Source organism: Aquarana catesbeiana, linkage group LG11, assembly GCF_042186555.1.
Source record: "Aquarana catesbeiana isolate 2022-GZ linkage group LG11, ASM4218655v1, whole genome shotgun sequence".
Taxonomy (NCBI): domain Eukaryota; kingdom Metazoa; phylum Chordata; class Amphibia; order Anura; family Ranidae; genus Aquarana; species Aquarana catesbeiana.
The window spans coordinates 70,773,471-70,845,559 of record NC_133334.1 but is presented as its reverse complement, the minus strand read 5'-3'; the positions used below and the strand labels follow the sequence as shown (position 1 = coordinate 70,845,559).

The 72,089-nt window shown below is 44.9% G+C and overlaps 1 long non-coding RNA gene across 1 annotated transcript; it reads right to left on the bottom strand.

Annotated features, from left to right (window-relative positions):
* Nucleotides 1–51,964: 51,964 nt before the first annotated feature.
* On the bottom strand, nt 51,965–67,429 carry LOC141112094 (uncharacterized). The gene is made up of 2 exons (XR_012236523.1): nt 67,080–67,429; nt 51,965–65,324 (listed from the first exon to the last, which is right to left on the bottom strand). It is a non-coding gene; the product is annotated as an uncharacterized lncRNA (long non-coding RNA).
* Nucleotides 67,430–72,089: the final 4,660 nt, after the last annotated feature.

The following is a 72,089-nucleotide window of genomic DNA, read 5'->3' as shown; positions in this document are numbered from 1 at the left end:
CATATATATATATACACTCTGCATTTAGTGTAGACTAGATATTCAGTGTAGACTCTATATTCAGGCAGTGCAGGCAGTGTATTTAATATATATATGTAGCACGCTATTGTTTAGGCAGGGTTGCTAGTAAATTTACCTGCCAGGTATAGTTGCCTTGGCCAATTTATGGGAGATCAATTGATTCCACCCTAATTCTGGAGTTGCTGCACTTCTCTCTTCTGTACAGTATATATATATTAAATACATTGCCTGCACGCCACTAACTTACCTGCCTGCCTCATCTAGCTCAATCTATCTCCGTCCACACACTATACACACCCGCTATGTAAGCAGCTTTATATAGTGTGGGGCCTGGATTTAGTCCCCCTGAGCCATGATTGGCCAAAGGTACCCTGCCTTTGGCCTATTATGGCTCTCGCAGCAGAGCCCGCTGTGATTGGCCAAAGCATGCAGGTCAGGTGCATGCTTTTGCCAATCATCAGACGTCAATGTAGTGCATTGTGGGGCACTCGAATTTGCTGCGAACGCCCCATATGGTCGGTTAGTTTGCGTTTACATTGGGCTCATCCCTAGTCAGGAAAGGGGGGGGGGGCGAGTGAGATCCCCCTTCCCTCCTTAACCCTACCAGGCCACATGCCTTGTGAATGAGTAGGGGGTACCCCTACCCAGTCACTAAAAAAGTGTAAAAAGTGAGTAAAGACAGTACACCAGTCCTATTTAAAAAAAAAAATGTCCCCTGGTGTAGGTCCATCATCAATCACGCCACCCGCCGCACCGCCAACCCAAAAATAAATAAACAAAAGAAAGAACCTCGGGCCACGACAAAGGCTCCTGCCATCTGCATTACATAACTAAAGGTCATGCTGGGTGGGTGACGTTACAAGGGGGCGGTGCCACCCGGCGACGTCACCCGGTGGCCCTGCTTCTTAGGTGTTTAAAGTGGTAGTAAACTGCTGTTTTTTCTTGTCTTTTTTTAATCCTGTAAGGTAAAGCCATAATATGCTAGTATGCATTGCATACTAGCACATTATGTGAAACTTAATGTTAGAATGAACCCTTCCAGTGGCATGCTGTCCCCGCTGAAGGTGCTTTCATCTTCACTGGGTCTTCCTTACGGGTTCCTTCCTTACTGTACCTATAGGTAAAAGTCATCCATGGGAGTTTGCTCCCACTTTAAGAGTTGTCACACGGCGGAGCAGGCAGACGGTGGGAGCCTTCATCAGGGCTGGAGGTTTTTTAAGGTTTTTTTTTCGGTTCAGCAGTGTGGCGTGATTGGCAATGGATCTACACCGGGGACATTTTTAAACATTTTTTAATAAAGGACAGCTGATGAGTCATCGGTTGTTAAGAATGCAGCGGCCAGCTTCCCGGCCCACTCCTTAACCGCTTGCCGACCGCCTCACGCAGATATACTGCGGCAGAAGGGCTTGTACAGGCAGAATCACGTGCCTGTACGTTCCCCTTTAAGAGGTGGCCAGCGGGCGCGCGCGCCCGCGGCAAGCTTCGTGAGTCGGGTCCCGCGGACTCGATCGCTGTGGGGATACCCGCGATCGCCTCACGGAGAGGAAGAACGGGGAGATGTTAATGTAAACAAGCATCTCCCCGTTTTGCCTAGTGACAGTGTCACTGTTCTCAGCTCCCTGTCATCAGAGCAGAGATCAATGACATGTCACACACAGCCCATCCCCCTACAGTTAGAATCACGCCCCTAGGACACACTTAACCCCATATACTGCCACCTAGTGGTTAACCCCTTCACTGCCAATGTCATTTACACAGGAATCAGTGCATTTGTATAGCACTGATTGCTGTATAAATGACAATGGTCCCAAAAATGTGTCAAAAATGTCCGATGTGCCCGCCATAATGTCACAGTCACAATAAAAATCGCTGATCGTCGCCATTTAAAAAAAATATATATATATTAATAAAAATGCCATAAAACTATCCCCTATTTTGTAAACGCTATAACTTTTGCGCAAACCGATCAATAATCGCTTATTGCGATTTTTTTTACCAAAAATATGTAGAAGAATACGCATCGGCCTAAACTGAGGAAAAAAAATTTTTTTTATATATTTTTTGGGGATATTTATTATAGCAAAAAGTAAAAAATAATGCATTTTTTTCAAAATTCTCGCTCTTTTTTTGTTTATAGGGCAAAAAATAAAAAGTGCAGGGGTGATCAAATACCACCAAAAGAAAGCTCTATTTGTGGGAAAAAAAAGGACGTCAATTTTGTTTGGGAGCCACATCGCACGACCGGGCAATTGTCAGTTAAAGCGATGCAGTGCCAAATCGCAAAAAGTGCTCTGGTCAGGAAGGGGGTAAATTCTTCCGGGGCTGAAGTGGTTAACAACCAGCTATTCTTCACACAGAATTTGAATTGGTTGATCAATTTTTGACGAATTTGAATTGGAATCTTTCCGAAAATTTGAAATCCATTCGAAAATAAAGAAATCGAACGAAACTAAACACATTTTTCCATTCTGCACAAGTTGCACTCATCCAAAGCTGCATCAAAATCGCATCTAGATGATGCAGGTGTGACTTCTATGTGACTTTTGAGGGTTAACATTGAGGTCTATGGACTTCAAGTCGCATGAAAGACAGACCAAAAGTAGTCCAGGAACTACTTTGAAGTCGCTGCGACTTGAAATCGCACAGATATGAATAGTACTTATAGGGAAACATGGGGTGTGACTTGTCATGCCACTTTGGGGTTCAAAGTCGCATGACAAGTCACACAAGTATGAATGGGGCCTTAAATAGACCAACGGATTGAAGCCAAACCCCAGCTAATACTTTATAAGCAGTTACAGCAACCTTTTTTTTCATAAAGGTGCTGCAAAAAATAAATAAAAACTGATCAAGCAGCCCTGCTAGTGTTAAATGGTTTGTCTCATCTCTGTAACTGATACTTTCTGCTGGAAAGCGTGTTCTTTTGAAAGAATAGACAATATACTTACTGGCCAGATCACCAGATGAAAATAGAAGAAAGAAAGCATAAAAAAGAAAATGAATGCAGCCAAACTCTTATTTTTTACAGTTTTAAAATGAGTGAAAAAGCATTAGAACCTCAGTCAGTTTTTTATAACTCTTATGTCCTCAGTGGGGAAATCTCCCTTCATATTCCGTCCCTTAGCCAGAGGTGACATGCACTGTTTGTAGGGGTGTCTGGATCACAGGGTAGATGAACAAAAGTATAAAAAATTTTGGCAGGTAAGACGTTCCTCATTTCTACTGTGCATTTAACTGTTTGCAAAAAGTTCAGCCACTGGCCCACCAAAGCTTTTCTTCTTTTATAAAATAGGAATTTCGACAGAGTTGTGTGTAACTGAAATCTTGCATTTACTATAGAATTTGATGATGTTAGACAGCCGGACCATTCATTTGAGCCATGAATAACTGTAGTGTGTAGGAAAATACATTTTCATTGGAAGGCTGTGATATATTAGTTGTAGGATTTAAGTAGCTAGGAACTTTGCCCTTAGCTCATTGAGCCAGTACAAAGTCTTAAATCAATGTTCTGTAACAGTTTTACAAATGCATACAGACACTCTACACAGATCTGTTTAATCTTCCAGTCAATGTGTAAATCTGTTTATCAGGAGTGATTCGTGAATGGCAAACTCACTATTTCTTTGAAACTGTAGCCCTAGGATGTCCATGCATCACTATCAAATCCTGATTAACAGCAGCTGAAATAACTGCAGAATGCAAAAGCAAATGTGTGATAGATTATGAGATCTTATATCAACTTCTGCTTAGTCTTGAAAATTACAGTGCCTTGAAAAAGTATTCATACCCCCTGAAATTTTCCACATTTTGTCATGTTACCAACAAAAACGTAAATGTATTTTATTGTGATTTTATGTGATAGAACAACACAAAGTGGCACATAATTGTGAAGTGGAAGGAAAATGATAAATGATTTTCAAACTTTTTTACAAATAAATATGTGAAAAGTGTGGCGTACATTTGTATTCAGCCCTCCTGAATCAATACTTTGTAGAACCCCCTTTCGCTGCAATTACAGCTGGAAGTCTTTTTAGGGAAGTCTCTACCAGCTTTGCACATCTAGAGAGTGAAATTTTTGCCCATTCTTCTTTGCAAAATAGCTCAAGCTCTGTCAGATTGGATGGAGAGCGTCTGTGAACAGCAATTTTCAAGTCTTGCCACAGATTCTCGATTGGATTTAGGTCTGGACTTTGACTGGGCCATTCTAACACATGAATATGCTTTGATCTAAACCATTCCATTATAGCTCTGGCTGTATGTTTAGGGTTGTTGGCCTGCTGGAAGGTAAACCTCCGCCCCAGTCTCAAGTCTTTTGTAGACTCTTAACAGGTTTTCTTCTAATGCCCCGTACACAAGATCGGACATTCCGACAACAAAATCCTGGATTTTTTCCAACGGATGTTGGCTCAAACTTGTCTTGCATACACACGGTCACACAAATCTTGTCGGAAATTCCAAACGTCAAGAACGCGGTGACGTACAACACGTACGACGAGCTGAGAAAAAGTGGTCCTGTGGACAGATTCTCCCATCTGAGCTGTGGATCTCTTCAGCTCCTCCAGAGGTATTATTGGCCTCTTGGTTCCTTCTATGATTAATGTTCTCCTTGCCCAGCCTGTCAGTTTAGGTGGACGGCCATGTCTTGGTAGGTTTGCAGTTGTGCCATACTCTTTCTATTTTCAGATGATGGATTGAACAGTGCTGTGTGAGATGTTCAAAGCTTGCATTTTTTTTTAAAACCTAACCCTGCATTAAACTGCTCCTCAACTTTATCCCTGACCTGTCTGGTGTGTTGCTTGGCCTTCATGATGCTGTTTGTTCACTAAGGTTCTCTAGCAAACCTCTGAGGGCTTCACAGAACAGCTGTATTTATACTGAGATTAAATTACATACAGGTGAACTATATTTACTGATTAGGTGACATCAGAAGGCAATTGTTTTCACAAAATTTTAGTTAGGGGTATCGGAGTAAAGGGGGCTGAACACAAATGCACGCCACACTTTTCATAAGAAATTTTGAAAACCATTTATCATTTTTCTTCCACTTCACAATTATGTACCACTTTGTGTTGGTCTATCACATAAAATCCCAATAAAATACATTTACCTTTTTGGTTGTAAGATGACAAAATGTGGTAAATTTCAAGGGGGTATGAATACTTTTTCAAGGCACTGTATGTAATATGCCTCTACGTGAAACATTCAGTTCAGTGTACTGCATTTTATATCTTTGTTACACAGCAGTAGTGCAATGCCTTGGGTTCCTGGACATACCTAGGGAATAAAACGTTCTCTACTTTTCTCACTCAGTAGTTCAGAGGCCACACCTGATGAGAAGAGGTAGGACAGTGGATGGTGTCAGTTAGTAGACCAGTGGATGAGTCAGTAGGGTAGAGAGGGAGAGAGCAAGGAGAGTGGGACTTTAATTGAAGCACCGGGTAACAAAGGATAATTAGGTTGAACAAGAGGAATTTTATTGATATAGTAATGTAAACATACATAAATTGTTGATATCAGGTACATAATAACACAATAGTAACAATAGCCATAATGATAACAAAAAATGTTTCAAAATGTAACCGCTAGAGTGAGAGGTAAAAGAATAGACATAATAAAAAGCAGTAAACAGTTTAAATGGCAGTGATATCTCGATGGAGACCATAATAAAATTCCATGGTTCAACCCAAACCAAATTAGATAAAATCATCAATGCGAGGTAATGCCTGCAGGACCTATGGCCTCACTAGACCTGTCGAGGTAGATATTGTATAATAGCTTAAAGTAGGTATAGATAGGTAAGGACACGGCATCAAATAGCTCTACGTGTTTCGTGGCTGATACGCCACTCATCAGGAGCACGCACGTGGTGATCTAAAAAAAAAGAATATATATAAGATGATCAGATGAGTAGTTGTAGACCTAAGCAGGCACCTTACATGACACCCCCAATGGCACCAAGGTGCATACTTACTAACTAGAGTTCAATGGCTGGTGATGCGGCGGTGAGGCGCCAAAAGCATCTGGGGTTACCTCCAACCGGGGGCCGTGGTGGGCTGCCCAAACGGGGACAACAAGGACAAGACGCCAACGGAGTGGACAACGGACCACGGGAATTGCTGCTAATGAAAGTGAAATATAGACAAAATAGTAGGGGTACCGTGAGCGGCTGGACGTAAAAATATGATAAAATGGGGCAAAGAAACCCGTGCTGGTGAGGAGGGTGATGGTGGGTGACTGAAGGTAGAAAGTGTAGGAGGGTAAAACAAAGGAACCCTTGCTGTTGAGGAAGGTGATGGTGGGTGGAAGGCTGGCAGTCAATGGCTGCCAGGTGGTTAGAGTAATAAAGACCAGAGGGTGACAAATGGTGAGAGTGAACACCAAGATAACCAAGGAGAGAGAGCAAGTGCAAAATGACAAGATTACCTGTGTGGGCAAGGAGCAAACTGGAAAGGCAAGGATGGCTAACTGTGTGAAGTGAGGTGTGCAGGAAACCTCGAGTGCCGAAGGCGCCCGAAAATACGACCGTATATGTGTCACCATAGCGCCGCCCACCATCGTCACACCGTGTGGCGTAAATGCGTAGGAGGGGAAGGCGCCGCTAGCTAGTGACAAAAATTATTTATTTTTTTTTGCACAAAGTTGTCACTAAACGATACATTGCTCAAACATGCCATGGGCATATGTGGAATTACACCCCAAAATACATTCTGCTGCTTCTCCTGAGTACGGGGGTACCACATGTGTGGGACTTTTTGGGAGCCTAGCCGCATACGGGGCACCCAAAACCAAGCACCGCCTTCAGGATTTCTAAGGGCGTAAATTTTTGATTTTACTCCTCACTACCTATCGCAGTTTCGAAGGCCATAAAATGCCAAGATGGCACAAAACCCCCCAAATGACCCCATTTTGGAAAGTAGACACCCCAAGCTATTTGCTGAGAGGCATGTTGAGTATTTTGCAGCTCTCATTTATATTTGAAAAAAAAAAAAGAAGAGAAAAAAAAAATGATTTTTCTTTTTTCAATTTTCAAAACTTTGTGCCAAAAGTGAGGTCTGCAAAATACTCACTATACCTCTCAGCAAATAGCCTGGGGTGTCTACTTTCCAAAATAGGGTCATTTGGGGGGGGGGGGGTTGTGCCACCTGGGCATTCCATGGCCTCCGAAACTGTGATAGGCAGGGAAGAGTGAAATAAAAAATTTAGAAAGCCTGAAGGCGGTGCTTGGATTTCGGGGTCCCGTACGCGGCTAGGCTCCCAAAAAGTCTCACACATATGGTATCCTCATATTCAGGAGAAGCAACAGAATGTATTTTGGGGTGTAATTTCACATATTCCTGTGGCATGTTTGAGCAATATATAATTTAGTGACAACTTTGTGCAAAAAAAAAAAAAAAAGTGTCTTTTTCCCGCAACTTGTGTCACAATATAAAATATTCCATGGACTCGACATGCCTCTCAGCAAATAGCTTGGGGTGTCTACTTTCCAAAATTGGGTCATTTGGGGGGGGGGGGGTTTTGAACTGTCCTGGCATTTTATGCACAGCATTTAGAAGCTCATGTCACACATAACCCACTCTTCTAACCACTTGAAGACAGAGCCCTTTCTGACACTTTTTGTTTACATGAAAAAATTATTTTTTTTGCAAGAAAATTACTTTGAACCCCCAAACATTATATATTTTTTTAAAGCAAATGCCATACAGATTAAAATGGTGGGTGTTTCATTGTTTTTTTTTTACGCAGTATTTGCGCAGCAAATTTTTTTGGGAAAAAACACACTTTTTAAAATTTTAATGCACTAAAACACACTATATTGCCCAAATGTTTGATGAAATAAAAAAGATGATCTTAGGCCGAGTACATGGATACCAAACATGACATGCTTTAAAATTGCGCACAAACGCGCAGTGGCGACAAACTGAATACATTTTTAAAAGCCTTTAAAGGTTACCACTTTAGATTTACAGAAGAGGTCTACTGCTAAAATTACTGCCCTCGCTCTGACCTTTGCGGTGACACCTAACATGCATGGTGCAATTGCTGTTTACATTTGATGCTAGACCGACGCTTGCGTTCGCCTTTGCGCGAGAGCAGGGGGGGACAAGGGTGCTTTTTTTTTTTTTTTCTTTATTATTTTTTGCTTTTTTATCTTATTTTTAAGCTGTTCCTTTCATTTTTTTTATTTTAATCATTTTTATTGTTATCTCAGGGAATGTAAATATCCCCTATGATAGTAATAGGTAGTGACAGGTGCTCTTTTTTGAAAAAATTTGGGTCTATTAGACCTTAGATCTCTCCTCTGCCCTCAAGGCATCTGACCACACCAAGATCGGTGTGATAAAATGCTTTCCCAATTTCCCAATGGCACTGTTTACATCCGGCGAAATCATGAAATGCTCGTAGCTTCCCGTTTCTTAGGCCATAGAGATGTTTGGAGCCACCCTGGTCTCTGATCAGCTCTATGGTCAGCTGGCTGAATCACCGGCTGCATTCTCAGGTTCCCTGTTGGGACAGGAGAGCCAGAGAAAAACATGGAAGACGGTGGGGGGGGGGCATTCCCTGCCACTGCTTGTAAAAGCAGTCTAGAGGCTAATTAGCCACTAGGATTGCTTTTACATGAAAGCCGACCGCTGGCTGAAAAGAATGATACTAAGATGATACCTAAACCTGCAGGCATCATTCTGGTATAACCACTCAAAGTCCAGTAATATACCAGCATTTTGCTGGTCCTTGTTGGGCATATATTGTAAACTTTTTTTTCATGCAGCCTGTGGGCTGAACGAAAAAAAGAGATTGATTGGTGGGTATGCCCACCATTAGAATACCTCCCTTCATCCACCCACTTCTAATGATGGGCATACATGCACCGTATATATATGCCGAAGCATGGGGCATCCTCCCGCAAAAGTTAGGAGCAAATCGCTCCTCCGCCCTCTGCTGCCCCCACGCTTCGGCATATATGCTGAAGTATGTAACTGTGGTGGTGAAATCACCTCCGACAGCGCTGGAGTCACAGCTTTATGTATCGTGGGAGCAAACGCTGTTGCTGTCAAGATAAATAAATCCGCGCTGCAACTGAATGGCGTACCTGCTAAGCAAATGATGGTTAACAATAAAACAAAGTAACATTACAGTATAACAGTAAGACTTACCATACCTGCAAAGCAAATACAAAAAAACATAGTAAAAAATAAAACATTTAACGCAACCTGTGCCTAAAATATATATATGCCGAAGCATGGGGGCATCCTCCCGCAAAAGTTAGGAACAAATCACTCCTCCACCCACTGCTGCCCCCACGCTTCGGTATATATGCTGAAGTATGTAACTGTGGTGGTGAAATCACCTCCGACAGCGCTGGAGTCACGGCTTTATGTATCATGGGAGCAAACGCTGTTGCTGTCAAGATAAATAAATCTGCTCTGCAGCTGAATGGTGTACCTGAAAACAAAAAAATGGTTAACAATAAAACACAGTAAACAGTAAAGTATAAAAAAATTACATATCTGAAAAGCAAACATAGTAAAACATAATAACAATAAAACATTGCAGAATAGAATACAGTAAAAAAGAGCAGAACAATAGAGAGAGAATAGAGAGAGAGAGAACAATAAAACGACAACTATTTTTGGTTTTTTTATTTTATATATTTTTTTGTGTTTTTATTTTTTTTTACTTTTTTTTTTACACTTTTTTTTGTAACTATAACTTTTGTAACTGGTACCAGGTTCGGTCTCTCAAAATGCGATGGCATCTTGGGAGACCCTGTGTTAGTGTGCCTAGTCTGTGCACTGCTGTACCCTACGCTAATACTCAATTAGTGAATGGTAGCGTTCAAAACATTCACCAATGCAAAGACCAGGATTGTCAGGACAGGAGGGACAATAATAGCGGGTGTCACGCCTATATCCGCGCTTGCTGCAGACACAACATCTTCTTTGGGGGGCTCGTTGGGTAGGGGTACTCGGGAGGACATACGGAAAATGCCTCTCATGCAGCTGTCTTACTGCATTTGGTTGGGGAAGGTGAGGTGGAGCACCGTCTGGAAACAGAAGGGCTCTGACGATCTCTTCCTGGAATTTAAGGAAGGATCCAGTCCGTTCTGAAGCTCTGTATAGCACATGAGCGTTCAGCAAAGCCAATTGAAATAAATAAACAGACACTTTTTTATACCAGCATCTGGCCTTACAGGCAATTAGGTACGGCGCCAACAACTGGTCATTGAGGTCCACTCCTCCCATATTTTGGTTATATTCGTGGACACAGAGGGGTTTCTCCACAACACCAGTCGCCGTAGTAATTTGGACCGTCGTGTCTGCATGAAGGGAGGTAAGAATGAAAACATTCTTATTATCCCTCCACTTCATAGTGAGCAAGTTATTACACTTCAAGCAGGCGCTCTCCCCCAGCCTAAGATGGGAATCTACAAGCCGCTGGGGAAAGCCCCGGCGATTAGGTCGCATGGTGCCACATGCCCCAATCTGTTGATCAAAAAGGTGACTAAAAAGTGGCACGCTGATGTAATAATTGTCCACGTACAAGTGGTACCCCTTTCCGAATAAGGGTGACACCAAGTCCCACACTATCTTGCCAGCACTTCCTATGTAGTCAGGGCAGTTTGTCGGCTCTACGTGACTATCTTTGCCCTAGTAAACCATAAAACTACATGTATAGCCTGTGGCCCTGTCACAGAGCTTATACATCTTGACCCCGTATCTTGCACGCTTACTGGGAAGGTACTGTTTGAATGACAAGCGGCCAGAAAACTTAATCAGGGACTCATCAACGCAGACAACTTGATGGGGAGTAAACAAGTCTGCAAAACGTTGGTTGAAGTGGTTTACGAGGGGCCGAATTTTGTAGAGCCGATCGTATTCAGGGTCTCCACGAGGATGATAGAGTTCATTGTTGTTGAAGTGCATGAACCGCAAAATCTGCTCGTATCGTGCCCTGGTCATGGAGGCAGAGAACAAGGGCATATGGTGAATTGGGTCAGTGGACCAATATGACCGCAACTCACTCTTTTTAGTTATGCCCATGTTGAGGGAAAGGCCCAGAAAGATCTTAAATTCAGAAACCATAATTGGTTTCCAATCTCTGGCAAGGGAGGACTGGGGAATAGTGGCGATGTGTTGACCAGCGTACAAATTGCTTTGGTCCACAATAGATCTATAGAGATCTTCGGTGAAAAACAGCGAATAAAAATCAAGTGGCGTAAAATCAACTGTTTCCACCTGAATGCCGGGTTGGCCAGTGAATGGGGGAAGTACGGGTGCTACAGAAGTGGTGGGTTCCCAATTCCGATTGGCGAATGCAGCAGGAAGGGCACTATGGGCACGACGGGCCAGTGTTTGTCTTCTTGGTGGCAGCGGGACACTACTTGTGTTTGCCACCTCACCAGCTTGAACTGCACTTATGGGACTCGCCACGTCACCAAGTGTTACTGCAGTGCTGGATGTACGACCAGGGTGTACTAGGCCGCTGGTGCTTGCCAGTTCACCAGAAGGAATGGCGGCGCTAGTACTGCTCTGCTCCATACGAGGGACCTGTGGTTCTTGCACTTCAAGGACAGAAGAAGAAGTTTGGGGTCTGGTACGCCTGACCTTGGCAGTGACCACTACTCCGTCGTCAGAGCTATCTGTCATGGAGCCGCTGTCCTCTACAGGATCATATTCTGATCCTGAATCTGACAGATGAGTGACTTCCTCTTCACTATCTGTCATGCTCAGAAATGTGTAGGCCTCTTCACTAGTGTACCTTCGATTTGCCATTTTGGGCTCTAAAATTAGTGGTACACTAGTGAGACTCACAGGAAAAAAAGCTCCTGACTGTTAGCGACTGATTCAAAAAGCTACCAACAAAAACTGTTAGCGATCGCAGGGATCAGGCCTGACTCTGCAAACGCTGCAGTTATGTGTGTTTAGTGTTTTGTAAGTGACAGTGATCGATCGATACTGCACTTGGGTGGGCTGGGCAGGGCTGGGCCGAGGGGCAAAACGTAGGTGCTAGCAGGTATCTGGGCTGATCCTGCTTACTGTGTTTTTGGGAACCCTAAACTGCTGGGGATGCTAGTATAGATCTGATCGGATCAGATATTGATCCCTTCAGATACTATACCACTAAGGGAGGTGTATGCTGCGTGCGTGGGTGTTAGTGGTACTGACGCTAACCTGACGCTGCCTGGGGCGACGCAGACCTTATCTGACCGTAAAACCTAACTTTTATCACCGCCGGGCGATTAGGGGGTTAAACCTTTATAAGGTAATAAACGGCGGGTGCCCTGGAACTATAATAAACAAACTAACTAACCAGCGTCACCTGTAACAGTTATACGGTGATCACTGGTGAAAGGCTAACTAGGGGGCAATCAGGGGGCTAAAACCCCTAAAACCTTTATTAGGTAGTATATGGGGGTCCCTGTCGCTATAAAACACTGACGGCGAACCTATATACTTACCTCCCTAACTAGCGTCACCTGTGTCACTAATACAGCGATCAGAAAAACAATCGCTTAGTGACACTGGCGACGGGGGGGTGATCAAGGGGGTTAATCTTTATTAGGGAGGGTTAGGGGGGTATCCTAGACCTAAAGGGGGTTACCACTAACTGCCCTACCACTTATAACTGTCACAAACTGACACCAATGCAGAAAAAAAAACTGCAATTGGTGTCACTGTGACAGGGGGTACAGGGGTGTGATCAGGGGGTGATCGGGGGGGTGAAAAGTGTGCCTAGAGTGTTCTACTGTTAGTGTAGTGTTTGGTGCACTTACTTGATGTCTTCTCTCCTCGGCGCCGGAACAAAAAGACCGGCTCGAGGAGAGATGACATCACTTCCTCTGCCGCTGTTTACATTACAGCAGCAGAGGAAGAATTGGCTGAGCGCGATCGTGAGGCGGTGGCCACGAATGGATGGCCTCCCCCTCACCTCTGATCGCTCCGGGACAGAAGCCGACCACCTCGGGTACGGGGGGGCAAGTAACGTACCCATACGTCACTATGCCTGCCCGTGCCATTCTGCCGCAGTATATCTGCGTGAGGCGGTCAGCAAGTGGTTAATGAAAATAGATAACAGGTCCATTAAAAAAGGGGGCGTGTGTATTGATTTTTACTGAAAAATAAGGTCATTGTTTAGTGTTGCAACAAAAAAAAATTCGTCATCCTCCACCCCCTTATAGCCGGCCAATGCCTTTCCTTTTTTCAATGTTAATGGTCTGGGAGCCTTCCCCTGAGAGCTAGAGGCTGGGTCAGAATGGATTTCGGTGGTAATTGTCTGTGAGCCTCCACCCGCAATCTAGAGGCCACGTCAGGGTGGAGGGACTCCTTTTCGTGGTAATTGTCTGGGAGCCTCCACCCACGACCTAGTGGCCGTGTCAGGGTGGAGGGATTCCTTTTCGGTGGCAATTGTTTGGGGGCCTCCATCCGCGACCTAGAGGCCGGGTCAGGGTGCAGGGACACCTTTTCGGTGGTAATTGTCTGGGAGCCTCCATCCGCGACCTAGAGGCCGCGTCAGGGTGGAGGGACTCCTTTTCGGTGGTAATGGTCTGGGAGCCTCCACCCGCGACCTAGAGGCCGTGTCAGGGTGGAGAGACTCCTTTTCGGTGGTAATTGTCTGGGAGCCTCCACCCGCTACCCAGAGGCCGCGTCAGGGTGGAGGGACTTCTTTTCGGTGGTAATTGTCTGGGAGACTCCACCCGCGACCTAGAGGCCAGCGTCAGGGTGGAAGGGACTCCTTTTTGGTGGTAATTGTCTGGGAGCCTCCACCCGCGACCTAGAGGCCGCGTCAGGGTGGAGGGACTCCTTTTCGTGGTAATTGTCTGGGAGCCTCCACCCGCGACCTAGAGGCCGCGTCAGGGTGGAGGGACTCCTTTTCAGTGGTAATTGTCTGGGAGCCTCCACCCGTGACCTAGTGGCCGCGGCAGGGTGGAGGGACTCCTTTTCGGTGGCAATTGTCTGGGGGCCTCCACCCGCGACCTAGAGGTCGCGTCAGGGTGGAGGGACTCCTTTTCGGTGGTAATGGTCTGGGAGCCTCCACCCGCGACCTAGAGGCTGAGTCAGAGGGAGGGACTCCTTTTCGGTGGTAATTGTCTGGGAGCCTCCACCCGTGACCTAGAGGCCGCGTCAGGGTGGAGGGACTCCTTTCCGGTGGTAATTGTCTGGGAGCCTCCACCCACGACCTAGTGGCCACGTCAGGGTGGAGGGACTCCTTTTCGGTGGCAATTGTCTGGGGGCCTCCACCCGCGACCTAGAGGTCGCATCAGGGTGGAGGGACTCCTTTTCGTGGTAATTGTCTGAGAGCCTCCTCCCGTGACCTAGAGGCTGCGTCAGGGTGGAGGGACTCCTTTTCAGTTGTAATGGTCTGGGAGCCTCCACCCGCGACCAAGAGGCCGCATCAGGGTGGAGGGACTCCTTTTCGGTGGTAATGGTCTGGGAGCCTCCACCCGCGACCTAGAGGCCGCGCCAGGGTGGAGGGACTCCTTTTGGTTGGTAATTGTCTGGGAGCCTCCACCCGCGACCTAGAGGCCGCGCCAGGGTGGAGGGACTCCTTTTTGGTGGTAATTGTCTGGGAGCCTCCACCCACGACCTAGAGGCCGCGTCAGGGTGGAGGGATTCCTTTTCGGTGGTAATTGTCTGGGAGCCTCCACTCGCGACCTAGAGGCCGTGTCAGGGTGGAGAGACTCCTTTTCGGTGGTAATTGTCTGGGAGCCTCCACCCGCGACCTAGAGGCCGCGTCAGGGTGGAGGGACTCCTTTTCGGTGGTAATTGTCTGGGAGCCTCCACCCGCGACCTAGAGGCCGCGTCAGGGTGGAGGGACTCCTTTTCGGTGGTAATTGTCTGGGAGCCTCCGACCGCGACCTAGAGGCCGCGTCAGGGTGGAGGGACTCCTTTTCAGTGGTAATTGTCTGGGAGCCTCCCCCCGCGACCTAGAGGCCGCGTCAGGGTGGAGGGACTCCTTTTCGGTGGTAATTGTCTGAGAGCCTCCACCCGCTACCCAGAGGCCGCGTCAGGGTGGAGGGACTTCTTTTCGGTGGTAATTGTCTGGGAGACTCCACCCGCGACCTAGAGGCCAGTGTCAGGGTGGAAGGGACTCCTTTTTGGTGGTAATTGTCTGGGAGCCTCCACCCGCGACCTAGAGGCCGCGTCAGGGTGGAGGGACTCCTTTTCCTGGTAATTGTCTGGGAGCCTCCACCCGCGACCTAGAGGCCGCGTCAGGGTGGAGGGACTCCTTTTCAGTGGTAATTGTCTGGGAGCCTCCACCCGCGACCTAGTGGCCGCGGCAGGGTGGAAGGACTCCTTTTCGGTGGCAATTGTCTGGGGGCCTCCACCCGCGACCTAGAGGTCGCGTCAGGGTGGAGGGACTCCTTTTCGGTGCTAATGGTCTGGGAGCCTCCACCCGCGACCTAGAGGCTGAGTCAGAGGGAGGGACTCCTTTTCGGTGGTAATTGTCTGGGAGCCTCCACCCGTGACCTAGAGGCCGCGTCAGGGTGGAGGGACTCCTTTCCGGTGGTAATTGTCTGGGAGCCTCCACCCACGACCTAGTGGCCACGTCAGGGTGGAGGGACTCCTTTTCGGTGGCAATTGTCTGGGGGCCTCCACCCGCGACCTAGAGGTCGCATCAGGGTGGAGGGACTCCTTTTCGTGGTAATTGTCTGAGAGCCTCCTCCCGCGACCTAGAGGCTGCGTCAGGGTGGAGGGACTCCTTTTCAGTTGTAATGGTCTGGGAGCCTCCACCCGCGACCAAGAGGCCGCATCAGGGTGGAGGGACTCCTTTTCGGTGGTAATGGTCTGGGAGCCTCCACCCGCGACCTAGAGGCCGCGCCAGGGTGGAGGGACTCCTTTTGGTTGGTAATTGTCTGGGAGCCTCCACCCGCGACCTAGAGGCCGCGCCAGGGTGGAGGGACTCCTTTTTGGTGGTAATTGTCTGGGAGCCTCCACCCGCGACCTAGAGGCCGCGTCAGGGTGGAGGGATTCCTTTTCGGTGGTAATTGTCTGGGAGCCTCCACTCGCGACCTAGAGGCTGCGTCAGAGGGAGGGACTCCTTTTCGATGGTAATTGTCTGGGAGCCTCCACCCGCGACCTAGAGGCCGCGTCAGGGTGGAGGGACTCCTTTTCTGTGGTAATTGTCTGGGAGGCTCCACCCGCAACCTAGAGGCCGCGTCAGGGTGGAGGGACTCCTTTACGGTGGTAATTGTCTGGGAGCCTCCACCCGCGACCTAGAGGCCGCGCCAGGGTGGAGGGACTCCTTTTCGGTGGTAATTGTCTGGGAGCCTCCACCCGCGACCTAGAGGCCGCGTCAGGGTGGAGGGACTCCTTTTCGGTGGTAATTGTCTGGGAGGCTCCACCCGCGACCAGAGGCCGCGTCAGGGTGGAGGGACTCCTTTTCGGTGGTAATTGTCTGGGAGCCTCCACCCGCTACCCAGAGGCCGCGTCAGGGTGGAGGGACTCCTTTTCGGTGGTAATGGTCTGGGAGCCTCCACCCGCGACCTAGAGGCCGCGTCAGGGTGGAGGGACTCCTTTTCTGTGGTAATGGTCTGGGAGCCTCCACCCCGACCTAGAGGCCGCGTCAGGGTGGAGGGACTCCTTTTCGGTGGTAATTGTCTGGGAGCCTCCACCCGAGACCTAGAGGCCGCGTCAGGGTGGAGGGACTCCTTTTCGGTGGTAATTGTCTGGGAGCCTCCACCCGCGACCTAGAGGCCGCGTCAGGGTGGAGGGACTCCTTTTCGGTGGTAATTGTTGGGAGCCTCCACCCACGACCTAGAGGCCGCGTCAGGGTGGAGGGACTCCCTGCGGCCCCCCCACCCCAAAGCACCTTGTCCCCATGTTGATGAGGACAAGGGCCTCTTCCCGACAACCCTGGCCGTTGGTTGTCGGGGTCTGCGGGCGGGGGGCTTATCGGAATCCGGGAGCCCCCTTTAATAAGGAGGCCCACAGATCCCGGCCCCCCACCCTATGTGAATGAGTATGGGGTACATAGTACCCCTACCCATTCACCTAGGAAAAAAAGTGTCAATAAAAAAACACACTAGACAGGCTTTTAAAGTAATTTATTAGGCAGCTCCTGGGGTCTTCTACCGACTTCAGGGGTCTCTTCCTTTTTCTCCGCACTCTCCGGCCTCTTCTCCGCCCTTTCCGGTACTTCTCCTGCTCTCCGGCCTCTTCTCCCGCTCTCCGGTTCTTCTCCCGCTCTCCGGTTCTTCTGCCGGGCTCCTCCGCTATCTTCTGCTCTTTTGCCCGCTCTTTTGCCAGCGGTGGCCCGGTCTTCTCTGCCGTCTTCTTCCCTCTTCTCTTCTTCCGATGTTGACACGACGCTCTCTTCTGCTGTAATGCGGTGTGCGCGCTGTGCAACGACTTATATAGGCATTGGGCGTGGTCACCGGGTGATGTCATCCGGTGACTCCGCCCCTTATGACGTCACCATCCCATCATGCAAATTACTTTAAAAACCTGTCTAGTGTTTTTTTATTGACACTTTTTTCCCCAGGTAAATGGGTAGGGGTACGATGTACCCCATACTCATTCACATAGGGTGGGGGCCGGGATCTGGGGGCCCCCTAATTAAAGGGGCTCCCGGATTCCGATAAGCCCCCCGCCTGCAGACCCCAACAACCAACGGCCAGGGTTGTCAGGAAGAGGCCCTTGTCCTCATCAACATGGGGGCAAGGTGCTTTGGGGTGGGGGGGCCGCAGGGCGCCCCCCTGCCCCAAAGCACCCACCCCCCCATGCGGCCTGGTATGGTTCAGGAAGGGGGGGGCGCTTGCTCGTCCCCACCCCTTTTTCTGACCGGCCGGGCTGCGTGCTTGGATAAGGGTCTGGTATGGATTTTGGGGGGACCCCCACGCCGTTATTTCGGTGTAGGGGGTGCCCCTTATAATCCATACCAGACCGAAGGGCCTGGTATGCTCTTGGAGGGGGAACCCATGCCGTTTTTTTATTTAAAATTTGGCGTGGAGTTCCCCCTCAAGATTCATATCAAACACAATGCCTGGTATTGGCGGGGATCCAAGTCGAATCCCCGTTCATTAAAAGTCGGACGTATGTCGGCTTCAAGTCGCAGGGCAAAGTCAGGTCCAAAGTAGGACGGCTGTCGTGTCGCACCAGTGTGAACCCGGCCTTATACACACACACACTAATTTCAAGCAAACAGATCACAGGTGAGGATGGTTACCTTTTAATAGCCATTCAGACCCATTTGTGTCAACTTGTGTGCATGTTATCAGGCCAAAATCATCAGGGTCATTTGGGTAGTTTCTGTTGTGATTATGATTTAAAAAGAGTAAACACAGTTGATTGATAATAAATGGCTTCAACCAAACACCAACCATGAGTGAAAGAAAAGTTCTTGTGTTATCATTCATATTCTCTGAAAAATGGCCAAGAAATCATAAATTCTGCCAGGGTATGTAAACTTATGAGCACAACTGTGTATAGGTAAAGCCGCGGCCGTACCTAAAAACTCCTGCCCGCAGCTCCTCAGGACCGGCGCAGTGAAAAAAAAAAAAAATCGATTTGCTGAAATTTTGAATCGATTTGACCTCTCAACTCGATTCAAGATTCAAATCGATTTTTTCCCCAGCCCTAATAGTGATATATATATATATATATATATATATATATATATATATATATACAGTGGGGACGGAAAGTATTCAGACCCCATAAAATTTTTCACTCTTTGTTATATATTTTAAGTTAATTTTTTTCCTCATTAATGTACACACAGCACCCCATATTGACAGAAAAACACAGAATTGTTGACATTTTTGCAGATTTATTAAAAAAAGAAAAACTGAAATATCACATGTTCCTAAGTATTCAGACCCTTTTCTGTGACACTCATATATTTAACCTCAGGTGCTGTCCATTTCTTCTGATCATCCTTGAGATGGTTCTACACCTTCATTTGAGTCCAGCTGTGTTTGATTATACTGATTGGACTTGATTATGAAAGCCACACACCTGTCTATATAAGACCTTACAGCTCACAGTGCATGTCAGAGCAAATGAGAATCATGAGGTCAAAGGAACTGCCTGAAGAGCTCAGAGACAAAATTGTGGCAAGGCACAGATCTGGCCAAGGTTACAAACAAATGTCTGCTGCACTTGAGGTTCCTAAGACCACAGTGGCCTCCATAATCCTTAAATGGAAGACGTTTGGGACGACCAGAACCCTTCCTAGAGCTGTCCGTCTTGGTGAGAGAGGTAAAGAAGAACCCAAAGATCACTGTGGCTGAGCTCCGGAGATGCAGTCTGGAGATGGGAGAAAGTTGTAGAAAGTCAACCATCACTGCAGCCCTCCACCAGTCGGGGCTTTATGGCAGAGTGGCCCGATGGAAGCCTCTCCTCAGTGCAAGACACATGAAAGCCCGCATGGAGTTTGCTAAAAAAACTCCAAGATGGTGAGAAATAAGATTCTCTGGTCTGATGAGACCAAGATAGAACTTTTTGGCCTTAATTCTAAGCGGTATGTGTGGAGAAAACCAGGCACTGCTCATCACCTGTCCAATACAGTCCCAACAGTGAAGCATGGTGGTGGCAACATCATGCTGTGCAGATGTTTTTCAGCTGCAGGGACAGGACGATTGGTTGCAATCGAGGGAAAGATGAATGCAGCCAAGTACAGGGATATCCTGGATGAAAAACTTCTCCAGAGTGCTCAGGACCTCAGACTGGGCCGAAGGTTTACCTCCCAACAAGACAATGACTCTAAGCACACAGCTAAAATAACGAAGGAGTGGCTTCACTACAGCTCCGTGACTGTTCTTGAATGGCCCAGCCAGAGCCCTGACTTAAACCCAATTGAGCATTTCTGGAGAGACCTAAAAATGGCTGTCCACCAACGTTTACCATCCAACCTGACAGAACTGGAGAGGATCTGCAAGGAGGAATGGCAGAGGATCCCCAAATCCAGGTGTGAAAAACTTGTTGCATCTTTCCCAAAAAGACTCATGGCTGTATTAGATCAAAAGGGTGCTTCTGCTAAATACTGAGAAAAGGGTCTGAATACTTAGGACCATGTGATATTTTAGTTTTTCTTTTTTCAAGAATCTGCAAAAATGTCAACAATTCTGTGTTTTCTGTCAATATAGGGTGCTGTGTGTACATTAATGAAAAAAAAAAAAAATGAAATTAAATGATTTTAGCAAATGGCTGCAATATAACAAAGAGTGAAAAATTGAAGGGGGTCTGAATACTTTCCGTCCCCACTATATATATATATATATATATATATATATATATATATATATATATATATATATATATATATATATATATGTATATATATATATATATATATATATATATATATATATATATATATATATATATGTATATATATATATATATATATATATATATATATATATAACTATTAGGGCTGGGGAAAAAATTTGAATCCTGAATCTGGTTGAGAGGTCAAATCAATTCAAAATTTCAGCAAATCGATTTTTAAAAATTTTTTTTTTCACCGCGCTGGTCCTGAGGAGCTGCGGGCAGGAGTTTTTAGGTGAGGCCGCGGCTTCGGCCTAGTCCACGAGGCCGGACGCCGCGGACTAGGCCGAAGCCACGGCCTCGCCTAAAAACTTCTAAAAACCTAAAACCTAAAAGCCTAAAAACGCCCCGGTCATTTTAACCCAAGCTGCAGAGTTTGATGGGCAGCTCCGCCTGTCAAATTCACCCATTGAGATCAATGCGGCCACATCACAACTACAAGCAAAGAATTTTTTTAGTGCAGTCCCACAATGTAAAATTTCTATTTGACAATTAAATTAAAAAAAAAAACAAAAAAAAACAGGTGTCAGGAGGTGGCAGTAGCGCCTCTTGATTACCCGCCAGCTGCTGCTATACTGCCCTCTGCACAGTGATCCACTGCAAGTAAGAGCATTACTGTCTATCTGGAAGAGCCCTTAGAGGGCAATAATCCAAGCCTGAAGTATGTTTTTATTTTGGTGTAAACAATGCTTTATGTCCTGAGAGAGACATGAACGCTACCAATGAACAGTGGGCGCAATAAAGCGCCCGCATCATGGGATTCTGGTTGCCAAAGAAAAATATTTTATAAAGTTTTAATTTTCAAAAAAAAAAAAAAAAAAAAGAGGTCACGAGGCAAGGAGCGGGAAAAACGTTTTCTCCTCAGACTAAGAGGCTATATAAGCCTCTGTGTGACAGACCCGCTCACACTTGCCCTGAGGTGGCTTAAGTTTGAGCTCCCCTTCCCTCCCACCCTTGTCGCTGGGACTATTATGTGGTTATGTCACCCTTGAATCAAGGGGGGACTTGTTTTTTATGAATTTAATTTTTCAGCTCGAGTCCTATGACTGAGCAAGTTAGAATTGGTTTTAATTTGAAAGAATATTTATTATATTTCATGGTTTATTGAATAAAGTTATTTGTTTAATTCTAATACCAATAAAGGTGCCGCGGCCAATTTTATTCCAACCTGTTGTAGTGTGATTATTTATTGTTATATAGTGCAACCTACAATTTCATGTGAAAGTTTTGCAAATGCTAGTTGCATGACTGTAATGCTGGTCCTTTAGCTTCAATTCAGAGTCACTACCTGAACAAGTATGCAGAAAAGAACTTTGCTAATATGCGTGCTTATTTTAGATCAAATTTATTGAAGCCAGTGGATCAGTATAACAGACGGGTAACGCGACCAGCAATTTTTTTGTAAGATTGCCAATGGCAGCCCCTGTATTTCTATTAGAAAAGGTTTACAGTACTTTAAAGCTCCGCTGATGTATCACATGTTTCTATGTTTCTACCTCTTCCTACTGGAATCAGAATATGCAGACTTTACTAAGTGTGCATATTCTGATTTGTGACCTCCTTTTAAAACTGCTAATTGCTTGTATCAGTCTGGATGCAGAATTTCTTAAAGTCAACAGTTTTTTACATGAATGCATTCCAGTGTGGCCAACCTACCAGATTGAAATTTACTGACAAGACACCCAAGACACCCAAAATTTACTTGCACTGCCAAGTTTTACAAAGTTTACAAAATTTGTTGTAAATGCAAAATTCAGTATTCAGTAAATGCAAAATTCAGTATTTAGGATAAAAACAAGTACAATATGCAATTAGCAGTGTGATTTAAGATCGATTAAGGCAAAAAACATATATCTTATTTTATTTTTTTTAAGTAGCTCAAGGACAGGACTTAGGAGGGCAAGAAAATAGAATGGGTAGGCACACACACACACATGAAATTGATTCTCACAGTGAGACTGACAGCAGCACAGATGATGACACCTCATCGCCACGTCCCCTTCTGAATCACAGTGATAGTCTCTCTTAATGCCAGGTGGTCCCTTCAGTCCACTCCAGGCCAAACAGCATGGACAGTCCCACTCCCAGCTTGTCTTGCTCCTGTCCCACAGACCCTCACATAAGGCTTCGGCCGCTCGGCTCTCTTGAACTACGACATCACACAACACGCTCAGGCACCGCCTCCTCCAGACCCGCTGGAGCCACCCAAACACACTGCAGCAGGCACTCAGAGGGTCTCGGCCAGCTGAGCTCCACAGCCATATTTTTTACTGGCAGCCTTTTCCTGTCACTGGCATTAAGACCCCTTACACACCGAGCCGCCTATAGCGTTGGCGGTAAAACGCCGGATTTGAGGCGCATTTCGGCCGCTAGCGGGGCGCTTTTACCCCCCGCTAGCGGCCCAGAAAGGGTTAAAACCACCCGGAATGCACCGCAATAGCGGCGTTTTGCCGGCGGTATCCCAGCACTGCCCCATTGATTTCAATAGGGAGCAGCGGTGGAGGGGCGGTAAACACACCACTCCTTCACCGCTCCAAAGAAGCTGCTGGCAGGACTTTTCCTGACGTCCTGCCAGCGCACCGCTCTGGAAACAATGGAGCAGCTGTTTGAGGGCGGATTGCAGGCGCTATTTTTAACGCTATAGCGCCTGCAAAACGCCCTTGGTGTGAAAGGGGTCTTACTGGCAGGAGAGAAGTGCCCATTTTTTACTGGCTGCCAGTAAAAATACTGACGATTGGCAACACTGGTGTTGGGGTGACATTCAAAATAAATAGCACCACAATTCAGCTTAGCTTGTCATTGCCTTATGTTGCAGTAATTCATATTTTACAGCACTACGTCCTGAACTTTAGGAAGAAATGCTCATACTGCCCTCAAACAAGCTTTTATTAATAATTCAGTAATGGTAAAAAAAACAAAAAAAAAAACGATTGAACTAACCCATTTAAAACATTATAAATAGACTCCTTGATTTTGCTTTAACAAGAGGATATTCACCATTCAGCAAGTGTACAATGAACTAATAAAGAGGGGAGGTAGAGAGTATGACAGCATTTTCTAAAATTGCAATTATTTCTCTGTGTATTCTCTGCTCTCCTTCTGACACATGCTGAACTCTGTGTGCTGTCTTCATAATTTACTCTTGCTAATTGTACTTGTAATGTAAGATGAGCAGGTCATGGGTCTAGGGCTTTTAGGCAATGCCACAGGATACTGTATTAATGCAAAAAAAGACATTTCCATTTTTCCAGTAAGGTTATTTTTTCTCTTTCAATATTATTGGAAAAGGTTTTTGTTGAAACACAGAAACAAATGCAGGATCATTGGTTCATTAATGCAATCACTGATAGCACAGTTGTAGAAACAAAAGGCTGAATCTGAACACACATGGTTGATGTTTGACAGACAGGAACCATTGTCAAAATATAATAAAGCTAGCTATCGCAGCACGACAGTTGTACTGCCGTCACTGTTCATGAGGTTTATGTAAAAAGAAAGGGAGAAAATAACCAAAAACAAAAGCATACCTTCACATATCAAAGGAATATATATTGGGTATGGACCTGGCTCCCCAAAATGAGCCAAGAGGTGAACCACGGCAACCTGAGGTATAGTACACTCCTCTAGCGGTAGAGGTGACCTGTCCATTGCTACTATTTAAAACATCATAATTAAATGTGGTCAGCTAATACAGTACAATGCAGAGAAGGAATAGCAAAGAATAGGAAGAGGGGAAAGTAAGAAAAGATGTAGAAAGAGAGTAGCAGAGAAGATGGATTGGGTATCCCCACCCCTTTGCTAATGTGGCTGGAGGCCCAGCGATATAAGGCAATGTGCCATGACATCGGCGGTCCCCAGGGATTCTGCGGGTGCAAACACCTGCCGCTTCCTTAGGGGAGATGTCAGGAAGATGTCATCTACAGTATAGAAGTGGTAGAAATATTGCATCAATATATGCTGCTAGGCTCCCACCGAATAGGCACAGTTCAGGGTAAACCTACATTCGGACCAAACCATTGGTTAATACTTAGTCCTAAAGGGAAGTAAGGTGTCACAGGGACACACATGGAGGTTCAGCCATTAAAAGTGTTTTCCATAGAAATCACTTCATTTCATAGAATAAAAGGTGGAATGACTCCAATGTTGTGTTTATTGGGCTTTTCTCCAGTTAATGAATCAACCCCACTGCGGCCTGTTTCCTTTTACATAGAAAAACGAGTGAAAGCAAAACCGTGTGCTAAATCATTTTACAATTTGGAAGAGCCCTTTGCTTCTTTGGAAAGACTATTTAACCTTTGTTGGTTTTAATATAAAGAACCAAATCCATGCCAAAATGTGGTCATTGAAGTACCGTATATCTAAAGTCCAAACTTTATTTTTGTTTCGGATTGATTAATGAATGGTTAAGGCTGATGTTTAACCACTTCAGCTCCAGAAGGTTTACCCCCCTTCATGACCAGGCCATTTTAGGTGATACGGCACTGTGTTACTTTAACAGACAATTGCGCGGTCGTACAACCCTGTGCCCACATAAAATGTATGTCCTTTTTTCCCACAAATAGAGCTTTGGTGATGTAGCCCTACCTCCGTAGGGGTTGCTGTTGAATATGGTTTTTCTCCCACCCTGCACAGCCAGGCACACGAATTTCCAGACACACAGAGTCAAGAAGCAGTCCTTATACTTTGTTTTTTGTTTTTTTTTAATTAGAGGAATAGAACTTGGATGGGGATAGGGTGCAAATGGGATGCCCATTTGATTGAAGGAATTTGTAGGGACTCAACTATATACACTCCCAGTATATATACAACCTCTTCTCCTTGATCTCCAGCACATACACTTGCGTGCAGACTATCACTCCCAGAACTAGCTAGCACTGATGTAGGGACCTGACACTGGCTCTGTCAGGCCCAAAGCAAATGCCCTTTGCAGGCAGGGACCGTGGCCCCTATGGTGTAGCAAAAATATGGTAGTCCTTAGTGCTAGCAGTCCTACATGTGGCTACTACTCCCAGTACCACCTCTACAGGCACTGCCAGCCCTCCTGGCTGCAGCTGCCCCTTTCCACTACCCATGGCAACACAGTCCTCCTGACTGGCTCTGCACCCATCCCAGACTGCTCCATCCCAGTCCTCTCAGGCATGCCTCCCAGTCCTTCTGACTATGCACCACTCACCAGCCCTCCTGGCTGTTCCTGTTGCTCCTGGAGACTTGCCCGGCAGTGTTTTCCCACTGTTCTCCCAGTGACTCCTGGTCAGGACACCTCTATGATTTTGGGAAGATCCTGGCCGCACCCAAGCCCAGGCCCATGCCCCCCCCCCCAGACTGGGGAGCTCCCTCAAAGGCCATGACAGCCTAACACTCCATCTCCAGCCTCTACACAAACTCTCCTCCCCAGCTGGGCTGACCCTGAGTATTTGCAGGGGCCTGCCCCTGCCAACTCAAGTTGGGGATTGGTCAAGGCCCTCAGAATACTCCATGCAGCTCCACCTTACCTTCCCTCCCCCTTTCTAGAAGGTTCCAGTACATTCAAGAAATACGGGGGAGGTCTCAGTGACTCAACTCAAGGATCCTTTGGTAATTGGATCTACTACCATCTGGCCCTGACATTTTGTCAATTGTGAAACAAGGGGCATAGTTTACTTACTGACAGGAGGATGTAATGTGTTCTATGTGGGTAAAACAATGCGTATGCTATGGCAATGTATTAAGGAACATGTAAGTGATATCAGGGATGGTGTCCCTGAGAGCCCCATTGCAAGACATTTTAATGAATGCGGTTCATGTAATTTGGACACCTTCCAGTTTATAGCAATTGATAGAATACATCCAAATCCCCGGAGAGGAGATTTCGATAATCACATTTTGCGTTTGGAATCACGCTGGATCTTTAATCCTAAGGCGAACTACCCCCCTGGTTTAAAAGGTTTTGTAAGCTATGCTCCTTTTCTGTACGATTAGAGCCCTATCCATCATTGGGCTATGTTATACTTATTGGATCTTTGCACTATACATTAACCAGGTCTTTTCGGGTGGTTTATTTAGAGATAGGTTATATGCCCTCTCAATGGTGAGGAGACATGGACATTTTTTTTTTTTTGTCCTTGTCTTTTCCTTCCCCCATTATTTTTTTTCTGCCTGTTTGTTCGTCTGTCTGTGTGTCTGTCTGTTTTTTTTGTCTGTCTAGTTGTGTGTGTGTGTGTATTTGTGTCCCGATCTTTGATGCGTCCATGCTAGGTCTCCAATGGACGTTTGATAGTAGACATTATATTTATGCTATTTTGGAAAGCCAGAAGTGTAGATTTGGGCTGAAGGGTGTGAGTAAAGGGCTAAAATTACAGTCATTATTGATCCTTGGAAACTGGGATAGTACCATTGACATATATTGTCAATTGACCCTATCAAACGCCTTCTCTGAGTCAATGGACAACAGCAGGGAAGGTGTTTGGGTAGTCTCAGTAAAATGCATTGCAACATTCAGAATTCTCCTAGTCACATCTGAGGGTTGTCCTCCTCTCTCAAACCCCATCTGGTCCCTTTGTACTAAAGAAGGTATAATATTGGCTAGGCGGTGCGCTAATAATTTGGCGTATACCTTGATATCCGTATTCAAGAGTGATATGGGTCTAAAATTGGCAGGATTAACTAGTTCTGTGGAGAACACTGTGGTTAGGTGAGGTGTTAGTTCTTCACTGAAAATCTATTAGTATTTGTTTGGTAGTCCATCAGGACCTGGGGATTTACCGTTGGGTAAAGATGCTACAACCTTTCCTATTTCACTAGTAGTGAATGGGGAGTTTAAGTGCAAGAGCTGTGACTCTGATAGTTTAGGAAGATTTATTTTATCTAGAAAAGCAGTGATATTCTCCGCCGAAGTTTGGGGAGTAAGAGGTTAATTTTTGAGATTGTATAGTGCCCTGTAGTAATCGGCCAATTTGATCGGCAATTTCCCGTGGATTGGTTATCTTATGTTGTTGGGTGGGATGGATCAAGTGCAAAATCCTTAATTTGGATTGTGCAACTTTTACCCTATGGGCCAGAAACTTGCCTGCTCGGTTGGCATTAGCATATGAGTTTAGTTTTAAGTGCCTTAGGTGTTGCAGTAACAGAGATCTTAGTTCTTCTTCGAGGGCGCGAAGGGAGTCAGATAGCTTCATCGAGGGTTGAACTTTATTACTGGCCTCCAGTTTATGGATTTTAGTAGTGAGTTTGGTGAGGCATAGTTTGTAGCATCTTTTGGCTCTAGCTCCCTGTTCGATTAGTATGCCTCTTATGAACGCATTTTTCTCGTTCCAAAGGATATATGGGTCTTCGACTGACCCATCAGTGGATGCAAAGAATTTGCAGATATGTTGGGTAAATAATTTCGAGCTCTCGGTTCTTGGATTGGTCTGGTATTACAGTGCCAGATAGGTGTTGAGGAGGGGACACCTTCAATCTCAACAGATATAGCAGCACGGTCTGACCATGTAATATCATAGATATGTGAGGAAGATATTTTTTGCAATAACCACTTATGAGCAATAAACATGTCAATACGAGAGTATGTATTATGTCTAGGAGAGAAATAGGTATAATCTTTTTCATTGGTGTGTTGACACCGCCAGACATCATATAACTCTTCCGAATGAAGTAGGTTACTCAATGCAGGTTTGCGTTTGGATATGCGGGAAGAGGTGTCCATATGAGGATCTGTGGTGATGTTGAAGTCCCCACAAAGTAACAGGTGATCGTATTTAACTGGGGTCTTGTGGTTAAGTAGTCTGCGGAGGAACCTCAGTTGGTGCAGATTGGGGGCATATAGTGCCACTAGAGTGTATGAGCGGGTGTTAATGTTACATGTGATGATGATGTAGCGTCCTTCACTATTAAGAATTGAGTCTCTAAGTTTAAATGCAAAAGTATTCCATATGGCTAGGAGTACCCCTCTTTTTTTTCAGTTACGCAGGAGAGAAAGACATGCGGATAGTTCTTGTGGGTACACTTAGGGATTTTGGATGCCAGGAAGTGTGTTTCCTGTATACACAGGATATCAGCTTTTTTCTTTTGGGCTTCCTTCCACATAGAGTGTCTCTTGGCCTGGTGATTTAGCCCCTTGGCATTTTACGACAGGCAGTTAATTGTCATGGTTTGTGATTAGGTCAAATGTGTAGTGGGGGGGCTGACACTTACTGCGATGGAGGTGGAGAAGATGAATCATAGTCGCAGATGTGTGTTCAGCGCTCCTCTGTCTTCAAGTAGTAGGAGGAATCTTGGTAGCTGGCGTGGAACCAATGTTGTCGACCTGTAGGGTGCTGGTTTGTCAGTAGAAGTTTCAAAGTCATCTCTCAGGGTTGTTGTTGTACCATAAAAATAAAGGGGTAAACAAAAAGAAACAAGCTATAGGTGGAACAAACAGAACAGGGTTATCAAAATAGAATCAGCAGTGGGATTCGTGGACACAGAACATTGTGTATGAACCTTGAGGGGTACTGGAAAGACGTCCATGCTTATCCATAACCGGGGGGGATAGGTTTTTGCATTAGTAGTTGAGATATGTTCGGTAGCCCCAGTAGACTTTTTCTTTTTGGATGATTGTTTGCGGGACACAATCTGCCATTCCGGTTAAATGCTCATTGACATGTTGGGTTGGTTGGAATCTGGAGGTGGCTCGGGTATAATACCCCACTGGCGGAGAGTAGCCAGACCTTCATCTAGGGATGACACTGTGATGTTGGTCCTGGTATATGTAATGGAGAGTAAGGCTGGGTACTTCCATTCATGTGGAATTTGGTGGTTGCGTAGGGCTTTGGTAATTGTAGCCAAGTTGCGCCTACATTGGAGAGTGTGTCTTGAGAGGCCTGTGAGTAGCTGTAGTGAACCATATTGAGCTGGGCGCTGGACGGTTTTGCGAAATGCTTTAAATAAAATTTCGATAGATGTGCAATCTAAGCAAGACGTCTCTGAGCACATCATCTGGCAGAAATTAGGGTTTTGGTACTCTATGTATTCTGTCTACCGTAAGCTCGAGTGCAGATAGAGCAGATGCAATGGCAGATAACAATTCTTGGGCATATTGTGGTAGCTGGGCATTTGGTACAGTTTTAGGTATACCTCTTATTTTTATATTGTTCCTTCTGGACCTGTCTTCCAGGTTGGCTATTTTATCCTTTATCTATATTATAGCATCACGTTGGGCACTGTGGGCATCTACCAGTGTGTTGAAAGATGTGGAGTATTCTCCCATGCTTTTTTCCACATGATCTATTCTTTCTCCCATTGCTTGGACCTCCTCCTGGCATTCTTTTTACTGTGGAGCTCATGTCATTTTGCAAGGATGATTTGAGAGACATCAGCATATCCTTTAAGACAATGTCTGACACTGGTTGGCCTGATGTGGAGAATCCAGCAATGGGGTCAGGTGTAGTGAGTGTATGAGGCTCTCGATAGGCCTGAGGCCCACTTACCTCCATGCCTGGGTCGCAGTGTCCTGCTCCTGGAGAGGCCGTGTGCTGTTTTGTTTTAGCTGGGCTTCTGGTTGTGGGTGTAGACGCCTCTGAGGATGATCCGCTGGTCAGGAGAGCTAGATGGAGGGTATTGGAGCTAGATGGCGGGGTTGCGGCCATCCCGTTCAGCCGTGGGCCATTTTGTTATTGCCCTCTAGTAGCTGTGGGGAAGAAGCCTCCGAGTTGTTTGAATCCCGCGGTGTGGGTGGATGGACAGATGGGGCTGCCATGGACATGGATTCCCCCAGCTGTCTGGCGGAGCTCCTAGGCTAAACGGTCATCACGAAGCTTAAAGAGGAGTTCCACCCAGGGGGGCCGTCAAAAAAAAAAAAAATTAAAAGTCAGCAGCTACAAATACTGCAGCTGCTGACTTTTAATTGGACACTTACCTGTCCCTGGGTCCAGTGATGCGGGGGATCGAAGCCCCGCTCGTCCCCCCTCCACTCGTCTGCGCCGGCATTTCAACTGTGGGCGCCGGGCTGTGGCTTCACAGCCTGGCACCCACTGCGCATGCGCGAGCGGGTGTAATGGGTCCCAGATGATTGACAGGAGGGAGGGAGCAGAGCGGAGCCCTTCCTGTGCCGAGGAGGAAGTGATGTCACCAGCCCAGGCAAAGGAAGAGGCAGATTACGAGGGACCACCTAGCAAAAGGCATTTAGAGGTAAGTGAAAAAAAAAAATATCCAAATTTTTTTTGTTTTTTTTTTTGAATTTTTGAGGTATTTTTGTTTTTTTGGGTGGAACCCCACTTTAAGTGGTCATCACGAAGCTCGGTCGCCACGCCCCCCATATTTATGCTATTTTGGAGATCTTCCTTTACCCTTGAGGCATCGAGCTAATGGAAGGTCTGGTGTGTCGGTTCGACCCTGTGTTGTTGTTTTTTGTCCTTTGATGAGTACTGTTGCTGCTGGTTGGTTTGTGGCGATGCACGGGCTGGAGTTTTTGCTTTTTGCTGGAGGGGAGGTGGTCTGACCAGCCGGTGGTGTGCACTTCTGGGGGGTGCTGTCAATGCGTTCCATTTGAGACTGCTTGGTTGTTGCAGGTGTGCTCTCACGTTCAACGCACTTCCGGTCAGGTGGCCATCTTGGATAGTGAAACATTGTGTCACATCTTGTGTTGTGCATGGATGTCCTAGACTGCGCACTTGCCCCTTCCCCCTGGACATTTGTTCATATTGGGGACGCCCTTTTTGAGCTACTATTAGGTGAACGTTTGTATGTAGGACAGTCGGTTTGCATTGGGTCATTTTTGGCACCCCTTTTTTGAATCCATGAGGATGGGCTGTAATAGGCTATTCTTTGATTTGATTGGTCAATGGAGAGAGGACCCTCCCAGCACCCTGCCAATCGCCCCTTCCTTTGGGTGTATATATAGGGGCAGGTTGGCTTTGGGGACTTTCAGGCTCCCCTTAGTTCGGACGCGCCAGACAATTTTAAGGTACACTTATAGGTAGACTTATAGACTTTGTTGAGTGCTGTGTTTGTTTTTTGGCCTTGTTTTTTCTCCCTTCTGTCTATACACAGCATAGGTGTGGAGTTATACTCTATGGAATGAAGCCCTGAATGAAGCGCTGAGGAAGCCGCCATTGTGTCAGGAAACATGTTGGCAAGCTCCATACAACACCCATTTGACATTATGCTGTGACAAGTTTTTATATTATACCATTTGATGTTTTGTTACACATGTGGTAATTTTATAGATATAGGGGACTCTTTGTTAGCCCCCTTTATGTATGTGGATATGTATCTTCTATGTATATTTCAAAAAACGTTTGTTTTTACGAATTTATGTGTATGCTATATCATCAGGAAATAACCACTTAAATGCCCACTTCCTTACATTCTCTACTGTTTCCCGGAGGTCCCGAAGGTGATAATTCATGTGAGACATCCAGCTCTCCCTGGATCTCTGCCCAATCCAAAAAAAAAAAACACAGACCGGCTTGGCTACAAGCCAAGCCTGCACAAATTTTCCTACACACAAAAAAAACTCTACAATTCTAGCACTAGAGGGTGTTACAGTGGTATTTGATCACTTCTGCGTTTTTTTTTTTTTTTTTTTTTTGCGCTATAAACAAAAAAAAGCCAACAACACTGAAAAAAAACAATATTTTTTACTTCTGCCATAAAACATACCCCAAAAAATGTAAAAAATCTAATTTCTTTATCAATTTAGGCCAATATGTATTCTGCTACATATTTTTGGTAAGAAAAATCCCAATAAGCATATATTGATTGGTTTGCGCAAAAGTTATAGCATCTTCAAACTATGGGATATATTTTTGGAATTTTTATTTATTTAATTTTTTTACTAGTAATGGCGGCGATCAGCGACGTATAGCGGGACTGCAATATGGCGGCGGACAAATCGGACACCTAACTGACACTTTTTGGGGACCAGTGACACTAATACAATGATCAATGTTAAAAAATATGCACTGTCACTGTACTAATGACACTGCCAGGGAAGGGGTTAACATCAGGGGCAATAAAAGGGTTAAATGTGTTCCTAGGGAGTGCTTCCTAATTGTGTGGGGGGGCTTGTACTGTGGAAAGACAGAGATCCGTGTTTATGCTTAGCAGAAACACAAAATCACTGCCTTCCTTTGTCACAGAATGATCTGCCTTGTTTACATAGGTAGATCGCTGCTCTGCCTGTGCCTTGAACAATCGGCAGGTCCACCAGACCCGCTGATTGGCTCCCACTGTGTCCAATTACAGCAGGATTGGGTCCCCGACAGCGCACGTGCATGCCCCAGACCCAGAAGTGCAGAATCATGTACCTGTACGGTATACTCCACAAAGTGGCCGCCCTGCCGCAGTAAATGTGCATGGGGCGGTCGGCATCAGGTTAATCTGCTTATATTTGGGCCTTCACTAGTTCCCCCTTTCCCCCTTATCGACGTGCTAATTAATTTTTTTACATAAAACCTTTCCATTTTCATTAAATACCTTATTTTAGACTCAGTGGTGTCATCACTAGGCCACTTTGCTTCTCTATGCAATGCAGGCAGATCATAGCTGGTGGGAGGGGCCAGCAGGGTGCTGTATAGAGCATCTTAAAAGCAACACAAAATGCTGTCTCATTACTGCTCTCAAGAGCTCAGTTGCAATGAGTGAGCTGGTTCTTGGGAATATCAAACTGCCTTGATGGGTGGATGTAAGCCTGGAGGAGTTAGTCTTCCTAGACAGGCTGTATTTGCATGCCAACATGTGATGCTGAGCCTCCATGATTGAAAGAACTGTAATCCAAAGAATAAAAGGGGCAGGTGAGGAATAATTTAACTGAAAAGGAAAGGGCTAGAAGTGGTTCTCTGGGCGTGGCCAAGATGGCTCTGTGAGCAGCTGCTTTACAGAGAGCTCCGCTCTTTCTTCTTTAAAAATCCTCATCCAGAGCTAATCTGATGACAGCCTTTTATTGATTTTGACCGGGAGAGAAAGGGGTGAAGAATTCCGGCCCCAGACCCGTACTCGGCATTCCCCACGGACATCTCCGGCCTGCCTTGTGTGACTAGGCCGCAACCGCGGACTTTCCTGTCGGGCCTCGGAGCGGGACGGAGGCTCCTCGAGTGCCCTGCTCTGGAGGACGGAGCGTATCGGCTCACGTAGGCAGTCGGCGGTTACAGGTGGGCCCGATCTCTAGTGGCAACAGGCTGCACTTGTGGGTACATCTCCCCCCCCACGACCAACTAGGCCGCAGCCCTGGCCTTTCTTGATGGCGCAGGTGATCCAGACCGGGCGGGAGGGGTTACGCAGCCTCTGCCCGGAAGGCGGGTGCTCAGTGCGGCCCACGAGACGGGGCCTGAGGAGTGTCAGAGGGTCTGGAGCTTCTCCAACACGGGCCCCGGCCTGCTCGCCGAGTTAGGCCGCTACAGAGGCAGACATCCCTGAAGGACCCTGAACCCCCCTGAGGAGGATTGCTGCTGCACTCCAAAAACTGCAGATGAGGGGGAAGATTGCCTGGGGGGCCCTAATCTACTCAAGCCATTCTCCTGGGCACTCTCTGGCCCCATTATCCGGCTCTCCACGTTGCCCATAGCCCATATAGCCAAGAGGGTGGCCCCAGATATCTGAATGAGGCGCAGGAACTCCAGTGCAAAGTTTAGCAAAGGGGGCAAAAAATTGACTTTTCCACCACAGCCAGATCCCCCTCAAACGCCCACCGACCCCTGTGTGGAGGTTCACATCACCCGCAGTGCCCACAGAGCCTCACAGATGGGCCCCATGGACTCGGCGGAGTCCTGACCCCCCCTGGCTGGCAGACGTCATGGCGGCCATCGCCACTTGCCAATCTACGTTAACAACAAAAATTGAGGCTGTTCAGTTGGATATGGGCCTAATCCGCCAAGACATAGACAAACTCAGGTCAAGAGTCACTGAGACAGAGCAAAGATTAGTTAGATTAATAGTGAAGACACAATGGCAGAACACGGAGCAGCACTCCGCACCCTTCAAACCAAAGTAAAGGCCCTGGAGTACAGAGCCGAAGATGCCAAAAATAGAAGCCGGCGTAATAACCTTCGTATTGTTGACCTACCTGAGGGAGCAGAAGGAAACAACCCCACCTCCTTCATAGAGGGTATGTTACATGACCTCCTACCGGAGGCTCGTTGGTCGCCTCACTACATGGTGGAAAGGGCACACCGCGTACCGCTTAAACCAGGGCCTCCTGGATCCCCCCCGCGCACCTTCATTCTCCGCCTTCAGGGGCAGAGACGAAGTCCTCCGTGCCTCTAGAAATGTTGGGGACCTCCAATACCATAATGCCAAGTTAATGATTTTCCCTGACTATTCGGTGGAGACCCAAAAGTTCAGAAAATCCTTTGATCAAGTCAAAGCGGCACTGAGAACGCGCAACATCCGCTAGAGCCTACTCTTCCCTGCCCGTCTAAGAGCCCAGGACGGTGAGACGACCCGATTCTTCAGCGCACCTAGAGAGGCATCTACCTGGCTGGATTCGCTACCACAGATATGCTGATTGACTAAACGGTATGTGCCGCATGACACCCTCAATTTTGCTCAAATTAATCCAGGCCCAGGCCTGGGTTGCCCCACAAACTACCCCATGGATGAACTATCTTTGTTGCACCTGTTGTGCCCCGTTTACATCCATGGTATGTGCGGATTTGATAGCAGTAGTTAACCACCCCTGTCGGTGACATTTAAGTTAGTGCCCCTGACAAAGGACATGGTCAGGAGACTGTTGAGAAGTGGTTCTCAACTCCTGTCCTCAGGACCCACTAACAGGCCAGATTTGAAGTATTACCTTGGGAAAATTCAGACTAGAATACTGCAATCACTGAGCTGCAAATGATATCACCTGTGATGTATTTCAGTTATCTTGCAAACCTGGCCTGTTAGTGGGTTCTGAGGACAGGAGTTGAGAACCACTGCTAGATGATGCTAGATGTCCTTCAGCCAGGAAATAAGGTGGGCTCGAACTGACTTGATGTAGCTTCTAATACATACTGAGGTTAATTTATTAAAGCTTCATACACACGATCAGATTTTCAGATGACCGTACGTCCAGTTTTTCTTGCATGCTAGTCTCACGTTGAAAGTGAAGAGGTTACTCACCATACAAAAATTCTCGTACGACAGAATACAACTTCAGAAGTGAAGTCATGTGTTGACTAGTTTTGTATGTATTCTTTTGTTTCTGAGCATTTTTTTTTCGTACAAAAACCATGCTAATTAAACGAAAATCAGACGTTGAGTTCATGTACGACAAAAATTTTATAGTCTGTACATCCAGCTTTTGTCAGACGAAGAACTAGAATTGGCTGTCGAAAGTAACCATACAAACTATCTGAAAATCTGCAGATCGTTCGTCGGATTAAATTTTACTTCCGATTTTCGTATCGTGTGTACAGGCCTTAAAGCTGTAAAGAGCAGCTCTGCAAATAAACCAATCAGCTCCCATTTTTCTGTTTTATTTTGTCAAAGCTTAATTGAATGAGTTTTCTAAGCTAAAGTTCCAGAGCCGGTTCTTGAGAATCAAGGGACAGCTTTTTCAATCGGATCTATTTCAAAAAAGCTGCTATGCTAAGATAAATGGTACCCGAGCCTCGTAAAGAAGCAACTATGAGGTTTTGCCTGTAATGCGACCCTGAGTGGTGCTGGACCCTGCGTTATGGAAATCCTGGGCACTTCAGACTGAAAGGCATTTCCTGTAGGGTGCTGTACAGGTTCAAGGGAGTGGACCCTCATATTAAAAGGGTACCCAGTCCTTGAAGGTCCGTGGCTGACAGAACCCACCGTGATGGGTGAAGGCTGGACCTCTGGCTTAGGCTATAGTCCTGCGGCGGGAGTAGTAAGTGGCCCCTGTGCGAGCAGGGGCTGATTATTATATATTTCCCTGCAACACTGTTTAACCTAGGCTGACATGTTTAAAAAAAACAAAAAACTTCCCTTGCTGGGCTGTGCTTTTTGTATTGCCCTCTAGGGGGCTTGGGATTGCTGGCCTGCATTTCTCCCTTTCTGGGTGCGCACGGGAGCGTGCACGAGGCGGTGCAGGGCCACGGGAAACTTTTAAAAAAAGCTGTCAGAAGTCTTGTTGCTAGCCGACTGGAAGGACGCAGATCAGGCTATTTTGTTGTGGCATGTGAGTTCTTTGGGCAATGGCAAGTGGCAATTGTGTTACTGAAAAACTTGTGTATTATTCTCACAAAGCCGGTTACCATTTGCTTCAGCAAACTATGTCTTCCAGAAAGAGCACTGGGGGGGAGCGCTGCAGCAAGGGGCACAAGTGTTTCATCAGTACCTCCTCTAGAAGTTAATCGGAACCTTGCTGTAATAGCCTCCCCTGAAAGACCGGAGGAGACTGGGCAGTCTGAGCCGCTGCGTCTATCCGGCATTCTGGCTGCCACCAGTGCTTCTACCTCAGCTTTTGTTACTAAGGAGGATCTATCATCAGCTTTGGTTGGTTTAGAAAGTAAGATTGCTGGAATGATCACTTTTGTCACACAAGGTTGCAGGAAGCGTGACAGATCCCCGTCCCCTATTCCTCCTATATTTGAGTAAGATTGGGTTGATGAGGTAGAAGAAGTAATGGCTAATGATGCAGCTGATATTCATACAGAGGAATCTGCCTCAGGTGAATCAGAGCCTGAAGAGGCTCAGATTGTATCAGCTTCTCAATCACAAAAGCTTCTCATCCATGCACTTATGCAAATGGTTCGTACAGCTTTTAAGTTGCCTCCAGTAGAGGTCCCTGAGACCCATTGTTCCTTCCTGGGTTCTTTGAAATCTTAGCAGGGTGCGCAGGCGTTTCCCTTCAACTCGCTCTTTGGAGCAGGTGGTATATTCCGACTGAGAGCACCTAGATAGGATGTTTGTGCTTCCAAAGAGATTTTCCCTATTATATCCAATGGAGGAAAGCTTTGGTAAAAGGTGCAGCATACCAGTTGGACATGCAGCCGTCTTCTCTATGAGTAAGACCTTAACTTGTCCAGTGGACAATGCACAGGTCTTTAAGGATCCTGCAGATAAGAAGCTGGAATCCTTGTTAAAGGCTTCCTTCGCTCTGGCAGATTCCGCTATTCAGCCCACAGTGGCGGCAATTGGTGTCTGTCAAGCCTTGAAGGATCAGGCTAAACGGCCCAGTGCGGAAGAACAGTTTGCTGAGGAGACAGAATATTTTCTTCAAGTTCTATGCTTTGCTATAGAAGCCCTCAAACACTCCATACAGCAAATATCCAGTATGGCTCTTTTATCTGTGCACATGCGCAGAATTTTGTGGCTAAAAAGCTGGTCAGCAGAGCTCCCATGTAAAAGGTTGCTAGCTGGTTTTCCATTTCATGGAGAACATTTGTTTGGGGAGGATCTTGATAAGTACATCCAGAAGATTTTTGGAGGAAAGAGCTCCCTTCTTCCTGTGAAAAAAGTAGCTAGACAGCCTCATTTAAGAGACCACACGCCGCTTCCTCAGGATTTTCAGGCTCTAATCAGTTTTGACGACTCCAGGGGTCTGAGGCCAAAGGTAAACAGCAAGGCCAGGGCCAACAGAGGCCTTGAGTCCAAAATACTGGTGCCAAACCTTCCTTGTGAAGGGACGCCCCCAGTCGTGCGGGTGGGGGGAAGGTTGCTGCAGTTTGCCGGAGTTTGGGGAATGCTGATTAAGGACAAGTGGGTCATTTCCACAGTGTCTCGGGGTACAGGCTGGAGCTCCAGACCTACTCTCCTCAAAGATTTTTAAGGTCCAGCGTTCCCACGGACCTTGCAAAAAAAAGGGCTTATTATTCCAGGAGCTAGTTTGCTTAAAGTGGCAAGGTGTAATTATGGAGGTCCTGCTGTGGCCTTTGTCAACCATCAGGGTGGCACCAAGAGCCATCTGCTCACATGGAAGTCAGTCATGTACTGTTTTGGGCAGAAAAGCATGTGCCAGTGCTGTCTGCAGTCCACATTGTGGGGGTGGAGAACTGGAAGGTAGACTATCACAGCCACCAATGGATACATCCAGAATGGTCTCTGCATCCACAGATACTTATGCAGATTTGCCAGCGATTGGGCACGCCGGATGTAGATCTGTTGGTATCCAGGTTCAACTGCAAAATTCAGCAGTTTGTGTCCAGAACAAGGGATCCCCTCGCGCTCGGGGTGGATGCGCTGGTAGTTCCCTGGGCCCAGTTCTCCCTAATCTATGCATTCCCCACAATTCCTCTCTTGCCACATCTCTTGTGCAGAATCTGAGCGGAGATGACGTCTGTCATCCTGGTAGCTCTGGCCTGGGTCATTAGGACCCGGTACCTGGAGATCGTGAGATTGGCAGTAGGCAATCCTTGGACACTCCCGCTCCGGCTTGATCTACTGTCATAAGGTCCCATATTCCACCGAATTTATGCTCGCTAAATTTGAGGGTGTGGCTATTGAAGTCAGGGTGCTAGAAGATCATGGTATCTCAGGACCAGTGATATCGACTTTGGTAAATGGCAGAAAGGAGGTCACCAGGAAGATTTATCACAGGGTTTGGAAGGCCTATATTGCGTGGTGTGATGTCAGAAGATGCCATTCTCACAAATACATGATGGGGAGAATTCAGGTTTCAGCCTTGTAAGTGTACTTCCAGAGGCCTTTGGCTTCGCATTCCCTGGACTCTTCTTCAGGGGGTAACTCATTTGTTGCCTCCCGTTAAGTTACCTCTTTGTTCTTGGGGTTTGAATTTGGTTCTGTTGGTGCTACAGAAGCAACCTTTTGAACCATTAATGAGATTCCGTTCTTTTGACATGGAAGTTAGCTTTTCTTTTTGCAATTACTTCGGCTAGAAGGGTATCGGAACTGACGCCCCTTTCTTGTTAGGAGCCGTATTTGATTCTGCATCACGATAAGGTGGTGCTATGTCCTCTTCCATCCTTTTTGCCTAAGGTAGTTTCTGGTTTTCATTTAAATCAAGATATTGTTCTACCTTCTTTTTTCTCTCAGCCTAGCTCGCCAGAAGAGAAACAGATGCACCTTTTGGATGTGGTGTGGGCAGTCAGAATCGATCTGAATAGGTCTGCAAGCATCAGAAGTTCTGATGCATTTTTTGTTTTGTTGGAGGGCCCCAAGAAGGGTCAAGCGGCTTCCAAGACATCCATTTCACTTTGGATTCGTCAGTTAATTACTCATGCCTATAGCCTGAAAGGTAAAGCTGCCTTTGGGTTGAGAGCTCATTCTACCAGGGGTGTTGGAACTTCCTTTGCTTTTCGCCATCGGGCGTCAGTGGCGCAGATCTGCAAGGTCGCTACTTGGTCTTCGGTACATATGTTCACAAGATTTTATCAGGGGGATGTTAGGGCAGCGGAGTATTCGGCTTTGGGCCATAGTGTCTTACAGGCTGCTGTATAAATCTGATAGTGCTTTCATACATTGTGTCTCCCTCCCCTCAAAGGGATTGCTTTAGGACGTCCCAGGTAGTAATGTATATGGCTGCTTTGTGTCCTGTGACATACGAAAAAGAAAATTGGATTTTTTTCTACTTACCTGTAAAAATCCATTTCTTTGAGTACATCACGGGACACAGAGGTACCTCCCCTCTCTTTTTGGGAGTTCATTGCTTGCTACAAAACTGAAGTACTTCCTGTGTGGGAGGGGTTATATAGAGGGGGACTTCCTGTCTTTTTTATTCTGCCAGTGTCCATTTACCAATAGGTGGCGTATAACCCAGGTAGTAATGTATATGGCTGCTCTGTGTCCCATGATGTACTCAAAGAAATGGATTTTTACAGAGAAGTAGAAAAAATACTTTTTTTTTTTTTTGTTATTTTCTTTTCTTGTGTGTTTGAGTCAATTTTTCCATATTATCATTTCCTTTTTAACCGTTTCAGGTCTGCCCTATAGCAGTTTTACTGCTACAGGGCAGCCCCTGTGCACCGGAGCACGTATATATATGTAATCCAACACTTCCAGGTAGTAGGCACGCATGTGTGCCACCGCTGGCTTGCTTCTGCTGTGATTACACACAGAGGAAGCCGATTGATGGGTGCAGGGTACTCGATGTTCTCCGGCACCCGCTGATCATCATGTAGAGACACAGAACTGAATCTGCCTATGTAAACAAGGCAGATCGCCGTTCTGACAGAACACAGGGAATAAATTCCCTGTGTTAACACAGTTAACCCTTTGATCGCCCTGATGTTAATCCCTTCCCTGATCATCACCATTACTATTAAAAAAGATATATATATATATATATATATATATATATATATATATATATATATATATATATATATATATATCCCATAGTTTGTAGACGCTATAACTTTTGCGTAAACCAATCAATATACGCTTATTGGGATTTTTTTTTTACCAAAATATGTAGCAGAATACATATTGGTCTAAATTTGTGAATACAATTTATTTTTTACATTTTTTTGTTAGATATGTTGTACAACAGAAAGTAAAAAATCTAAAATTGTTGGTCTTTTTTTTGTTTATAGTGCAAAAAATAAAGACCGCAGAGGTGATCAAATACATTCAAAAGAAAGTTATATTGTGGGAAAAAAAGACATAACTTTTTTGGGGTACATCGTTGTATGACTGCGCAATTGTCAGTTAAAGTAACGCAGTGGTCTGGCCTGGTCATGATATATGAAATAATTATCCTCTCTTGTAAGGCTGTGCCTGAACTGCAAGACAGTGGCTGCTGGTGTTTTTTCTTGGGTTGGGGCGGCCAAACAACCCCCCCGTGCACTCGGCGCCACCTCCCCCCTGCTGTTTGCCGGCCGATCTGGCACTTACCCCATCTAGGCTCGTAGCGGGTGGCGGGTGGCTGCGTGCAGAAACGTTTTCTCAGCTGGGGGGGCCCAACTTGTGATCCTGCACACAGGCCCACTACTTTCAGAAAATGCCCCTGACCTGAGCTTATCATTGCGCATCCATTCCAGATGCTTGTTTGTGACATCACATACATCACATACATCACATACATCACATACATCATATACAAGCACATGGGCTGGATGCGAGAGGTGGATCAGCAGGATGAGTGTGCCAGTGCAGGAAGATGTGTCTCATCTCTGCTTCCTTTCACCACTCTGCATGTCACACATATCATAGATGAGAAGAGGGTACAGCGGTTCAGAGGTGGAACAGAAGAGCAGGAGGTACAGCGGTGGGGCAGATGTGCAGGGAGGTACAGTGGTGGAAGAGATGAGAAGGGGGTTCAGCAGTGGGACAGAAGAGCAGGGGGGTAGTGATGTGCCAGATGAGCAGGGGGGTTTGGTGTTGGGCCAGATGAGCAGGGAGGTTCAGTGTTGAGGCAGAAAAGCAGGGGGGTTGAGCAGTGGGACAGATGTGAAAGGAGGTGTATTGGTGGGGCAGATTAGCAGGGGGTTACAGTGGTGGTGCAGATAATCAGAAGGGTACAGTGGTGGGGCAGATGAGTAGGGGGTACAGTGGTGGGGCAGATGTGCAGGGTAGTACAGTGGTGGGGCAGATGTACAGTGGTGGGGCAGATGTACAGTGGTTGGACACATGTGCAGGGTAGTACAGTGGTGGGGCAGATGTACAGTGGTGGGGCAGATGTGCAGGGAGGTACAGTGGTGGAAGAGATGAGAAGAGGGTTCAGCAGTGGGACAGAAGAGCAGGGGGGTAGTGATGGGCCAGATGAGTAGGGGGGTTTGTGTTGGGCCAGATGAGCAGGTGGGTTCCGTATTGAGGCAGAAAAGCAGGGGGGTTGAGCAGTGGGGCAAATGTGAAAGGAGGTGTATCAGTGGGGCAGAAGAGCAGGGGGTTATAGTGGTGGGGCAGGAGAGCAGGGGAAACAGTGGTGGGGCGGCACAGCAGGGGGAACATAGGTGGGGCAGAAGAGCAGGGGGTACAGAGGTGAGACAGATGTGCAGGAGGTACATTGGTGGGGCAAATGAGAAAGCGGGTTACAGTGGTGGGGCAGATGAGCAGATGGGTTCAGTGTTAGGACAGATGAGAAGGCGGTTTAGTAGTGAGACAGAAGAGCATGGGGATATGGCGGTGGAGCAGATGTGCAGGGAGGTACAGTGGTGGGGCAGATGAGAAAAGGGATACATTGATGGGGCAGATGAGCGGGGGGTTCAGCGGTGGAACAGAAAAGCAGGAGGGTACAGAGGTGGGGCAGATGTGCAGAGGGATGCAGAGGAGAAAGGAGGTACATCAGTGGAACACATGAGCAGGGGGTTACAGTGGTGGGTCAGAAGAGCAGGGGGAACAGAGGTGGGACAGATATGCAGGAGGTACAGTTGTGGGGCAGATGAGAAAGGGGGTTACAGTGGTGGGGCAGATGAGCAGATAAGTTCAGTGTTAGGGCAAATGAGAAGATGGTTCAGTGATGGAGCAGATGAGCGGGGGGTACAGTGATGGGGCAGATGTGCAGAGGGTTACAGTGGTGGGGCAGATGTACAGTGGTGGGGCAGATGTGCAGGGTGGTACAGTGGTGGGGCAGATGTTCAGGGTGGTACAGTGGTGGGGCAGATGTACAGGGGGTTACAGTGGTGGGGCAGATGAGCAGAGGGTTACAGTGGTGGGGCAGATGTACAGTGGTGGGGCAGATGTTCAGGGTGGTACAGTGGTGGGGCAGATGTTCAGGGTGGTACAGTGGTGGGGCAGATGTTCAGGGTAGTACAGTGGTGGGGCAGATGTGCAGGGTGGTACAGTGGTGGGGCAGATGTACAGGGGGTTACAGTGGTGGGGCAGATGAGCAGGGGGTTACAGTGATGGTGCAAGTGAATGGGGGGGGTACAGTGGTGGGGCAGATGAGCAGGGGGGTACAGTGGTGGAGCAGATGAGCAGGGGGGTACAGTGGTGGGGCAGATGTACACTGGTGGGGCAGATGTGCAGGGTAGTACAGTGGTGGGCAGATGAGCAGGGGGTTACAGTGCTGAAACAGATTTGCAGGGGGGGGCAGTGATCTGAGGTATGAAGGTGCAGAAATTGGGGCTGATCTGAGGCATGAGAGTGCAGGATGTTAATTTCTCACTACTAAAGTAGTTTGCAGCATTTACTTTATAAAAAATCCTTCTCGTGATTGAGAGTGTGAAGTTGACATTTTTTTGTTATAAAATCGGCACGCTCACTTTCTTTGAAAACATTTTTCGGCACACTGTGCTCAAAAGGTTGCCTACCCCTGGCTTACACATTTCACACTAAACAGTGCTTGATCAAAGAGCAAATTCTAGAGAAGATAAATCTCTATTTAACAACATATACTCCTCCTTTCTTCTTTCATTCCAGTACTTGGATTACAAACAGCTGATATTAATCATAGAGTCACAGTCTCACACAACTAATAGATTGTAAATCTCAATATACAAACAAGCTTTAACATGTTATTGTAATTAAAAAATAATTTTTAATCTTTGTAAATCTACAGTTTATAAAAAAAATGGCAGTTGTTTATGATGCACGGTCATTTAGCAAATAGGATGTCATATAGTTAGCATTTATATTTAAGTTAAAGCTATCAATACACGATGTAAACTACCCTAAAGAACTAGTTGAAATTCACTATGTGGGTGGCCCTGTCAGCTTCCTCCCGTCTGACATCCTTCGATAATAAATTCGAAGGAGTCAGTTGAAAAATTTTTTGGCTGAACTGCAACCACTGGTTCTGGTATTCTGACATCCACCTGTTGAGTTGGAAGTCTCATTGGTTTGTGGTTTCTCTCAGAGGTTTCTGGTGATGAGATCTTTACATTTGAGTTTCAAGGTCCACCCACTTGCTCCAGTCATTATGAAGGGATCTTTCTCCATCTTAATCCACCTACACCCCATTTTGTAGACTTACTTGCTTTCTGGGCAAGTGAATTATCCACCAGAATATGATACTTCTCAGAGAATTCAACAGTGAGGTTTCAAGCTCCTCCCATCTGTTGTAGCCTAAAAAATGGTTTCTCTAAATGCATTCAAACTTAAATTTTTCTGACATTCAAGTATACTTAAATCCAGTTATTTCATACGTAATTTTTAATATTTTTAAATCTTCACCTTTTATTCAAAAAATACCTGGTGATCCTGCTACGAAGGTTCTTATTCAGGAACTTCCTATTATAGGGTGAAAATGCTGTGTCTCTGATTGTACAGATTGTAGAGTTCTATTAGTGACTACAAATGGCAATTAGACATGTGCAATTCGTTTAGTTACGAATCAAAATTCGGACAAAATTTTAGTGATTTAGAGATTCGGTCGTATCCGAATCTTCAAATAACAATAGTAACGAATTTCAACTAATCCAAAATAAATTATAATGAAAACAACAATTTATTCATACTTATTTGTTTTATTCAGATGACATGAGCCTTTTGTTAATGATTGAATCATAAGAAATAACATATTGACATAACGAATTATCCAAATTGATTCGGATCCATCTGTTTTTAGACCCCTTTCAGGGGTTTTAGAGCTAAAAATAGCACCTGTAAAGTGCCTGAAAAGCACCTCTCAAGCCTCCCCAGTGTGAAAGCCCGAGTGCTTTTACACTGGGGCAGTGCGCTTGCAGGACTGAAAATAATAGTCTTGCAAGCAGCGTCTTTGGGGTGGTGCGGGAGCAGTGTATACACCGATCCTAAACTGCCCCTGCCATTGAAATTAATGGGCAGGGCTGCCGAAGTGCCTGCAAAGCACTTCGGCAGCGGCGCTTTGCAGGCGCTTTTAACCCCTTGTTAACACCTTCTGTGGGGTTAAAAAGCGCTCCGCTCCCACACAGCGCAGGTAAAGCGTCAATAAAACTAGCGTCGCTTTACCGCTAACGCGGCCGCTCTAGCAGTGTGAAAGGGCTCTTACTCTAGTAAGCGTAGTGTGAATATTCTAGAAAGAATATTTCGGTATTGCAATTGAACTTAAAAAAGACCATTTGTTTGATTTGTATGTGTGCAACCCAACAAAGTCAGTTGGGAATAGGGAAATGGTTTCAACTTAATAACATAACAAATGAATACATAACAATTTGGATTCATTTGTTTTATTAAAGCAGGCCATACACGGTCGAATTTCGAACTAATTTCCTTTTCAAAATCAGAAAGTTCGTTTTTTCTTGTGATCCGATGACGCCACCATTGATTTTCGAAATTCGGCCGACCAAGCCTTCAATTTCACTGCATGTTGCTACAGAAAAGAATTTTCTTGGCCGGGAATCTTCTTTTCTCTCTCCGTAAATTTTCTTTTCTTATTACATTTCTCGCACGATTCTCCCATCATTGATTAGAAAATCGTTCGTTTTTCTAAAAATTTCCAACATGTCCGATTCCTCAAATTTGATTTCTGCACGAAAATCGGCCGTTGTTGCAGCCCACTAATGATGCAAAATTCATACGAAAATTCTTTCATACGATTTTCGAAAGAAAATTCTTACGAAATTCGAACCGTGTATGGCCGGCATAAGGTGAGAGTGGCATGGTAGTCTTTGACTCTTGGATAATCAGCTTATTCTTATGATTATATAAAATGGAAACATATTGCAAAAAATACAGTAAGGTATAAAAGTGAAGTAAGATTATTCCTACTTATTGTGTTTGGGTTGGATCGAGGTGGATCCATCAGAATCTCCAAATCATAACATAACACATGAACACGTAATCAATTTATTTCCACTCATTACTTTTGAGTGTACACAACTCTAGTCGATATCGTCTAATCAGCTCATTCTATTTCTCTTTGTGGGTTGGACCAGCAGATATGACTCAGAGTGCATAAGTAACCCCCTAAAATAACAAATTAACATTTAAAAACTAATGTAGCCAACCTTCTGAAATAACAAAAGAATAACAGAACTTCTGAAAATACGAATCAATTTGGAACAACGAATATATACTATCCTGAAATAACGATAATGTTCTGAAAAATAATCATTATAACATAACGAATATGATAAAACTAAATTATTTACTTAATGAACTAAACCGAAACAAAACTATTTTTTTCATTGTGCACATCTTTAGTGGCCATTTCAATATACATTACACAGATATGGTGGGCTGTTGTCACTATCAGGTAACCCAGTCTGAGAAACTCCATGTCTTCATCATAAAAGTGCATGTAGAGAAGAAGCAACTGGTACTTTTGGTGGGGCAGGGGACAGAGGATTGCTGGTGGAGCAGGGGGCAGAGGATTGTTGGTGGAGCAGGGGACAGAGGATTGTTGGTGGAGCAGGGGACAGAGTATCCTTGGTGAAGCAGGGGACAGAGGACTTTTGGTGGAGCAGGGGACTGAGGATTGCTGGTGGAGCAGGGGACCGAGAATTGTTGGTGGAGCAGGGGACAGTGGAATATTGGTGGAGCAGGGGACATTGGATTGTTGGTGGAGCAGGGGACAAAGGATTGTTTGGTGGGGCAGAGGACAGAAGATTCATGGTGGAGCAGGGGACAGTGGATTGTTGGTGGAGCAGGGGAGAGAGGATCGTTGGTGGAGCAGGGGACCGAAAATTGTTGGTGGAGCAGGGGACAGTGAATTATTGGTGGAGCGAGGGACAGTGGATTATTGGTGGAGCAGGGGACAGTGGATTATTGGTGGAGCAGGGGACAGTAGATTGTTGGTGGAGCAGGGGACAAAGAATTGTTTGTTGGAGCAGGGGGCAGAGGATTGCTGGTGGAGCAAGGGGCAGAGGATTGCTGGTGGAGCAGGGGGCAGAGGATTGTTGGTGGAGCAGGGGACAGTGCATTGGTATTGGAGCAGGGAACAGTGGATTGTTGGTGGAGCAGGGGACAGTGGATTGTTGGTGGAGCAGGGGACAGAGGATTGTTGGTGGAGCAGGGAACAGTGGATTGTTGGTGGAGCAGGGGACAGTGGATTGTTGGTGGAGCAGGGGACAGAGGATTGTTGGTGGAGCAGGGAACAGAGGATTGTTGATGGAGCCGGGTACGGTGTATTGGCGGTGGAGCAGGGGACAGTGGATTGTTGGTGGAACAGGGGACAGAGGATTGTTGGTGGAGCGGGGGCAGAGGATTGCTGGTGGAGCAGGGGAGAGTGGATTGTTGGTGGAGCACGGGACAGGGGATTGTTGGTGGAGCAGGGGACAGAGGATTGTTGGTGAATCAGGGGACAGTGTATTGTTGGTGGAGCAGGAGACAGAGGATTGTTGGTGGAGCAGGGGACAGAGGATTGCTGGTGGAGCGGGGGCAGAGGATTGCTGGTGGAGCAGGGGAGAGTGGATTGTTGGTGGAGCACGGGACAGGGGATTGTTGGTGGAGCAGGGGACAGAGGATTGTTGGTGAATCAGGGGACAGTGTATTGTTGGTGGAGCAGGAGACAGAGGATTGTTGGTGGAGCAGGGGACAGAGGATTGCTGGTGGAGCAGGGGACAGAGGATTGCTGGTGGAGCAGGGGACAGAGGATTGCTGGTGGAGCAGGGGACAGTGGATTGTTGGTGAAGCAGGGGACAGAGGATTGTTGGTGGAGCAGGGGACAGAGAATTGTTGTTGAAGCAGGGGACATAAGATTGTTGGTGGAGCAGGGTACAGTAGAATGTTGGTGGAGCAGGGAACAAGGGACAGAGAACACTGCTTTGGGGGGCACAGGAAACTGCAATGGGAGGCAGAGGACACTATGGGAGTGATGTGAAGGGGGACAGAGGACACTACTATGGGGGTACAGAGAACACTGCCATAGGGGGAGACCCTATTAGGGACCCCATCTCCCCTGGGGTTGGAAACCCCATCTCCCCTGGGGACGGGGCTCTCATGTCCCCTAAGGGCAGGAACCCCATTTTCCCTAGAGACAGAATCCCCAGCCACATGCCCCCTCAGGGTGAATTGAGCTTTTATTAGTGAAGCACCTTAAGGTGAGGTAAAACTGTACTGTTATTATTAATATGTTTTATTATGATTTTTGGTATCTTCATTTATTAGCAGGTGAATGTGGCCCTCCATGCATTCTCATACATTTAATCCGGCGCTTAAGCGGAAAAAGGTTGCTGACCCCTGGTCTAGAGGAACCATGTTGTCTACTGGCATGCCCTTCTGGACAGTTCTGTTCTCGACTGATAGGGTTTGCACTGCATTATTGATCCCTGCTTCCCTATTCTCTCTACTGAAAGCTTAAAGAGCATAATATTCTATGGTGTGTGTGTGTCCCAGAGCAGGGCATAGTTGGGAAAGCCGATGAGTACTTGCTGCTGAAGTTCCTAGTATACAAGTCAGTGAATGAATACACCCACAAATCTGAAATCATAACTGAAATTTCAGTGTTGCATGCGATACCTCTTCAAAATAAACGTCATCATGTCAAGCAACAATTCGATATTTTAAGTCTGACATTTTTGCTTTACAGATGCTTTCAGTATACTATCTTATTTATTAACCGACTGCTTATTTTCCACAGTATGGAAAATTTAATTGCAAAACCTAAACAGCATATTTCCTTTCAGTAGCATACCTGAGTTTATAAACGCAGACAAAAATCAATAAAGACTGTCATTTGGAGGGAATAAAAGAAATATCATTTAAAGCGCCAGAAGAAAAAAAAACGTATAAAGTAGCAAGTTCCAGGAGAAAACCTAAAATGTAAATAATTTAAATCAATTTATTATAAACAAGTGACGCATGATGAAATAAGCAAAATAAGCAACGTGTTATGGAGTTTGCTAAATATGGACAGTGTTTAGAGATCTCTAGGGGGAATTTAAATGTACTAATGGGTTGGTTGGGTGTATATAAAGACACTTTAGAGCAGACAGGCTGGGGTTTGTGTGAGAATGCATACATTTGTGTGTTCAATTCATGTCATGCCCCCGTTTCTACAGTAGCAGTGGTTATTATCAGCTGTCAGTCAGGGAAATTTACATAGAAGTAGCTCATGATGTTTACACAGTGACAAATTAAATAAATTGTTGGTCCATCATGGACACAAACTCCACACTTATTTCAAAGTCTCCAACTGTCCAATTTTTAGACCAGCAATTGTACTTTTTCAAAGTGGTTGTAAACTAAAAATAAAAATCAACATTTTTTTTTTAATCAAATTCTCCAATATAACATTCAAAGTTATTTTTTTTTTTAGTCTTGTAAATTGTTTAAAAATTAAAAATACCTTGGGTTCTTGACAGTTTTTTCACCTAGCCCTGCTTCTTTTCATCTCCTGTCAATGCTAACCATGGGTGCAAATGTACAGTAAAGGTACCAAAAATGGCCCTTTGACTGTACAGTTGCACAATGTACTTTCACTTCAGCACTGTATATACGTAACAAAGCCAAAAACAGTAGAAAAACATGTTGGGTTTAATTGGGGAGCACTTTATAATTTTTTTATTGATGGCAACTGCAAAAATAGCATTCTGTATAGGAAGAGGTAGAATAAGAAGGAATAGAGATTACTAGTAGTGACAAAATAAATGTGAAGGATAGAAGGGGTGTTTGGCGAAAAGTAAGATAATATTGTAGCATCCTCATAGATATGTGATAGGATTAGGTAAATTTAGTTCTGGCTCACTGTAATCAGTGTGCCTGTGTTTGATTGTTCTGGTCTGTTCTGTGTTTCAGTGGCTGCAGGATGGACCGATTCACTATAGCCTCCTATTTTCCTGCTACCATTCCTTTAGGCTCTTAGTTACATTGTCTACAATGGCCCTTTATTAGTACTATACAGTCTTCTCTTCAGCGACCCTCTGATAATAATGCCGCGTACACACGATCTGAATTTCCAAGGTTTTTCCGACAGAATTCCGCTCAAGCTTGCCTTGCATACACACGGTCACACAAAAGTTCTCTGAACTTTCGACCGTCAAGAACGCAGTGACGTACAACACTACGACGAGCCGAGAAAATGAAGTTCAATGCTTCCGAGAATGCGTCAAATTGTTTCCGAGCATGCGTAGGAATTTTGCGTGGAATTTCTACAGACAATCGGAATTTCCAATAGGAACTTTCTCCGTCGGAAAAATAGAGAACCTGCTTTCAATCTTTTGCTGGCGGAAATTCCGCCAGCAAAAGTCCGATGGAGCATACACACGGTCGGAATTTCCGACCAAAAGCTCACATCGGACTTTTGCTGGCGGAATTTCCGATCGTGTGTATGCGGCATAAGTCACCTTTTTACATTTTCTTCTTACTCCTTCCCACCTGTTATTTAGAGATTTCAATAGCTCAAGCTGAAATTTACACACACACACCTACGATTTTAGTTAGACAAATGAGCTAAAAAGCAGGCGTCTACAGCTGTGCTGTGTGCTCTTGGTTATTACCTAATTAATTTTTTATTTGTGCAACACATATTGTTGATATATATTGTAAAAATGTATAAGGTTTAAAAAATGTAATTGACTCAAAAATGTTATGGTGTTACTTTGAGTGGACTTGTTTGCCTCATGAGCACTGGAAGCAATTATTCAAAGTGAATTGGTGAATGGATGAAAAATAAAATATGTTTGTTTTTAGAAAGCCAAGTTGCAACTTCCTGTGAGATACACACAAAAGCAACAACTTTCTATATTAAGTTGCGCTAAACCTTCCTATAAAGTGAATCTGTGCAATAAACATTGATAATGCAAAATTATTTGTATGTAAAGTGGCTCCATGCAAATAAAAAATTGATTAATTAATTATCACATTGCATCATATTATGAATAGTCCACTGTATTAAAGATGGTTTTCAGATGTGAGACTGACACACGATGCACTCAAGAGTCGTGGTTATGAAAGATATAACCTCCACCTCTACACACATTACCGGCTAGAAATGACCTCCTATTACAGGAGATCACACACGCTTTTGGCTCAATACCCAGCCCGGGAGTTTAAGAAGTGAAGCGATATTCACAGTGTCTTCCCAGGTATTATTCTTCAAAGGCACGTATTTGATCCCCATAAAGAAATGAAAGCTTCCATAGTGTAAAATCGTTGGTGATTTTATTAAATAAAAGTATTGCACTTACAATTAAGATGAATAAAAGATGCAGTAAAAACAAGCCAGCTGGCTCTCGATTGCAGCCCGCCACTCCAGGACCTGTGTGAATGTGGTGACGTCAGCATGTTGCTCCCTCTTACACATTTAGTCACACCTGACGTCGTCCAGGGGCCCTGTTATCCCCTGTAATAGGAGATCATTTGGAGTCGCTAAGCGGCAGTGTGTGTAGAGGTGGAGGTTATATCTTTCCTAACCATGACTCTTGGGTGCATTGTGTGTCAGTCTCACATCTAAAAAAACATCTTTAATACAGTGGACTATTCATAATATGATGTAATGTGATAATTAATCATTTTTTATTTGCACTGTCACTTTACATACAAATAAGTTAGCATTATCAATGTTTATTGCACGGATTCACTTTATATGAAGGTTTAGCACAACTTAATATAGAACATTTTTCAGTAGTTAGTGCAATAAAAATTCTGGTCAGGATTTCTCATTACTGACATGCCTGATAGATGTTAGAAAATAGCATGTGATTCAATTTTTTGGCAAGGCCACAGGAGTGAATTGACACATGTTTGGTAGAGCTAAATTCTAAGAAAAAAGCCAGGTGACAGAGAAATGTATAATCTACACAATGCCTTGATTCTCTTCACCTCACATTGCTGAAAGGTTACAAGATCTAGTTGTACAAAGATACCATTTTTATGACAGTAATATATTTATTCCAATAGTAGGTAATCAATCACAGAGACACCCACAGAGCTTCATAACAGCCCATACACAGGAACTTTAAAGTTATCTATAGTCATTTTTTTTTTTTTTTTTTTGGAGAGACATCTCTTTTTTTGAAGAGACATCAACGAGACACAGCCAAAAAAAAAAAAAAAAATGCTCCCTCTATTCTTAACTAAAACAAACTGACTCTAGATACACCCTAACGTAACAAGAAGAACAGGAGTTTTGATGTTCTCTTGAACTTCATTAGCTGTTACAACTGTGATGACTTTACCATTTTACTGCCAGGATATTTTCTTTCATTTTATGACAAATGCTTATATTCTTCTGACTTTTTTCCAGATGGAAACTGACCACTATTCCACAATATAAATTACACATATTTCATGTCCTTAACAGAGCAAAATACTAAATATTTTTAGGGGAAACCCACAGCAGTTATTCCTTTGCAGTTTGACATTCTCTAATCTCATCATACGCTGTGGTTTCATAGAGCTGCCTTTAACATCCTGCTATCTGTCTTATCAGCAGTTTTTACCCCTCGTGATTTTACTTAGAGAACAGCATGTACTGCAGTGGGATAAGGTAACAGGGTAGAGTTTTTAAAGGGGGTTACAGGCCTGAAACTGGGAGAACTTTTCTAAAGCACCAGTTGTACCTGTATGATTGGTGGCTAGAAACTCAGGGAGAAGCGGTATGGGGCAGTTTGGTAGAAATATTAGGGCAATGAGGGGTAGAGGAAGCAAGGAGCTTCTGTGTAATTAAGCTTTATGTACCACTTGGTCTGGTAAGACAAGGCTTTCTGTCAAGTAGATTTGAAGTAGTAAGTAGTAGTTAGCTTCTGAGAGCAAGAAAATGATAGGATCCACTGTATTACAGGCAAAAGGCCCACTTCACAGTGGTGCGACATACGCTCTGACTTTGGGAGCACATGTCGCGTGACGTGTATAAATCAATGAGAGCAGTCTTAAATGGTCCGACTTGTGTAGGTCTGACTTTGAAAAAGGTTCCTGCACTACTTTGGTCTGACTTGGGCACGATTTTAGCCCACTAATTTGAATGTAAGTTGCATCTAAGTCAGATCATCCTCTTAACTGATCCGACTTGTGGCAATGCGACTTGTGCTCTGAGGATCTTGGAAGGGAACCCCATGCCAATTTGTTTATTAAAAATTGGTGTGGGAATCCCCCCCAAGACCATACCAGGCCCTTCAATCTGGTATGGATGTTAAGAGGAACCCCCACGTTAAAATAAAAAAAACAGCGTGGGGTCCCCCCAAAAATTCATAACAAACCCTTATCCCAGCATGCAGTGCAGCAGGTCAGAAAAGGGGGGATTAATGAGCCCCCCTTCTGAACCATGCCAGGCCACATGCCCTCAACATGGGGGAGTGGGTGCTTTGGGGTGGGGGGGCTCTGTACCCCCCACCCCAAAGCACTTTGTCCTCATGTTGATAGGGACAAGGGCCTCTTCCTGACAACCCTGGGCAGTGGTTGTGGGGGTCTGCTGGCAGGGGGTTTGTCGGATCCCAGCCCCCTTGTCAGATCCCAGCCCCCACCCTACGTTAATGAGTAGGGGTACCTTGTACCCCTACTCATTCACCCAAAAAAAGTGTCAAAAATAAATGAAACCAGTACACAGGTTTTTGACAAAGTACTTTATTAAAAATGAAGAATGTTCCCCATTGTAACTCCAACGTGTCTCTTCCCTCCGGTATTTTCCCTCCGGTTCTTCTCTCTGGTGATGTCTTCTTCCTCCGGTTCTTCTTCCTCTGCTGATGTCTTTTTCCTCTGATTCTTCCTTCAGTTCTTCTCCCTCCGGTTCTTCTCCCTCCGCTGTATTCTTCCTCTGGTTCTTCTGACGGTTCTTCTCTCTCCTGATGTCTTCTTCCAACACTAGCTCCAGTGTGCCATTTCTTATATAGCCATGGGACATACCAGACCCTTCCTGGTATGGTCTTGGGGGGGACCCCAAGCCGTTTATTTTTAACATTTTGGTGTGGGGTTTCCCCCTTAAGATTTATACCAGACTCAAAGGGCCTGGTATTGTCAGAAGTTGGATCCCGTTCATTAAAGTCGCATGGAAGTTGGACATGAAGTCATAGGGCAACGTCAGATCAGAAGTCATCTGACTTCCATGTTGGGGCAGTGTGAACCTGGCCTTAATTTAGCCTGCATGGGTTGAGTACTACTAAAGATGTAGTTCCTAGAGGGTTTAATGGTAAGTTAAGGCCTGCTTGGGCTAAAGTGTAGTCATGGCTGAGTTTGAAAGCCAACTTCCATGGCAAGCTCAATTCTTTAGGTGGATCTTCAAGGGGACAAGTAAAAGGGCTTTTGGGGAAATTTCTCTTTAGAGCAGTCCCCCCCCCATGGCACTATGACAACAGTGGCATATAAATACAATCAATAAAAGGAAACATGTGGCCTTTGTAATCCTGGCAACTGAAAAATGTATTTTCAGATGCCTTCGAACCTGTTTAGTTTATTGTTTGAACACTGGCCTGCCTCTGCAACAGCCCAACAGCCACTACATGAAGGGGAAGGGACCGTGTGTGTAGCATGTAGTGTGTGTGTGTGTGTGTGTGTGTGTGTGTGTGTGTGTGTGTGTGTGTGGGGGCAGATCTATTTCACTGATAATTTAAAAGAAAATAACATTTGCAAGTGACATGGATTTTGTGCTGGAAATATTTAAATGTAACTACTGGTTCTCAATTTATGTCCGTCCTTTATGTAGCAAGGAACATCACACAAATCATTAATTGATCTTACGGGCCATAAAAGTGCCTGTGGCCTAGTTTTCAGCATTGGGCAGCCAATGGCCTGTGACATTTGGAATTTTTTTCTATGACTCAATAGATCAATTAACTAAAAAATGTATTGTTCTGTGGGAGGAATTGCGCTTTCAACTCCTGTATGAATAAAAGCATTGATAACTTTGGGAAGATGTTGTCTCTACTCTCTGGCTAACCACTATCATACCATTTTTTATATGAAATATCATTTAAAATGTATATAGGATACAACAAGTATTTACAAAGAAAATATGTTGTAGAATAAATTGAAAGTATCATTAAAGCCCAACTGATCTTTCAGTTTAGATCAGCTGAATACAACCCAAGTAATTGTTGTGCTAAGTTTTACAGGTTGTTTTCTTTAGAAAGCAGCTAGAACCTTAATATAAAAGCCTGTCTTCTCTCAGTATGTTGAAGAGAATGATCCTTGCTCTCGGAGTGAAAGCAGTGGTCTCTCTGCAGAGGTCCAGAGCCCCCTGAGTCAGAAAAAAGGCTTTGCAATCACCAAAGCCTACATTAGCTATTGATTAGAGAACTCTATGTGTATCAGCAAGCAGCATTTCAAACCTCTATACTTCCCCCCACTCTGTAACTAAACTAGAAAAATACATTAATTTTGGCTTTAGATACACTTTAAATACATTCTAGAGTAATAATAGATAACACATTAAACATTTTTAACAACAAACATAATATTACAAATTAATTTTTTTTAGTCTTGCAATTAATATAAGGTTAAAGGGGTTAACTTCTGTCATAACGAAAAAAAAATATTACTGATATTTAGTGTATGCAAAAGGAAGTAGAAGAAATGTAACCAAGCTCCTTCTTTGAAAAAATGCTGGTGTTGAATTCATTAAAGCAGCTGGATTTTCACTTATACTGCACAGTTGAAGTAATTGAGTAATGAGTGCTGTGCTTGTTTCTGGCTCCTTCCCAGGTAAAACGTATGTCCTGCTTGGAATGAGCTCATTTGCAATTCCAAGATAAACAAGTCTCTGCTTCATAATGCCCGAGGCAGTTTACACTGAACAGTGGATAGTTGTAAGTCATCTTTAGCACAATGTAGACTGTACACTGACCGAAGCAAGTCACACTTTTCGATGGCTTACAGTAGAGGTATGAAAATTAAAATCTATGTTTGACTTATTTTAAGGCTTGTTAATAAAGTATGTACAGACTTACACTTAGAATAAAGTGCACTAATCAAAAGAAAGTAGAGAAGAACCGGTCAATTAGCCTGGTTTAATGTGTGACTCGTGTCTCATTCATACAAATTTTTAAAACGTTTTAGAAAGTTTTTTTGAAATTTCCTATTGATATTACTGGGGTCAGATTCAGCATTGGGAATTGTAGACTGGTAGGTGGCTTTTTCCTGTACAAGTAACAAGCACAATTTCTGTGTGAAAGAGGTGAACCCAGTGGATGTAGACCCCCTTTCATGCCCATTGTAGACTGAAATTCAGTGTAAATGGAAATCCAGCCCAGATGATGACATTTGGCGGGTTTCTCATGACCAGTCAAGATGGGTTGCATCATCAGGTAGAACCCTGATTTGAAAGCATTGCATATGTCCACAAGTTTTTGGGAACCTACAAAGCTGAACATTTCAGTGCTCAATTGCTATTCTGAGTCTTCACCACCAGTCACAGTACATCTTAGTCATTATCATCCTCAATAAATTTGTAATCCAAGCTGTCACTTTTTCTCTCACAGGACTGTCCCTGAACTGCACACTCAAGCGCCTGAGAAACAGACATGCTCCCTAAAGTTCTCACTGTGTATCCGGGTAGACACCAGTGGCGGAACAATCAGGGTCGCACCAGTCGCGCTAGCGACTGGGCCCTGCCGTTCCGCCACAGTGGGAGGCCCCAGGACGTCCAGTTGTCACTTCACTACGCAGTGTAGGGGCGGCGATCGGCAGCTCTGTGGTGCCTGCAAGTCGCGGGATCTCCCTCTGGTGTTCAGTTCACTTTCCTCTCTATACAGTGCAGAGGGGAGGGGCACAAACTCCTCTTCAGCAGCAGATCAAGAGGCTCTCGGGTGCGCTCTCTGCTACTCCTGCAGAACATGCTGGAGGCGGAGCCTGCCGAGGCTTGCATTTTGATTGGGCTGGACTCGAGGAGGGGGTGTGGCCAGCCTCAAATGTGATGGTGCCCGGTCCACCTTCTGGTGCAGGTGTGAGACTCAAGCTGCATGGACAGTAAACAGTGGAGATACTCTGATAGAGGTAAATCAGATTGGTATGTTAGCGAAATTTGGTTGTACGCAAAGCACACAGCCAAATCTCCTGTTTCTAATCATAATAACAATTTCGTCTAATGATATAATACCATCTCACCTTTTGATCATATGTCTCTCCTCTAGTGTAGCTAATCCTCTGGTGTGTGCCTCATGCTTACAAATAGAATCACAACACATCCTTCTTACATTCCCATCTCAGCAAGACTGCCCTTACAGCCCTGTCTCAGCTGTCTGCATGAGCCACTTTATTAGCGTATCAATAGCAAGTCCCAAAGCTTGAGGGTTGGGCCTCCAACAGCCAAACACCTCCTATAAAGCTTGTGACCTCACAAAAAATGGACACAGGATATGACCTCACAGGATGTAAGTGACCATATAAGGATTTAACAACAGAACACAAAAAAACCAATGAACAATGACTACAGGACATGATACAATATACTAAATGACGATGACTAAAGTTCCTTGTGCATGGGAGATTATCCGCAGGTATACGTCATGGCACCCCAAACATGTTGATCAGGCATACCAGGGGTGACAAGAGCAAAACACCTCTAAACCGATAATGTCTTTGCAGAGTGAACGCATCCCCACCAAACGATCGTTCTGTGCATTGCACAGGGGCCCTTTTGCTGGCGGACATGTCTTCTCTCTGCAGACACCTCTCTCCAAACACCAGGAAGTTTTCCACTACCTAACAGGTCTCAGCCAGCGTCGATCTGCCCCAGTCAGCTATTAGAGCGGGCTGTGGTTGATCAGACACTGGGAGACTTATGACAACACATTAATATAAAATTTTCCACAACAGTCCCTCCTCTTGTCATATGATCCCATGTGTCCCTCGATGAATCCTGATCTTCTTCTTAGTCCATAAAAAGTAAAACACGGCTTGACATGTAGACTCTGTTGGAGATGATGTGGTGAGCTGTAGTAGTCGCCGGTCGGTCTGGGATCCTCTGTGTCTTGTACGTGGGTCAGACTTCGGGGCATCTCATCAGGGAAGATGTGGTCATCTGCTCAGGCTCTGGTCACGCGTCCAATCAGGCAACAGGAGCACCTCATCATGGCATATAGAAGGAATAGAAACAAAAACAACATGAGTATATATACCCCTACTTCCTTCACTATGATCTGCTGCAAGATAAAAATTAAATCTCCAACGATTCCCAAACCCTTAAAAAGGATTCCAACCTTCAATATCTATAGCTCTGGCTTTGCCTTGCAGGGATCTAAACCTTATCCATATGGGCCTGAACTTTGTCACTAGTATCCCCTATCCAGATATAACAATCTTTACTTATGAATTCCCAGAAACCCCCCTTGGACTGTGGGAACTTCCTTGTAGCTTCAACAGTTACATGAAACATCCCATCCTCTATGGATGAGAAATTGTTCAAGCGTTTCATAAACTCAATGCCCCCACCGTGTACAAGCAATTCCCTTTCAGCTGTCCCTGCCATTCTTACCTTCTCTCGCGCCATCAGATCCTCGCGATCGGCCACGACATAAGATGCTGGGACGAGTTTCACCAGCACACATGAACCTCTTGCCTTACGGGAAATACCTTATAAGCTGTAGATCCGCATTAATACCAAACTACAGTTGTAGCACACTTGTGGGCTACCTAGTTATCCCGATACCAAAGCTGGCAAGAACCAGAGCTATTGTTAAAATTATAATTAATTTTACCCTCTATAAATGTTCTGTTAAGTTCTTTTGACAGGTGTCTGTTTGGATTTTACTAGTCTGTCAAAACTCCTCACACCAATATGAACGTCACATATAGCATGTACTGCCGTCATCGCTGGGGCACTAATACCCGACCATGTGTCCTGTTCTCTTTCTTAGCTAGTTGGGATTCTTTTCATCATTACCCTTGCCAAAATTTATTAAACAAAAAAATATAAATCAACAAAGATACTTCTCTACTCTTTGTGGTTGATCAGCTTCTTGCAGTGGCTGGCATGGTCTCATCCCTCAAGCTTCTTTATAATGACCCAGTCACCTGGTTGGGAAGAATGTAAACTGGTTATTGTGTCAGGGTCCAGGATGGACTCGTGAACCCTGTGGTGGACCTTTTGAAGTTCATGTTACAGTGATTGCACCCACCCTATCAGCTGAGAATGTAGGTGACAGCTAATGAGGAAAGTACAATTCTGTTTTTGGTTGACCTTCAAACAAACCCAGACATCGGGACTATGGTCACTGCATAACCTGTGCGTGGCTTACCATCCGGGGTGTAATACCTGGAAACAGTGACAAAAAGGTTCTTAGCATCTGGGATGGGAGCCTCTTTCACCAGACTGCTGCTTGCTGATTCAAATTCTATCAAAGACAGTCTTGGCACAAACTTGGTTAGAATTAGAGCGGTTAGTATTGTTGGTTTGAAAATGTGTTATTCTCACCACTCTCATCCCCCCTTTTCTTCTTCCTCATTACAAACTGGAGGAAGCCATGCAGGGTTTAGAATGGTGCAGAATAAAACACTGAAATAGCCCATGATACTTTTACCTTCTTATACACCTGTACACACACTTCCAGAAACTCTTTGGACCTGAAAAGATACTTATAAACAAAAGTTATTACTCTATCCTTCAAAGAATGGTAAACAATACAATATTCATGTACATTGGTAAATTGTCACTGACATTCCACAAAACCGACAATAACTAAACCCTCTGTAAATCTTACTTTCACGTTTTTTTTTTTCTTTCCTAAAATACAACAGCCGCGACACGCAAGAGGGCTGTCACGGGAGGTTCAAACATCTCGTTACCACATACAAACATTGAAACAAAGAAAAACATTTAGATACAAATGTGGGGGAGATATTTCATAGTTCCCAAAAACGAAAAAATAAAAAAATAAAAACGACCAGATGGAATGCTGCCTTCACTCTTTTAGCGATAGAAAAAGAATACAATTTGAAAGGCACAAGAGCATTTCAAAATCTTTGCATGGACCAGCCACACAAAGTTCAAAAACAGGCCTGTGTATTTTTAATCACACAAACGTGTACTACGCATCCATCAACTCACTCAACATTACAGATTTCTGAAGCCGCAGTCGCGCTACATCAACTCCCGAGGGATACCCAAAATAGTATCCTTGGACCACCTATGTCAATGTTTCTGGGGTTTAATAGCCTTTTCCTCAGAACTCAGATTTCATGTATTATGTAGCTGTCTGACTGGGGTGCATGGACGACCTATTGCCCATGACGATTCAAAACGCTTTTTTTTTGGCGAACTCTGCGTCCAGAGAACCCTGCGCTTTATTTTCGGAGCGATTATGGTTTGCGCCTTTATCACCATAATCGACCCCCGCATTCCGATTATTATACACGGCCTGAGCGGGGCTGTTAGGGTACTACTCCTCACGTTTATGCTAATACAATCGCGAACTGGAATTCCGACTATTATACACGGCCCGACCAATCTCACGATATACAGCCCTCTAAACGTGTTTGTCCGACAACTACAAAAACACCATGAAATCCTCTGCTATTCAAAACAATCTTATGGCTTCTCTCTGTACCTCGACATTACGACAATAACTTGGATGCCTCCTGTTTGCTCTCTACCCAAAACTGTATTACAGTATAAACCTTAATTTAATTTAAAAATAAAAATGATTTCGTCCTTCCAAACACAAGTCAAAAGACCCCAAGCCCCTCCCACTAACTTCCTGTTGCACACCTGAGTAGGAAGAGGGATGGGGAGGGGAAGCCTTAAGTAGCTTCATATTTTTTCTATCAAGACATTAGAAATCTTCACTAGAAACATAAACTTCTTTAAAACAACTGGAATAAAAACCTAAATGATTCTACTGGAAATGGAATTCAGTACAAAACCAGAGATATTTCGCTGGAGACTAAAATCAGCATAAACAAAAAGGCAGTTGCAGCAATCGAAAATCGGTCCACGGCAAAATGGTGAATGAAACCAGGACTACAGAAAAATGGCCGACATTAACAAATGACAAGAGACAAAGTTACATAAAACGTCTTAAACAATACACGCTTGTCGCAAATACAACACAATATTTGACTCAGAGTTAGAACTCCCCCCATGTTATTACCTAGAAACCTGAGACCCCCACAGGGTGTAAACAGCTCCTATTGTGATGTCCCAACAATGCATGGGCACTTGGATATGCGACAGGCATTTCAACTTAAAACCAATATTCAATACAGAAAACGCAATAGTTTCCTTGAAAAGTATGTAAACAGTACAAAAATAGAATTCACAAAATGGTGCCTAGAAGCCAGATTGTAGCTTAAAGCACATGGCTTTGCACACACAAAGGAATACACAATGGAGCAGTTTCCCCTATAGGAAGTCTCACACAAAGGAAAAGAAAATGGCCGACCGTAGTCACATGGTAGACAACAACAACAAGAGAACAAAAGGAAGTAGCAGACAAAAACCATTTTCCTGCCAAAACCAAAAATTTCTCCCCACAAAATTACACATTTGAGATACTAAATGAACCCTTAGACAAACATTTAAAAGTGTTAAAGTTACAAAAAAACACAACTTAGGAACACATGCTATCCAATGAAACAACCAAGCCACATGACCCACAATTACACGGCTGAAACATACACTCAAACTCAGTTCACATCAGCTTTCACAGGAACGAGAGTTACAGACAGTGAATGCTTGCATGTCTGTTCAGAACATTAGAGTTCCCTTCCCCCAGGGCGTAGACCCTTTCAATACAAAAACAACAATGCCTGCCCCTTCACTAAACTCTTGGCATCATTACAAACAGGTTCAGCTACTTACAAAACTACTCAGCCACACACACACATTGCAGGCTGCAAATAATATCAATTCATACATTTATATTTCTCATATGCATTACAAACTTGTTACACAGAATCAGACACACACACACACACACACAGTCTCCATACACAAAGATTCGAAATACAAATAACACACACAGGCAGGCACACACACACACAGGCACACACCAGACATACGATCAAACTTCCAGCATTATTTCAAAAGACGAAAAATTTGTTCTTTTTGCGAAGCAGAACCTCCCCAGCACATCTTAATGATCCGATTCTGAAGGAGGTTCTGTTCACTCCTACCTGGCTCGCCTGCTGTTAGCGAAATTTGGTTGTACGCAAAGCACACAGCCAAATCTCCTGTTTCTAATCATAATAACAATTTCGTCTAATGATATAATACCATCTCACCTTTTGATCATATGTCTCTCCTCTAGTGTAGCTCATCCTCTGGTGTGTGCCTCATGCTTACAAATAGAATCACAACACATCCTTCTTACATTCCCATCTCAGCAAGACTGCCCTTACAGCCCTGTCTCAGCTGTCTGCATGAGCCACTTTATTAGCGTATCAATAACAAGTCCCAAAGCTTGAGGGTTGGGCCTCCAACAGCCAAACATCTCTTACAAAGCTTGTGACCTCACAAAAAATAGACACAGGATATGACCTCACAGGATGTAAGTGACCATATAAGGATTTAACAACAGAACACAAAAAAACCAATGAACAATGACTACAGGACATGATACAATATACTAAATGACGATGACTAAAGTTCCTTGTGCATGGGAGATTATCCGCAGGTATACGTCATGGCACCCCAAACATGTTGATCAGGCATACCAGGGGTGACAAGAGCAAAACACCTCTAAACCGATAATGTCTTTGCAGAGTGAACGCATCCCCACCAAACGATCGTTCTGTGCATTGCACAGGGGCCCTTTTGCTGGCGGACATGTCTTCTCTCCGCAAACACCTCTCTCCAAACACCAGGAAGTTTTCCACTACCTAACAGGTCTCAGCCAGCGTCGATCTGCCCCAGTCAGCTATTAGAGCGGGCTGTGGTTGATCAGACACTGGGAGACTTATGACAACACATTAATATAAAATTTTCCACAACAGGTACACTGGATTAAACTTTGCTAGGTTTCATTTAGTCATTGAATTATCTGTTTGCATAAGCTGATCTCCTTGCTATACAGGTCTATTTTAGCACAACTCCTCTTGCTTTTATCTCACCAGCATCACCTTTTAAAAAACACATTACAAATGTATACCTCCACCCTTAACTAAAATAGATGGAACCTCAGCATCTCCCCTGCCAGCCATTGTACCACTTTGCTGTCATTGAACAAGATTACAGATTTATTTGATTATTATTGTTACTGGGACATTAGGCTTCCAATGGAGATGTTCCTAATATGTATGAAAATGTAAAAAAATGCTAAAGTCACCATATATACTGTGACAGTGTGACTGATTTTTTTAAATTTATTGTTAATGTGAACGTGGATATTTATTTGGGTTTATTATTATAGTTTATAATAAGCTACAATAGGAAATCCAAATAAATATCTGCATTTTTGCATTACCATGAAAGTAATATAAAAGTACAGTCACAGTATATATGGTCACTTTAGCAAGTTTTCACATCTTCATGCATTTTACGATAATATCTCTTATAGTATCCTAATGTCCTAGTGACAATAATAATAAATACATGCACTAGCACTGGGCACTCAGAGAATGTACTCTAAATCTCTCATGGGGTGTCCTGGGTCCCTACAGCAGCATCTCTCCCCACTATTCACCACATGTCACAAACGTTAAACAGTAAACTTTAGGGCTCTTTCACGCGGGGCAGATCCACACAGCGAACTCCGCTTTGCTCAGCGGGGGATTGATCCACTGATCCCCACTGAGCAGGCGGATGACAAGTCCGTCTCCGCTCACTGTGCAAGGACAGACCTATCAGAGCCCCGCTCTCCTCTATGGGAGATCAGATGAAAATGGACCGCTTGTCTGTTTTCATCCAATCCCATCCGATCCTCCAGACAGATAGAAAATAGGGTCACCATCCGTCTGGATTTCATGGACAGGATTCGATCGGATAGCAGTGGGTGTCAGCGGACATGTCACTGCTGACATCCGCCACTCCATAGAGGTAAATGGAGTGTCCAATCAGGTCCGCCTGAAAAACTGACCGGTGGACCTGATCAAACAGCCCGGGTGAAAGTGGTCTTAGAGACGAGTAAAGCTTCAGCAACACATAAATATGTTAATTTTACAGTTCTTGTAGAACTAGACCCATATTAAATGAATGCACCGTCCCTAATTAAAGTAAATGCCCTGCCTCCAATGGCTTTCTGGACATGCATTAAAGTGGTTGTAAACCCTTTACAACCACTTTGAACTACAGGCAAGCCTATAATTAGGCTTGCCTGTAGCTGCACTGGATATCTCCTAAACCTGCACGGTTTAGGAGATATCCCTGTATTTGCATGTGCCGACGTCATGCGGCACATGCGCACTTAAGCCAACTGAAGCAATGGCATGCATGGGCGGGAGTGACGTCATCGCGGTTCCGGCCAATCACAGCGCCGGAGCCGTGATACCCGGAAGCAAGCCCCAGGCGAGATGTCGGCGGCCTGGAGGGAGACGAGGACGGCTGCGGGGGCTTTGTTCTTGGGTAAGTAATTTATAATGAGCTAGTATGCTATGCATACTAGCTCATTATGCCTTTATCTTGCAGGGTGTGTTTTTAGTTGTTTTTTTTTTTTTTTTGCAGGAGGGTTTACTTCCTCTTTAAAAAAAGGTGTCCCTAAAAACATTTTTGAAATGATGGCAACTATGGGGGCCCCTGACCTAGGCAGGTATCGGCTTCAGTAAGCAAGTGATTCACACTGCTTGTACACTGAAGTCAATACCTGCTCGGGTCAGAAGCCCCTCCCCTCTCCACTGTATAGACTCAGGAAGTAAACTGCTAGCCGGAGGGAGATCCCGCAGCTCGCAATGGAAGTAAAGGGCCCTGGATGAGTGGCAGGGGCAGCTGGACGAGGTCAGGGGGGCCCTTCATGGTTTCTTGCACTGGGGCCCTGAAGGTTCTAGTTACGCCACTGGTACATACAACTATAACACTTTGGGGTTGATTTACTAAAACTGGAGAGCTGCACTTTGGTGCAGCTCTGCATGGTAGCCAATTAGCATCTAACTTTAGCTTGTTCAATTAGGCTTCACCAAAAAAAAACTGGAACCAGATTTTGCGCTCTCCAGTAAATCAACCCCTTTTGTGTGGCAATTAAGACAAGGGTTGGTTTTTGCATTTTTCACAGCCAATTAGAGCAACAGCAAAGGCTACATTTGCTTGGCAGGAAGTGAAACTGATAACACGGACATGATTAATCAGTTCAAACTAAACTGTCAGTCCAGATGCTTGTCATTCTCTTTCATAACCTCCTTGCAGAAGAGCTTCTGGTCTCCATCTGCCAGCCACTGTTTCTTCTGTTCTCCATCATGCTTTTAAAGTTGAACTGTGGCTTAGATAGATAGATAAGATATTAAATAGATAGATAACATAATACTAACCTTACTGATGGCAGCAGTCACTCTAGTCTCCTTGCTTTGGAATTTTGCCAACATTGTTGCATAGAGATGGTGTAACACGCCTAGATTACATCACTATATACACTGCAAGGGAAAAAAAAAAGAAATCCAGGTTTGGAAAAGGTTAGTAACATTTCTACCCATTATACCAGAAACTGTAGTATGCTGGTATGAGTACTCTCCTAGATTTGGAAGTATCATTTTGACCTCTTCTATTCAAGAAGCTTGCATTTCTCTTAGCTTGTGTTGGAGACTGCGTTAGACTGGCTGGATTGATCACTGGTCCTGAGTGGGTATTCGTGTGGGCAAAAAGGAAGGAATGCCTTTCAGTAGATAGTGCCCAGTGATGCATGGTGACGATGGACCCTCTTGGGGATTGAGCTGTTCCCTTTTCTGTGTGACCTTACGGTTGTTTCAGCATGTAGACTTAGATAAAAAGGAAGGAGAACCCAGTGTCTAGAGAATTACAACTGCTAAAGTATGGCTCATGGACATTTATTAAAAAGTAGCAACATGTACATCAAGTCAATGTGTTTTGGTTGAATAGACTCCCCCCCTTCATCAGGGCTGTTGCTGCATACCATTTGATAGAAGCAATTCCCATGAATGGTTATGCTGGATCAAGATTTCAGAAACCACGATGGCAGAATGCCGACTTTAGTTTCATAGGCACGCTGTTTGCTCCACATGCAACTAAAGCCTGAAATCTTGATCCAACATAACCATTCATGGGAATTGCTCCCATCCAATAGTATACAGCATCAGCCCTGAAGAAGGAGAGGGTCTATTCTCCCAAAACATTTTGGCTTGATGTACATTGGTACTTTTTCATCAACGTCCATGAACCATACTTTAGAAGTTGCAATTCTCTAGACACTGGGTGCTCCTTCCTGTTTATCCAAAGCACATTTCTCTTAGGCAGGACATAACTTAACTATAGCTAAAAAGATCAAATTAAGAAATTTGTTCCCTTTATTTAACAATATTTCAAATTTTCAAGCCCGAAGTCATCTTTTTAGGGAAGACAAGCATAATGTAACTAAATACAGTTTGCTGATACTTGTTATACACATCCTTCATCCAGGTCTGTAATGAACCAAGCACACAGAAAAGGACAGCCTCGTGTATTCATTTTCTAAATCAAGAAAGCAATGGAAGCTTGCTGACTTTGGCCACAAACATCCAATGACCAGGTACGTGAAATAAAATAAGGAAAATGTTACCACAATTTGAAAATTTTAAGACTTGGTACTGACCCCTCTATTCTCACTGCTCAGCCATTCAGATAATAATTTATGGCAATTATTGTAGACTGATAATGGAACATACCCAATCCACTCAAAGATGAATCTGATGAGCAGATAAAAGATGATCTGACATTATAATATGTATAATACATTTACAGTTGTTCAATGTGGGAAAGAGAACTAATTATGCAACACTAATTATATCCAAACTGATGGTCAACAAGTACCCTATGCCCACACTTGAAGTCCCACCACTGCACCTATAGAAAAAAATAATAATATACTTATACAATGTAGCTGCCACTTTAAAATATGTAATCATGTGAAAAATATTTAAACCTCTAGCGAAAACGAGATAAAAATAGTGGCGCTAGAATCCAATTATAAGTGAAACATACGTATATATTAACAAATATGCATCAATGAATATTCAACACCCAGTGATAAGTGTGACAATAAAAGAACAAATTAACTATAATAAAGAGTCCATAAACTCATTCTTCCAGCGTTAAAACTTGTATAGTGTCTTCTCATTTCTTCCACCTCACCAGTATGTGAAAGTGACTCCACTCCCCTCAAAAAACACACTCACCAACTTCCAATGCCTTGTACTCTCGTGCTTGGCTTAAATGCTTTCAACCACACAAAGGGGTTAAGTGAACTCCAGTATCCAACCGTGAACATCAATCAGGATCTCTCCACATGTAAATAACAAAGTGCTCCAAATAGTGTGATAGCGTAAAACCAGCTTAATTAAAACACTCAAGAATCTTCAAACATTGCACTCACATCAAATAAATTCATTATAAGCAAAAGTAAAATCACAGCAGCTCTTCAAACAGGTAATAGCAGTGGTGTAAAGTGGTCATGGCGGATCCGAGGTGTGCAGACACAAGATACACTCTCACCCACCCCTCAGGCTCGAAACAGATCTCCACCTCCTAGCTCAGTGTGCAGCGTCACAAGTTACATGTGATTGCTGTACAGTCACGCCCCGACATGTTTCGTCATACCGACGAATCCCATGATTAAGTTGGTATGATGAAACATGTCGGGGCGTGGCTGTACGGCAATCACGTGTAACTTGTGATGCTGCACACTGAGCTAGGAGGTGGAGATCTGTTCCGAGTCCTGAGGGGCAGGTGAGAGTGTATCTCGTGTCTGCACACCTACTATACCTCCAGACCTCTCAAAAACCTGCACTGAGAGAAATTAAGGTATAGCAGTAGGTACTATACCTATATAAGTACTTGCAGCCAATCTGCTAGCAGTACACCACCATCTGATTTTAGCAGGCAAATTTCTCTACCTTGGTTGCTGAACCGTAAAAAGAAATTCGGTCCCAGCCATCTACATGCTCAGAATCTAAATGCTAGCTTGGCCAAATTTTTAGCACTGCAACTGCTGCCTTTTCAGCTGGTAGACTCTGCCCCCTTTCGTGAATTTGTGTAATGTGCTTTATCTCAGTGGCAGGTTCCAAAACGCCATTTCTTTTCATGGAAGGCCATTCCGGCTCTCTATCAGCATGTGAAAGGCAATGTTTTGGCCACGTTCGACAGGGCGGTCAGCAGTAAGGTGCATGTTACCTCCTGATGCAGCAGGTATGGGCAGGGACGTTACCTTTCCTTCATGGCACACTGGGTAACTCTGCTGGCAGCTGGGAAGGATGCAGGACAGGGTCCAGTGTTGTTGGAGCTTCTCTTGCCACCACGCCTCCAAAATGCTAGTGGTGATTCTGCCACAGCTCACTCCTCCACCCTTCCTCTTCTTCTTCCTCTATGGCCCCTTCTGCAGATTTGTCCTCTGAACCAGCGGTGCTCTGTAAGCGTTCAAGGGGCTACGCAAGCAGTCAGGCTAAAAGATGGCATGGGGTGCTTGAGTTGGTCTGCCTAGGGAACAGGAGCCACACTGGGGCAGAGATTCTGTCAGCTCTGCAGGGGCAGGCTCAAAGGTGGTTGACGCCATGCCAGATTCATCTAGGAATGGTTGTATGTGACAATGGCACCAACCTTCTCGCTGCCCTCCGACAGGGACACTTGACCCATATTCCATGTTTGGCACACGTCCTGAATTTGGTGGTGCAGTGGTTCTTGAGCAGGTACCCGGGCTTACAGAATCTCCTGAGGCAGGCCAGAAAGGTCTGTGGTCATTTCCGCCAGTCATACAATGCCAGTGCTCGGCTGGCTGACATTCAAAGGGAATGCAACCTGCCCACCAACCACCTCCTTTGTGACATGCCCACCATTTAGAACTCAACATTAGCAATGCTGCTGCGGCTGCACACACAGCAGAGGGCCATCAATGAGTACCTGTTTGAGTATGGCACCAGGACAGGGTCAGGGAGCTTGGCTTCTTTTCACCACGCCAGTGGCTACCGATCAAGGATGCATGCACTGTCCTGTCACCATTTGAGGAGGCCACAAGGATGGTGAGCAGCGACAATGCATGCATCAGTGACACTGTCCCTCTAGTTTTCCTGTTGGGGCACACGCTTCATGGAATAATGGACCGGGCACTTGAGGTAGAACAGCGGGAGGAAGAGGAGAACTTCCTTACCTCTCAAGGCCCTTTTATCCAGATAGCATTCCTGCAGGCCTGCCAAACACACAGGAAGAGGAGGAGGAATGTGTCAGCATGGCTGTAGAGGATAACACTCAGCAGCAGTCTTCAAGGGATGTTTTTCAGTCCCCAGAAACCCAAGGAGTTGTACGTGGCTGGGAGGAGGTAGTTACAGATCATGTGATCCTTAGTGACTCAGAGGACTCAGAATCAAATGCCTCTGCAAACTTACACTGCATGGCCTCCCTAATTCTGCAAAGCCTGCAAAAGGACCCTAGGATTCGTGGTATCAAGGAGAGGGATCATTACTGGCTGGCAACCCTTCTTGATCCACGTTACAAGGGTAAGGTTTCAGAATTCATCCTAGCTTCGCAAAGGGAGCAGAGGATGAAACATCCTCAGGAGGCCTTGAAAAAAGGTTTGTGCAACACATTTCCAGACCCTGGGACAGGGTCAGAGGAAGAGCGGTGGAGAAGGTGGCTGGCTGACTGATGCCTTTAAACAATTTTTCAGTCTAAGGTCTGATCGGTTCAAGCAACCATCGCCAGCGTCTGCATTACATGATGCAGGAATATCTAGGGGCAAGAGCAGACTTGGAGACCTTTCCAACAGAGCATCCACTGGGTTACTGGGTCTTGAGAATGGACCACTGGCCAGAACTTGCTCAATATGCAATTGAGCTATTGGCCTGTCCTGCATCCAGCGTGCTTTCTGAACGCACATTCAGTACTGCTGGAGGGTTTGTAATGGATCAAAGAGTGCGGCTGTCCAAAGACTCCGTTGATAGGCTTACATTCATAAAAATGAATCAGTCTTGGATCAGCAGCTATCAAGCACCTGATGCTGATGTAACTGATTGAATTAGCTAAGGATGTGGGATCCCTTGAAAACTTCCTATGCTGACTATCCTATTCCTCCTCAATCTTGATGATGCTAGCTTCCAACAATATTTTTGGTTTAGGGCACCACCACCACCACCCAAGGCCCAATTTTTCTGCCCCTGTTTAACAGGGGCATGTAATTACAATTTTTGATCTAATATTTCACAGCAGGGCCTGTTCCTACGCCCAACAAGAGAATCTATGAGGGGTTACAGTGTTGTCGCACCACCATCACCCAAGGCCCAATTTTTCTGCCCCTGATTAACAGAGGCATGTAATTACAATTTTTGATCTAATATTTCGCAGCAGGGCCCGTTCCTGCGCCCAACAAAAGTATCTGTGAGGGGTTACAGTGTTGTGGCACCACCACCACCCAAGGTCCAATTTTTCTGCCCCTGTTTTACAGAGGCATGTAAATACAATTTTTGATCTAATATTTCACAGCAGGGCCCGTTCCTGCGCCTAACAAGAGTAACTGTGAGGGCTTACAATGTTCTGGTACCACTAACACCTAATTCTCTGCAGAGTATGTGGGGCAGGCCGTATAGTATATATACTGTTGTTCAGAATATATAGTGCCTGGGGACCTGGGGGACCCCCACGCCATTTAAAAAAAAAAAATTGGGTATGGGGTTCCCCTTAATATCCATACCAGACCCAAAGGGCCTGGTAATGGACTGGGGGGGAACCCATGCCTTTTTTTTCAATGATTTTCATCTATATTGCCGGGACCCAACAATACATTATCAAAGCCACAAAGTCTCTGCGCTTAGGACAAGTAACAAAAGGAGGGAGAAAGAGAAAGAAAAGAGAGGACAGGGGAAGGAGAGAGGAAGAGGGGGACCTGAGAGAAGGTGCAGGGGGTAGGTGTCCCACTGAGAAAGAGAAGGGAAAAAGAAAGAAAGAAGAAGGAGTATAGGTATGCTGCCTCCCCTAGTTGGGCCCTCAAAGGGGACTAACATGTGTAAGAATTCTATATGGGGGTATGGCGCTTCCTGGTGGAATGTGTAAATAATAAAGTGAATTATATAATATACCATACACAAACGGTGACTACAATACTCATATTAAATGACCCCATGGGTATTTGAATCAACAAACATGTGATAAGAAAAGTGAAAAAAACCCCTTAATATATTAAATGTGCCTACATATCACAGGAGCCTGACCTGGAGACGTGTGAAGGGAGCCGGAGCGTACATGGAACATGGAGCATAGAGTCCACAGCTGACATTGAGAGAGTGCAAGATTTCTCTGGCGATCTCTTTCTTGGACATGGCATAAGCGGTAATCTGGAAACGCCTGGGAGAGAGGACATCCTATCTCAGTGACCACGGGATATCGGCCAAGAGGACAACATTCGGAATTTAAAGTGTCTGTCACCCCTGCAGGGGTAGTGGGAGCCGGTGAGTGGGGAGCCAAAAGGGGAGCACAGAAGTCACGGATTTTCACCGTTGAGGGCACCACAGTCACTAAGCTTTTGGAACTTTCCTCTCTTGTGAACAGACTTTTTTGTTTTTTTGGAGTTTTTATTCTATTTATGTTTTTTACACATTTTTCTAGTCCATATGGATATTTTCTAGATCTGACTGCACTGTTTGCACTTGTATATGCTGGATCCATCACATTGGCTGCATAGTATATTAGCAGCAGCACCTAGTGGTTATTCTCTGGAACTACCTGTGATATGTAGGCACATTTAATATATAGTTACATAGTAGGTGAGGTTGAAAAAAAGACACAAGTCCATCAAGTCCAACCTATGTGTGTGATTATTGTCAGTATTACATTACATATCCCTGTATATTGCGGTCATTCAGGTGATTATCTAATAGTTTCTTGAAGCTATCAATGCTCCCCGCTGAGACCACCGCCTGTGGAAGGGAATTCCACATCCTTGCCGCTCTTACAGTAAAGAACCCTCTACGTAGTTTAAGGTTAAACCTCTTTTCTTCTAAATGTAATGAGTGGCCACGAGTCTTATTAAACTCTCTTCTGCGAAAAAGTTTTATCCCTATTGTGGGGTCACCAGTACAGTATTTGTAAATTGAAATCATATCCCCTCTCAAGCGTCTCTTCTCCAGAGAGAATAAGTTCAGTGCTCGCAACCTTTCCTCATAACTAAGATCCTCCAGACCCTTTATTAGCTTTGTTGCCCTTCT